The sequence below is a fragment of the Parasteatoda tepidariorum genome, chromosome 6 (genome assembly GCF_982258835.1).
Source record: "Parasteatoda tepidariorum strain Cologne lab strain chromosome 6, Ptep-v5.0, whole genome shotgun sequence".
Classification (NCBI taxonomy): domain Eukaryota; kingdom Metazoa; phylum Arthropoda; class Arachnida; order Araneae; family Theridiidae; genus Parasteatoda; species Parasteatoda tepidariorum.
The window spans coordinates 42,593,415-42,665,503 of NC_141760.1; the positions used below are offsets into that span (position 1 = coordinate 42,593,415).

The 72,089-nt window shown below is 30.9% G+C and overlaps 4 protein-coding genes across 4 annotated transcripts; all 4 read left to right on the forward strand.

Annotated features, from left to right (window-relative positions):
• Positions 1 to 4,425: 4,425 nt before the first annotated feature.
• LOC147807799 (uncharacterized) lies at positions 4,426 to 5,590 on the forward strand. Its single transcript, XM_087165739.1, has one exon. The coding sequence runs from the start codon at positions 4,434 to 4,436 to the stop codon at positions 5,202 to 5,204; it is 771 nt and encodes a 256-aa protein (XP_087021865.1). The 5' UTR covers positions 4,426 to 4,433; the 3' UTR covers positions 5,205 to 5,590.
• A 16,620-nt stretch (positions 5,591 to 22,210) lies between these two features.
• Positions 22,211 to 29,493, forward strand: LOC107441455 (uncharacterized). Its single transcript, XM_087165743.1, has 3 exons — positions 22,211 to 22,368; positions 24,432 to 25,147; positions 29,265 to 29,493. Exons 1-3 carry the CDS (start codon positions 22,301 to 22,303, stop codon positions 29,453 to 29,455), a joined length of 975 nt encoding a protein of 324 aa, XP_087021869.1. The 5' UTR covers positions 22,211 to 22,300; the 3' UTR covers positions 29,456 to 29,493.
• Positions 29,494 to 35,024: 5,531 nt separating this feature from the next.
• LOC139424782 (uncharacterized) lies at positions 35,025 to 45,334 on the forward strand. The gene is made up of 3 exons (XM_016073463.4): positions 35,025 to 35,177; positions 37,533 to 38,161; positions 45,106 to 45,334. Exons 1-3 carry the CDS (start codon positions 35,110 to 35,112, stop codon positions 45,294 to 45,296), a joined length of 888 nt encoding a protein of 295 aa, XP_015928949.3. The 5' UTR covers positions 35,025 to 35,109; the 3' UTR covers positions 45,297 to 45,334.
• A 4,803-nt stretch (positions 45,335 to 50,137) lies between these two features.
• On the forward strand, positions 50,138 to 57,360 carry LOC107455771 (uncharacterized). The gene is made up of 2 exons (XM_021147625.4): positions 50,138 to 50,259; positions 56,518 to 57,360. The coding sequence occupies exons 1-2, from the start codon at positions 50,192 to 50,194 to the stop codon at positions 57,218 to 57,220; spliced, it is 771 nt and encodes a 256-aa protein (XP_021003284.3). The 5' UTR covers positions 50,138 to 50,191; the 3' UTR covers positions 57,221 to 57,360.
• The last annotated feature ends 14,729 nt before the right edge of the window (positions 57,361 to 72,089 follow it).

The window sequence follows — 72,089 nt, forward strand, 5'->3', positions numbered from 1 at the left end:
TTACTTTGTATATGAGAAACTTCCAAAGCAATGGCCTTCACATAAATATCATAGCTGCCAACCTTAGGAATAAAAAATTAGGAACACTATATGCGACAAAATTATACGCACCAATTACGAGAGTAAGACAAAAATTTAACTATTAAATAACAACATTAATAGAGATATATTTAAATACCTTATGTAAATTAGTAAAACAAAATTATAAACACTATCTTTTGTGGAAAATTTATAATATTTTATAATTAGGAGTACCGGTATAATAGTTTAAAAAAACAACCATTACCAAAACCTAGTTTAAAAAAACAACCATAACCATATATAATTATTATTCTCCAAATTATAAAACACAGGTAAATATTAAACTACATCAAAAACTAATATTTCTGATGCAAATGTTTAAATACTACAATACATTTTTAAAAAAATAAGTTGTTTAAGATTCAATTTAGTAAAATGATCAGCAACAGCTATTGAAATAGTATTTTCCAATGAAAAGCTACTAAAAATTACTTTTGCACAATAATCACAGGAAGCGCAATTGCGGCGATCAGAACAAGAGATTGGTTTAAAAGCAAAAATACTGCAATTTTACAAAAATTCGGATTTTTTATAAAAATATCAGATTTTCACATTTGATTTAAAAATTAGAAACAAATCCGAAAAATTCTGGACAGTTGGCAGCTATGAAATATATTAAACATTGCAGTATCAGATTGTATGTTTATGAATCCAATTATTACGAATTCTATGCATAAATTGTGTGCGGAGAAATACCTATACCATCAAAACACTTATCACAGTCATATTTGACTTAAGAATCACATAAGTTAAAATATGTTGCAAAATTGGGACATATTCAGCTATGGATTACATTTCATTTTGATATGTACAGGGTATCTGCGACATTTTAGATTTTCAAATCCCTGACTTTCCATCAATAATTCCAAAAAGTCGAAGTTACTATCTTCTCCGACAAAAACATAACAATAAATTTAAAGAAGCATTATAATTACATTAATTGAAATGATAGGTATAACCAAAGCTGTTATACTCTGAATCCTTGAGGCAGAATTTTTTCGAGCTATCTGCGACAAAACTCTTTAGCACTAATATCTTTCTGCATTTTCATAATAATAAACATGTATGTTACTAATTTAAAATATCAAAAGCGTTTGGTTTAAAAAAAAACCTATAACTTTTTTTAGTGTAATTTTTATGATAACATTACATGTAACATTTTCGCATTTTGTTGGAAGGCGGGAGGACACAGAAATTATTTCCTTCACCTTTTGTAACTAATCATCACAATAAGAAAAATTGCAAATCATTAAATCCGCAGTAGTACTTGACGGAGAAAAAAAAAGACGACTAATTCACACTAATCGACGCCTCAAATGAGTGTTTCATTTCTGGATCAGGCTGTTTTATATAAATATCGTATAAAAAATATCAGATTTAATAACTATGGAGAAATCAGTAGCAATAACAGATAAAATTCAACAGAATTATTGACTTAAAAAGCAAACACCGAAATACAAGATTCCAATTTTTCACGTTGTTTATCGGGATATTTAAAATCCACATGAAAATCAACATCAATAACTGACGAAAATACAACAGAAAAAATACATCAATTTGCGCTACTATCGACGTATATTGAGCAAGTCAAAAAGTTATTATTTAAATGCATGATTCAAATAGAACTGGAAAATTTGTGTCAAAAAATAAATAAAGGTAATTTTTGTCATATTTCAAGTCTTTCAGACATTTTTTTAGTCCGAGAGGAGCAGACAAATTGTTATAGTGCACAGAACCAATAAAAGTAAACAAGATCTTTGGGAATATCAGAATTGAATAATGTGATATAATTTAATAGTTAACAAACTTGGATTAAACAAATAGAGGAAATTGGCATAATTCTGGCAAATATATATATACATATCAAAACCCCTTCCGAAATTATTCATTACTTGATTAATGAGCTATTTGGTTCGGTAAGTAAGATGTAGACATTTAAAATTTTCATGATTCAAGTCTTTTTTGTAATTTAAACATTATATATTAATTAAATACATTAAACATAATATTAAATAATAATTAAACATATATATAAATATATAGCTTCAAACTTGTACGGTTGAGAAAAAACTTCTTACTAGCAGCAACATTAGAGATCTTATTAAATTTTCAGTAGACATAGTAAATCAATCTAGTAGACATACTAAATCTTCAATTTAAAATTTCGAAAAAAAAACATTTCAATCTACCATGACAAATTAAAAAATATGCAAATATGATCTATTTGTTAGCTCGCTCAACTCTTAAATTTTTAATTAGTTTAAGTATTAAAAAGTATTTTTCATCGAACGTACAAGTTGCAGGTGTGAAAAAATATAAACATAAGCATGTCAGAAGGCTTAACACCTCCAAACATACTATAAAATTACGCCACTGTTTTGTGAATATGAGAATTGAATAATGTGATATAATTAAATAGTTAAGCAGCTTGGACATGAAAAAAAGAGAAAATCGATGTAATTCCTACAATATATAATTATATATATTAAAAACAGCACATACCTGCCAAGATCAGAGAATTCGTTCACTTCAACAAGGTGCATTAATTCACCTCCATCTACAGCTGGTTTGAGTTTTCGGGCTCACTTAATTGAAACTACTATCATTCCAATTACATTATGAGCTAAGATATAAATCTTATGAGACGAAATTAGATTTAAATATAAGAAGACAAAAGATAAATAGACCGCTGGCGTAGCGGACAATGATAAGCAGCATCTTAACGGGTTGCGGTTCCGAGTTACAGATCGCAGATTTCAGTATTTAGAGAAAACGATCGATGTCGTGACAAAAACACGATTACAATATTGATATCAAATATTGTCCGAGTGTTGTTCGGATATCTCTAAATTTATGTTTTAAATTTATTTTTTGGAATTATAACAATTTGACGTCATTTTTTGTCTTTTAAATGATTAATTTTGATTCAAGAACCCAATAAAGTTTAAAATGAAAAGTTTTACAAACAGACTTTAAATGTGAAATCGACGGGAATTGTACAATATCGTGCAGACAATGTCGATTTTCGCCAATATTGACAATGTCGGTCGATGTAGACTAAAGCTGTTACAATATCCCTGTGCTACTTGGGAAATCCTTTTATTCTATAAGTGTTGTATCGCCAAATGCCCAGATAAACAATTGGATATACTATAGCCTACGTCACAGGTTGTGCTATTCCTACTAAATTTAACCCATGAACGGCATTTTCTGCGAGCCTAACTTCAAGCCACAAATAAACAAACGAAGTGTTTGATCGTTTAAATAGCTGCTCGCCAGATTTTATTGCAGTATAAAGAAAAGTAATTGATATTCGATTTTTGATTAATAATTGATTTATGTGGATAGTGGCATAGAATTTAGCATTGCGTCATGGTAAATGTTATTCCTACTAAGTGGAAGTAGTTGTGTTTTTTTTTTTTTTTATATTATTCCCAATTGTGTTTTTAAAGAAATTCTATAAAAAGTTTTAAATTAAAAAAACTTCTATCCAGCTACTTCTACAACTGCTTCTTGAAGAACTTGGCTCATTGATTAAAAATCTATATATTAATAGGCTAGCAGTATTTTGTCCCGCTAAAAACTCCCAAACTACGCAACAGAATTGTGGTGAACCACCTTCTCACCAGATGGCGATGAACTTTGCTCGCCAGGTGGCAGTACAAAACTTTCCCCTCAAGAAAATGACTTTTCTATAAGATGGCAACATCTCTGAGTTAAAACCTTAGTTTCAAGAAATGGCAACAGGTCAATTGTCTAACATTCATTCCATCTTGCCGACTGATGAACTTACACCATTTTTGAAATGCTGCTGTCGCTAATCCTATTCGTCTTTCTACTTGCAACTTAATATAATTTCTTTTATGTTTTATTATTATTAAACTGTGTTGATAGTTAATTTTTATTGAATTAATTTATTTAATATATTTAACCTAATCACCACAGATTGGTGACCTTAAAATAATGCAACCTTCTAAATCTTACAACATCGGCAATCATCTTATGCCGTAAGCTTAAATATTTTAAAACTTAAAATGCTTAACTAAAATAAGACATAAACTTTTTTTTCTTGACGAAGTTCAACCTGAGTTGTCACGGGGTAACATGGTATGTTATTTTTTTAGCTTTATTTATTGATCTTGCGATGTGTCATATTTCAAAATTTCTTTTCCGTATTAATGTATTCTGAATTTAATTTTGAATTTTTCTTTATGCATTATCTGCGCACTTATGCATTTTCCAAACGTAATTCCTTAATTGAGTGATTATAAATCATTGTATTCATTTAACTTCAATTTCATTTTAAATTGTCATTCTATTTTTTTAATAAGTACTTAGATTCTTAATACGCTATGACTGAACTTGAAAATCAGTCAGTCGCTCATGTTGCCGTCAAGGCGCCACCCTTTTGGAAAAATAATCCAGCGCTATGGTTCGTCCGTTTGGAGGCGCAATTCGATTTGGCTAAAATAACAGCTGATATAACCAAATTTAACCATGTGCTTTCTGCTGTTGAATCGGACATTTTAAATTCCGTTAGTGATTTAGTGTTAAAGCCCCCGGAGAATGATAAATATGAAGCACTTAAAAAACGTTTAGTAGAGTTACACTCTGAAAGCGAAGCATCTAAAATAAGAACTTTACTCCAAGGTTTAGAGTTAGGGGACCAACGACCATCTCAGCTTTTAACGAGAATGCGTTCACTCGCAGGTGACAACGTAGGCGATACTCTTTTAAAATCATTGTGGCTTGGTCGGCTACCTAATGGGACACAAACAATTTTGGCCGCTCTCAGCGAAGATTTAGATCAGTTAGCCACTGTGGCAGACAAGATTAATGATCTCTCTATTCTTCAGGGAGTTAATTCTGTCGCCGCTACTTCTAATTCCCACACCTCTCGATTAGAACAACAAGTTGCTCAATTGACACAGCAAGTTAATGAGTTAACTGCTTTTGTCAAAAGATCGCGTAGCCCAGCTCCAAATCATTTTCGCCAACGTAGCAGCTCTAGAACCCGTTTTAAAAAATTTAAGGATCCTGCTAATGGCAAATGCTTTTATCACACTAACTTTGGCAAAAATGCCAAAAAGTGTACCCAACCGTGTAATTTTTCAACAAACTAGCTAGGCGATCGTGTGATGGCCACACAGGCGACCGCCTCATAAATCGAATTCTCTTGGCCGATCCTTCTTCTAAATTTAAATTTCTTATTGATACTGGTGCAGACGTCAGCGTTTTGCCAAAAAGCAAAACAACCCTTCCTACTACTCGCGAAACATTGACATTGTATGCTGCCAACGGCACAGTCATAAAAACTTTTGGCACTAAATTGCTAAAATTAGACTTAAATTTGCGCCGCAATTTTACATGGCAGTTCATCATTGCTGACGTCAATCAGCCTATTATAGGTGCTGATTTTCTAAAAAAATTTAATCTATTGGTTGATGTTAAAAATAATTGTTTGATTGATGCCGAAACAAAATTGTCTTCTCGTGGACATTTGCCTTCGGATTCTCTACTTTTCACCAATATTTCAATTCTTTTGGGAGATTCAAAATTCGACGATATCTTGCGCCAGTATCCAGAGTTAATTAACCCATCGCAAAACAATAATGTTGACCTCCCAAACAAAACATATCATCACATTGAGACCAAAGGCCCGCCAGTTTTCTCGAAACCTCGTCGTCTGGCACCTAACATTTTAAACGCTGTCCGAAAAGAGTTCGAATACCTGATTTCTCAAGGTATTCTTCGGCCGTCGAAAAGTCCTTGGGCTAGTCCTCTTCATGTTGTAAGGAAATCAAACGGAGATTATCGACCATGCGGCGATTACCGTCGTCTAAATTCGATCACTGTTCCTGATCGCTACCCTGTCCCTCACATCCAGGACTGCACCCAAAATCTTTTTGGAAAAAAGGTATTCTCAACACTAGACCTTGCCCGAGCTTACCACCAAATTGCGATCTATCCCCCAGATATACCCAAAACAGCTGTAACGACACCTTTTGGCCTCTTTGAATATACAGCAATGCCGTTCGGACTCCGGAACGCAGGTCAGACGTTTCAAAGATTCATACATCAAGTATTAGCTCCGTTTGACTTTTGCATCCCTTATTTTGATGACATATTAATTGCTTCTACTTCAGAAGAAGAACACGTAGAACATTTACACAAAATATTTTCACGCTTACGGGACTTTGGCCTTAAGCTAAACCCTGATAAATGTATATTGGGTAAATCCTCCGTAAAGTTCTTAGGCTGTTTGATAACTACTGAAGGCGTTAAGCCACTTCCTGACAAAGTCGAGGTAATTTCCAAATTTCCCAAACCCGAAACAATCTCTCAACTAAGACGCTTTTTAGCAATGATTAACTTCTATAGGCGGTTTATACCAAAAACTGCTGAAACACAGGCCCCCTTAAATGAGTTTCTTAGGGATTCGAAAAAAAACGACAAACGTCCCGTTCCCTGGGATGAGAATTCTTTACTAGCCTTCGAAAAATGCAAAAAAGAGTTGATTAACGCAACAACTTTAACGCATCATACACCCGATAATAAAATTTCTCTAATGGTTGATGCTTCCACTTTTTCTATCGGTGCTGTTGTCCATTCGCATTTTCCTAAAGGTCCTAAACCTCTTGCTTTCTTTTCTCGTAAGTTAACAAAAACCGAAACTAATTATAGTACTTATGATAGAGAGCTCCTTGCAATATACGCGGGCGTAAAACATTTCAGACATCTTCTTGAAGGGCAATGCTTCATTATTTACACTGATCATCGTCCTTTAACATATGCTTTTACCAAAAATTCTGACACATGTTCCCCGCGCCAACTCAGGCATCTGGACTTCATATCTCAATTCAGTACCGACATCAAACATGTCTCTGGTGAGAACAATGTAGTTGCCGACACGTTATCCAGAATTCAGCAAATTGGTAGTGAGCCACCTGTAAACTTTGATGAACTGGCTATAGCTCAAAAAAGTGACACTGAACTTCAAGCTCTTCTGAGTGATAAAAAGTGCTCGCTAAACTTCCAGTCATTACATCTGACGAATGGACTGCACATAATTTGTGACTCTAGCAAGCAAAAAGTTAGACCATATGTCCCTGTTCAGTTTAGGAAACCTATTTTCTTTGCTTTCCATAACCTATCCCATCCTGGTGTAAGGGCCACCAAAAAACTTGTCATGGACAGATACGTTTGGCCTGCTATCGCCAAAGATATAGTCGAATGGACCAGAAGCTGCCTAGACTGCCAGAGATCCAAAGTCACCCGACACACTCGTAGTCCTATCCAGCCATTCATACCGCCTTCAGCAAGGTTTGACCATATACACCTAGATCTGGTCGGACCCCTGCCACCCTCCAATGGTAACAGTTACTTGTTTACGTGCATCGACAGATACACCAGATGGGCAGAAGCAGTACCACTGGCGGATATTACAGCTGAAACTGTAGCTCGAGCTTTTGTTGAGCATTGGATTGCTCGATTTGGTGTGCCTTCAAGAATCACCACAGACCAAGGAAGACAATTTCAGTCATCGCTTTTCACGTCATTAGCTCAAATATTGGGCACTCATCAAATTCGCACATCTCCGTACCACCCAGCCAGCAATGGAATGGTCGAGCGCTTCCACCGCTCACTAAAACAAGCTTTGATGTGCCACAGCAACAAGAGATGGACTGAAACCCTACCGATAGTACTCTTGGGTCTCCGCTCTGCTTTTAAAGAGGACTTGAAGTGTACATCTTCAGAATTAGTCTATGGTACAACCATAAGGCTTCCAGCAGACTTTATCGCTCCATCAACAACTACCAAAAAAGACTTGCCAGAAGATTTTGTACAGCAGCTAAAAAAAGCTATGCAAACTCTGACTCCGACTCCAGGTTCTGCCCACTGTGAACCAGGAACATTTGTGCATCGTTCATTATGTGATTGCCGTCAGGTTCTAGTGCGTCACGGTGGAATTAAAAGGTCTCTCCAACCTCCCTATGATGGACCCTACCAAGTACTTGAGCGCACCCCAAAACACTTCACTGTGCTCATACATGGCAAAAGAATCACAATTGGCATTGATCGCCTTAAGCCATGTTTCTCGACAGCATCAGACGAGGTGTTGACAGGACAAAAAGCAACCCCTAGTGTAAACATCAGTGATTCTCTGAACCCTACTCCAGAAGACAAGGACCCTGTTATCCAACCCCAGACCATCACACGCTCTGGAAGGCATGTTCGCTTTAACCCTCGCTACCTCTGACATCAGTGCCTTCACCACTTGGGGGGGAGTACTGTGGTGAACCACCTTCTCACCAGATGGCGATGAACTTTGCTCGCCAGGTGGCAGTACAAAACTTTCCCCTCAAGAAAATGACTTTTCTATAAGATGGCAACATCTCTGAGTTAAAACCTTAGTTTCAAGAAATGGCAACAGGTCAATTGTCTAACATTCATTCCATCTTGCCGACTGATGAACTTACACCATTTTTGAAATGCTGCTGTCGCTAATCCTATTCGTCTTTCTACTTGCAACTTAATATAATTTCTTTTATGTTTTATTATTATTAAACTGTGTTGATAGTTAATTTTTATTGAATTAATTTATTTAATATATTTAACCTAATCACCACAGGTGAAACAAATAAGGTGTCGTTTTAAAGGTATTGTTATGTAGATGTGCAATAAGGTCTTAAATTATGAAAATTTCCTTTAATTAATTAATAAAATTAATAATTTAGTTTCAACCAATGAGAATTCAGCAAATCATTTTTCGGGTGGTTCGCATAAGCATTGTTTCCGTAAGCGTCGTTTGATTTAAAGCATTTCTGAATTAATAGATTGATAAACAAAAATAAGCGTGGATAAAAAAAACGGAACTGAATTTCTTAAAAAAAGAATTCAATATCTTTAGTTCCTTTGATAAATTTTTAGTTTCATGATAAATTTTTTGTTTCGTTACAATAGAATGGCAATGGCATCGCGCGAATATTCAAACCAAAACAAACGTGCGAATATTCAAACCAAAACAAACTTTCTACAAACAATTATTATGATTTGAGATTTAAAACGATATCTTAGTTATTTAGTTCCATTTTTATTTATTTAGTGCCTGCTGCCTAAATAAAATGCCTGCTATCAGGCGTCGAAATATCTCTGGCAGACGTCAGAGAAATGAATGGCGGAATTCTAAACGGGAAAGCATTTCTTATTGAGATATAATCTCTGCTACAGCTCCAAATTTCTCAGCTACATGAAGAAAAGATAATCAAATTGTGAAGGGGGCAGAGAAGTGTATAAATTTCATTAAGTAATTGATTTCAATATCTGGCATTTTTATTTTAAAATTTAAATTTGTTAAAATGTTTTTATAAGATTGCGAAGCAATATGCAATGAAACTGCGAAGCAGTTCTGGGGGTTGGCGAGCGTAGCGAGCAGGGGGCGGAGCCCCCTAGTATTGTTTTAGTTTTACAGTACTAACTTTACTTCGACTTACATTATTGCTTTGACCCTCTTTCATTACATTTTACAACTTCATGCTAAATTTGAGGACTTTAAGTTGTTTCGTGGTTGAATACTGACATTTAGAAATGTGTACATAAAGAAAATAATATTTAGAGGTTAAGAGTTGCCTCATAAAATTTGAATTGTTGACACTGAATTTAATAATGGAAGCAATCATTTTTGTGAAAAATTTAATTGTTTTGCTGACATCAAAACTAAAAATATTGTGTTTCAACTTAACAATACTACCTTAATTTTTACTTATATAATTACTATGATCCCTTTTTTATATATATATGTATATATATATGCATTTTAGAACTTCATATTAAACTTCTGTTGTGTGTCTGAATACTGACATTTAAAACAAAATTAAAGTTTAGAATTGCCTCGGAGAAATTTGAATTGTTAACAATGAATTGAACAAAAAGTTATATTTTAACTGACAAATACTATATTATAATTTTAACTTTTTCTATGACTATACTCATTTTCTTACTCTTCTCTTTGTTTTTTATATATTTTATATTTTTGTGATAAAATAAAAAACTTATAGTTGTTCTGCTTCTGAACACTGATCAAAACACAAAATGATGGCCTTCATCAACAATCAAAAATATATACATTTATTTAACAAATTCCATATTATTAGGGTGGCGCCCTTCAGAGAATTAAAAATACAAAATTATCTTCATCGAAGCCGATGCTTTACATCCGGCGTTCAGTGGCAGACAACTATTTCATATTGTTTTACAACACATGGCGTTTAGCCCTCTGGTGGGAAAGACTTTAAAACAAAACTTACAACAGTTACTTTTCTCAACAACTGAAATTTAGAATAGTGTGATTAAGCAAAATATGTGAACTGTTTGCAATTTCAAATTAATATTGAAATGTACAGGTTTAGAATTTTCTACAGTGAAAAGTTTTCGGAACATCAGTATTCAAAAAAGTTTCCAAAAGCTAGACGTTAAGAACGTATCCAATGAGCGAACAAAGCAATCCGAAATGAACTGCGAAAGCAGTTCCGGGGGTTGGCGAGCGCCAGCGAGTAGGGGGCAAAGCCTCCTAGTTCTTAATAATATGTAAACGATTGATTTCTGATTTTACAAATAGTACTTTATTTTGACTTTTAGCCGTGACGTCATAGCATCGCATTTTTCCAAAGCTTTCTTTTTGCCTTAGCCACTAAAGAGTTCCTAGTAACTGAAAAAATGCTAAATAACTCATAACATAATTTCAAAAAATAGAAAGTTTTTCGAGATTAATCGTACATCGCTCAATACTCAAGATTTACGTCCCAAAAAGATTTTTATGTAAAATTCATCTCGCTCTTATGCATACTGTGTAAAGAGTTGTTTGGCTGCTGGGGGGGGGGCGTTGTTTGGGTACGAATGACAGCGCTATTATCTAATTAGTGATATACAGCCGTGGTGTTTCAGGGTGATAGAGCGTTTACCATCCAATAAGCTGATTTAGGTTCGAATTTCTGCATTGGCTGGTCGATTCCAGCTATTTCAGTGGCGTGCCAGCCGGGGGGGCAGAGGGGGCGATCGCCCCCTCTGAAATTTTAGTGAGGGGGCAAACAATATGTTTCGCCCCTCCAGAAATTTAAACATTCGAAAAAATAAAATAAAGTAAAATTCCAATTAAAAAAATAGTAAAAAACTAAAATTAAAAATAAAAAAAAACTTTTTAATTGAACTTTGAAGCTATTTTCCAAGTAGAAAGCTTAATTTTCTTCTGAAATTAAAGTAAGAGGCTATAATAAATATAAAAGCAAGAACTAAAATTGGCAATTTTAGGAAAAAACACTCTTTTTTTTCAAAGCTATTTTTCAAACTTTATTTTCTTCTGAAATTCAATAAAAGGGCGAATAATGTATTTCGACCCTTCAGAAATTTAGACATTCACAAAAATAAGGCCCCTTCTGAAATTCAGCCATTCGTGTAAATAATATCAAGTTAAATTTATAACTTTAGAAAAAAAGAGCCATTCCTTTTTCTTCTTAAAAATCACTTTCGAAGTCAAAAACTTTATTTTACTGTGAATTTTAGTTGAGGGGGCGAATAATGTGCTTCGCTCCTTCTGAAATTTAGCCAGAATACAAAATTGGAAAATAAAGTGAAATTGGTAATTTCAGGAAAACAAAGAACTTTTTTTCAACTTTAAATTTTTTTTTTTTTTTTTTAAGATTATTTTTTCAGAAATTTAATAGAGGGGGCGAATAATGTTCTTCTCCACTTCGGAAATTTAGCCATTCATGAAAATAAAGTTAAGTTATGTTGGTAATTTTAGAAAAAAGAACTTTTTTCAACTGTAAAGTTTTTTTTTCTGAAAAAAAGCATTATATTTTCTGTTGTAAATTAGACATTCGTGAGATTGAAGTTAAGTTTAATTAGTAACTTTAGAAAAAAAAACTCCATTTTTTTTCCTACTTTAAAGCTAATTTCTTACTCAAAATTTTATTTTCCTCTTAAATTTAATAAAAGGGAGAATAATGCGTTTCGCCCCTTCTGAAATTTAGCCATTCGTGAAAATAATGTCAAGTTAAACTGATAACTATAGAAAAAAAGAACCTTCCCTTTTTCTATTTGAAAATTATTTTCGAGATCAAAAACTTTATTTTACTGTCAATTTCAGTTGAGGGGGCGAATAATGTGCTTCGCCCCTTCTGAAATTTAGCCAGAATATAAAATTAGAAAATAAAATTAAATTAGTAATTTTAGGGAAAAAAAAGAACTTTTCTTCAACTTTAAAGTTTTTTTTTTAAAAAAGATTATTTTTTCTGAAATTTAATTGAGGAGGCGAATAGTGTGCTTAGCCTTTTCTGAAATTTTGACTTCCGTGAGAATGAACTCAAGTTAAATTGGTAACTTTAGGAAAAAAGCACTATTTTTTTAAACTTTAAGGCTATTTTCGAAATAATTTTTTTTTATTTTACTCTGAAATTTAATTGAAAGGCAAATGAATAATGCGCTTTGCCCCTTCTGAAATTTAGACATTCGTGAAAATAAAATTAAGTTAAATTGGCAATTTTAGGGAAAAAAATTGTCTTTCAAAATAGAAAACTTTGTTTTCTTTAGAGAAAGACTTTTTTTTTTTACATATGATAACTTTCTATATAATTGAACGAAAAATTTGAAAACAAAATACATCTCAAAAAACGCATTGCATAAAAAATATATCACAGGTTTAGCAAATTAAAATAGTTTCATCTCTTTTACCCTTCCCTGGAAAGAATGCATCCTTCACTGATAAAAATTGGCTTCAAATCATCCTTTTACTTTCAACAATTTCCTTTCCCACATTGACATATAATTCTGGTGGCCAAGTCAGTATTCGACTCCTCAAAAACAGCCACCCCATGTTACACTATGGGAAAAAGTACTTTTGTTTCCTTTTTATGGCCCTTTACTCCTTTGACCCCTTTTTAAAAGGTCAGATATCCACTGAATCATATCTTTTTTGGATATCTCTTCATAAATCGTCTCAAACAAGCAATTATCTAGATTCTCTGAGAAAACAGATGTTTTAAGGGATCTAAACTAGGGAAGACTCTTGTTGACATTCTCTCTGGTCATTTTGCCATAAACGGTCATAAACGCTCTCTGTCAAATTTTCTTTTTATAGTTAATTTAATTATATTATTTAAGTTATCGATTTTAAATTAAAGCATATTTTTTTATTTTGTTTAATTGCTTTAAATAATTTTTTTTTTACATCAGTTTGATAAATTATTTGCAACAGTTATTTTTTTTTAAAACATAAATCGTGCCATTCATCAATAATACCAATTCCTAATAAATCTTCTCGTCGCATAAACAAAACATAAAATAAATTTCGAAGGAGGTAAGCAAATGTTTTCATTTCATTAAATTATTTAATGCTTTAATAATTATGTATTTAAGTACTATTACAATTTTTACCGTTTATTGTTTGTGTATGTATTTTGTTATTAACTTCTATTACGAATTTACTTCTTTTTTAAGTTGTAAAATAATATCTTGAATTCTTTTTGCTTTTAAACAACTTTGTTTTTATTCAAAACTGAAATTCAACCTTTACTTTTTAAAAAATATCCCTGTCAATGAAATAATAATAAATAAAGTACGTTGAAATAAAAAAAATTGTTTTTGTATTTCCGATCATTCTTTCGACTTTTAGGAGGCTCATTTTAATATCGGTTCTTTAAGATCATCATTGTCTTTATTTTATTGAAATTAATTTCAAGTTTTTTGCTTTTATTGCACAAAAGTGATAAATATTGTAGTTTAATATACTTTAAATAAATAATAATGAACGAGAAACTGTTAATTCTAAAAACAGGAAAATAACACAATTGAGAATGCATTACATCAGCTCCGCAAGGTGTTTTTTTTCTTCTTTTTTTTTCTTTTTCTAATTTTTTAAATTCACCATTTTATTTCTGTCTTATATTATAACCATTATATATGATTATGTATATTATATGATTACGTAGAGCAGAACTCGATCACCAAATCCGTTAAACATTTACTCTCTCTCTCTCTCATGTGAAATAAACCATTTTAAAAAACCTTTATTCCCCAACAAATTTGTATGAATAATGATAATTTTTATCTTAATACAAAAAAATGGACTACCATTTGCATTTTTAACGATAAAAATGTCAAAAAATTATTTTAAAAAATGCTTTATTAAAATTTTTTATAATATTTTATTATTTTCAGTAATAAAAACTTTAATTAAACAAAAAGCATATTTTTAAGAATGGGGCAATTTGTTTCCGTAACAATGAAGGGAAATTTTATCGTAATTTTTTTTGCACTTATAATTTTATAGGAGGGTCAAATTGTGTTAATTAACATTGTGAAAGCTTTTATCATTAATAATTTTTCTGAATTTAAAGTGTTAATTTATAAAAATTTTAATGCTGAAACTATAAATACTGTTGACAGGCCGGGATAGCCTGGTTGGTAGAGCATTGGGCCTATGTCCAAAAGTTTCTTGGTTCAAACCCCGCCGGCCGAAGACTCCCCGTGTAGTAAATGGTGACTGATGCATGCAAATCTGTCGAGTCACAAAGCCCTCCATGTTCCTACAACAAATCATACCTCTGGGCTACCGATCCAGGAGTTTCCTTGTCTTCTGGATTGGTTCAAAATTACAAGGCTACGGAGTTGAACCTTAGCAGTCGTAAACCCAAAATTGGGTCGGCTGTTCAACGACGGATATAAAAATAAAATAAAATGCTGTTGATAAAGGATAAAAAATTAATCCGATCAACACTATTGTAATTTGTCATTTCTTAAAAATGTGAATATTTCTCTTTATCAATTGAGTATTTTTATATTCCGTTTTAAACATGGCAATTTAGATTTAAATCCAGATAAATTAAACTGGAACAAGATAAGAAAAACACTACACGTAAAACTGCCTAAATTTTATTTATTTTTCCACATTTTTCATTTTATTTTATTTTTCTCTATAAAAATCTGAAGCAAATAAAATTCATTGTCAAGCCATTAAAAAGAGTTTTTTATTTAGGAAAAAAGTTGTATGACGTTTTTCTTTGGTAAGATATTTGCTTTGGAATTTCCAAAAAAAGAAAAATAATAATAATAATAATTACAAATCAATAGTTCCGTGTCATGATTGTTTAGTCATATATAATTGCACGAAGTCGTGAATACATAATATTTATATGTTATTCTAATCAGAAGGTTTAATAGGCAGTATATTTAAAAATGAATATTTTTTATTATATATGTCCATATTCTTAGAACCCTGAACACACTGGAGTAACGCAACTTTATTTTTACCTCGATGTTAAAGATATAACTGCTGAATATTTTTTTAATAGTGACCATTTAAAACGGGGGCATGTGTGATACATAGAACCCTAGAATTTCATCCAATTTCTGTAACACGAGTTGAAAATTTTCCATTTGAAACCAATAAGTGATTTCATTTTTTATAACAATATATTAACCAGATTCATGATAAATATAGGATAAGACCAGATTCAAAATCAATATAACAATACAGATATTTGCTAAAATTGTCTGAAAAATTAAGTTAAAAAATGATAAGTAATAACTTTATGAATTAAATCAGGTCCAAATGTTTTTATTCTTTTCTAATTTTACTATATCATTTTATCTCATATGTCATATGGTAACCATATTATATATAGACAGAGCTATACTTTCGTCAAAGTCTTAATTTTATATTAAATCCATTTTTTGATGTTATAAAACCGTCGAAATGCAGTTTTGAGTGTCTGACCTGTTAATTCCATTTTACCTGACTTTTTGTATACCGGATAATAATAATAATTAAAATATTTTTGTTATATTTGATGGTCTATATCTTTAATAGTCCTTTTAAATTTTTTTCTTTGGTGAACATATCAATTGAACTTTTTTGGAGTTAAGATTGTTTTTTTTTTTTATCATCAGTTTTCAAATGCATCATATCCAATTTTAAAAGTTCTATAATTAATTTTTCGTTTAGTTTACGTGAATTAATAAAACTATAATATTTAGTCCAATTAAAAATTAATTTCAGTAAATTTTTAGAATTTTAAAATTTATGTAAAGAAAAAAAACATGTTATTTCTTAAGAAGTAATTTCGGAAAGCTAAAAATAAGCCAAAATGAATATAGAAGTATGCATCAAAGAAAATTTTTTTTAAATTTATTTTGTGATTTCGACAGGAAGAGAAAAAAGAAGTTCCTGTTTAAAGTATAAATCAGGAGCCATCCTCGATTTTATAGTTAATACATTCTGTGTAAATTTCTCTTCTGATAAGTAATTTTCCGGATCTCTTAAAATGGAAAATCCTCTCCTTGAATTCCAATTGTTCATGCGATTTCCTGACAATTTTGAGGAATCTCAACTAAAATTATTAATTGTAACGATAGTTCATTTCGAAGAAGCAAACAAAAATTCTTAGTTGACATTAACACCCAATTCTTGAAGAAAAAAAAAAGAAGTTTAAAACATTGTTCAATTTTATAAAAAATTATTATAATAATTGAATATCAATTTAGTAGTAATTTACATTTAGTTTTTCTTTTGCATCACATTTTTTACTATAAAAGTGATAAAGGTAGCTATTGCCTTTTCACATTCTAATTGGTCAGTTAAATGCGAAAATTTACGGAACATGTACAGAAACGGGTAAATCGTGCCAAGCACAAATTATTATTTGGTTCAAACATAAACGTTATTTCGTTATTAAAGAGGTTTAGCACTTTCGCGTAAAATCACGCATACTCACACACTTTTAATTTGTGATTCTGTGCAGTGCAGGTACTTTAATTAATCTCCATTTGTATTATGTATGCGTAAACGTGTAAGAGGCTAAAGCTTTCTATTTTGTAGCAATATAAAACAATGTATAGAGCGCAAATAAATAAACGAAGCGAACACTTTTATATCAAACAATTGGATTTTTGCAGGACTCAATTCGAATGGATCAAGAGCCTAACTTTAAGTAAGCGAAATAATTAGTGTAGTGTAAGCACGGAGTATATAAGTGATACACTTATATATTCTTTGGTGTAAGAGTAAACGATATTAAGAGTCAAAAAATTTCCCCCGCAAAAACGTACTTGCTTCGAATAAACATTTTTCTTTCAACGTATGCAGATTCTGACCCTTAAAATAATGGTATAGCCGTAATCTGGAGAAAAAAAATGGTCCCAACAATTTTGTCTGAGCAGTTAGAGCCTTCTCATGTTTGCGATTTGCATTTTTTAGTTTACACAGGACTGACGATTCTAAGGTTATTCAGTAATGATCAGTAATCTTTAAATTTTTTTTTTGTGCGTCAGATAGTTTAATGCATTTTTTGTCGGTATACCTGGCTTAATAATTAAGATTTTTGTCTGACTTGATTTACTTTCTATATTTAGTCAAGCAATATTGAAATGCATTTTCCTCACATTTTAATTTTCAAACTTCGTAGTTTATTATTATTATTATTTTTTTTTTTTGCTAGTTATTTTTTCCTTCTGATTTTAATTTTCTCTATAATAATTTTTATTCTTCAGTCCTTGTTATTTTTCAAACATTTTTAAGCTAAATGGGACTTTTTGTTTATTTTTGTGATTAATTTTGTAAGCCGTAACTCTTAATTCTTATTAATAAAATAATAAGTCTTACTAAAAACCATGTAATAATTTTTAAAAGTGCAACACATTTTTCAGATTTAGATTTTGTTTAATTGTAAATATTTTTTTTTTTTCGATTTCATTTTTATCGGATTTTAGCTTTTACGTTGTTTGTGTTAATGATATTTTTGTTAATTGCTTTCTCCATATTTTGTTAGAATAATTTAAAATCCTTAAATATATTTCATTCAATTCATACTTGAAATTTTTTAAATATTTTAAAAGTATGTAACAGAATTTCCCAATATCATTTGGTTTTTCAAAAGATTTTTTTAAAATTTTCATTAATCTTTTTCCCTATCCAGCTATCCAATTTTGTTTCGAATAGCAACAATTCGAAAAATAATATTACATTGTTAAATTAAAAAAAAAATTTTAATTTTTTTTTTTTAACCTCTAATATACAATAAAAGTTTGGTTATAATTTTAAAATTAACGACGTGTTTAGATTATATTTCTGTAAATAAGAAACTTATTTAGATATGGCATCCTAGAAGTTATATTTATATTTTACTCTGACCAGAGAAATCAGATGATTTGCTAAAATTAAAAGTCATTTTTAAATGAAAATTAATTCCTTCATTTGTTTTGATTTTTTCATCCCTTGTCCTTTATTATGAAAACTTAATTAGCATGATAAAGTTTTACCCTTTTTTTAACTTTGTATAATTCTATGTTGTATAATTGTAGGTTTGCATGTGCACTTTAGGCATAATTTTTACCTTGGAATAAACCAAAAAAATCAGAAGACTTGTTAAAATTCATTTTAAAATAAGATTCAGTTTGAGAAATCAATATCTTTTACGACCTTCATTTATTTTAATTTTTTATACCTTGTGCTTTATCATTAAAATTAAATTAATATGATAAAGTTAATTCTCCTTTTTTGTATTCTGCAAATTTATATTTATGATTAAATTCAAATCTATGTCAGAATCGAAATGTAAATCACAAATTATTCTTGATTCAATATGTTTTTGAGGAGCGAAAAAACATTTTATGTCATTATGATTAAAGTGTATCTATAAAATTTATTGCTCAGCATTAACAAATTTAAAGGATTAATAATTACAAAATTTATTAACTGACTCCTCGTGTAGTAAATGGTGACTGATGCACGTTAAATTTGTCGAGTCACAAAGTCCTCAATGTTCCCCATGACAAATCAATACCTCTGGGTGTACTAATCCAGGAGTTTCTTTGTCTTCTGGATTAGTTAAAAATTACAAGGCTACGGAGGTGAACATTAGTAGTCTTGAACCCAAAAATTGGTTCGGCTGCTCAACGACAGACATAAAAAAATAATTAATTAATATTTTTTAATCTTAATGCACTTTTTTTCTTTTTAATTTGTTTTCGATTGATTAATAATTTTTTGTTAACTAATTTGTTGGTGTGAATGTTATAGTTAAGTCATAGTCGTTATAAACAACGGGAATAATTTATGCAACTAGTATTACAAGTATGTGATTAAATTTTTCGGATTTAAAATAATAACCATTTTTAATTACAATATTAAAATAATACAACTAATTTTAAAATATTAAATCGGGCAAAGTTTGTGACTTAGCATTGGCTCGCCCCCCCAATCAAAAAAAAGTTGGCACGCCACTGAGCTATTTCCGAATCGCACCGACCACAGTGCAAAAGTAAAAATATCCTCAGAGGTAGACGGATCAGACTTAGAATCCCGTTGCCGTCAGACTAAACTTTGATAGATTTTCGTGCTTTTTCTCGTGCTTCATGGTACACAAATGCTGGTTAATTTTAAAAAAAAAGTCCTCCACGAAAGCTAATTTGTCTTAATGCTTAATCCAAGAGAGTTATCTTGCCTTCTTAAATTGGGTTCAAAATTACGAGGCTAAGGACTCCTGAACTCTGAATTGGATCTGATGTTAAACAATGGTTATAATATAGAATTGAAAAAAATTAGCACTATAGTAAAAATCTGTTTTATTGCAGGCAGTATAATGATTAAAAAAAGGCGTAACCGTTTAATTCTGAGCAGAATGGGAATTGTCCATTTTGAATTTGCACTCTTTTTACCTTCTTTTAATACTTGCATGTACCTTCTCTGAAATGTAAGTATAAATCTTATGCTAGATCACTTATTTTAGCCAAACTTTAATCGAGTAGTTAGAAAAACATGAATAAATAAAAATAAATTAAAATAAAGAAAAAAGAAAAGGTACCTCCTTTCTAACTTTTGAACTATGGTCTTTATTTCATTTTATAAAGCGTTAGGACAATATCTCGAAGGAATGTCCAATATATAGCAGTTAACTGCAACCGTGGTGGAGCGGACCCATTTTTACACAAAAATGTTATAATTTGAGGAAGATAAAAATAAAGAGCTTTTATTAATTAATTTGATAATGATAATTTTTCTAACGTAAAGTATGAGAACATTTTTATTTATTCAGAGTTTTCAGATTTTTTAAAAACAAAGTCAAATATTTATGCTGTTTTGTTTTGGTGGATAAGTAGATGTTTAAAAACCAATTTAAAAAGTTTAACTTCTAAAATGTTTTTATTTTAAATTTTTTTTAAAGAAATGCTATCTATTTCATAATTATATTGCAAAATAACATTGCTTAAAACTCTTCGTCGCTCGAGAGTAAAAGAGCTATTCCTTTTTTTAAACAATCACTTGTAAAATTTAAAAACATACCTATTTTGATGAATTTCAGAAAAAAAGAAAGAAAGAAAATTTGCAGATATTTATTTTATTATTTATTATATTTTAGCTAAAATTTCTTTTCTTCCTTTTTTTTTAGAGTTTTAGTTTCAAAATATTAGTCAAACTAACTTTTTGCAACTTTTTTATAGATTTATGAAATAACTTTCAATGAGTCTGGTTCAGCGGATAGAGCGGTCTCCTTCGGTAAGCCGGGTTCAAATCCTAGCGATAGTTGGTGGATACAAATTTCGCACCCAGCTTGCACCAACCACAGTGCTGTGGTAAAATATTCTCAGTGGCAGACGGATCATGGATTAGTCCCCTCGCCGTTAGGGTAACAGTGGAAAGTTTTCGTGGTTACCCTCTCCAAATGCGAGTTAGTTCCATCAAGTCCTCCTCGATGGTAAACTTTCTCCCCATACTCGATCCCCTGTCTTCTGGATTGGAATCAAAATTACAAGGCTACGGAATTACACGTCTACGGAAAATTTATTTTAGATGAGGACACGTAATTTTTTAAAATAAAACTCACTTAATTTTTGCATACTATTTTAATGATTTTTATGCTTTCATCTTTTTTTTAAAGATAATTTAGTTGATATATTTTTCTCCAAAAAGGCTTAAACTTGTACTTCTGTTTTCAAAATTCCTGTTATTTTTTTCATATTCTAGACAAAGATGCTTTCCATTTAGCCTCAATATTATTTGATAATATATATATTTAAGTTTTTTAATGAAAACTTTGTAAATAATGTCTTATCATGTTACCTTGGCTGCCTGTTGTGCTTGGCGAGTTAACGGTACAGCAATTAGAATTGGTTTCATGAAGAATCAATTTTCGGATTAGATTTAATTGTATACCTGTAAGCGACGTCACGCCTGTGGCGAACCTGGTTGATTTCCGAATCGTAGTATTAGCGTATGCCATGATTTACCCAGTCGTAACTAGCAGGCATCCAATAGGATGCCTGCAAGTGACATAATGTGGGTATCTCGATTCTGATTGGTTTTTGAAACATGGTATTTGTTTACGTAAGCAACGGTTCTTTCCATTCTATTTCAAATTAATCAAGCCCGTCAAGTATCAATTCGCTTAAATGACACATTCTATATTCTTTCACAATGATTCTTTCACAAATATTTCAATTCTTTCACTCTATATTTCTTATTTAACATAAAAAAAAACCATGTAGAACATAAACAAGTTAATTATGCGTCGAAGTCGTCAGAAAATAAAACAAAAATATATCACGGTTACAACAAAATATGTAAACAAATAATAAAACTAAGTAAAGTAAAAGACGTAGAAGATATATTTCAGCAATTTTGATGTGCGATACGGCCCTTACTAGTCTTTAGCATATATGTTCTCAATTGCTAATTTATAAAAAAATATTAGTTTAACAAAACTTTTATTGAAGAAAAATATATTTGAAAAAAAAACGAAAAAATGCAAGAAAAGACAAATTTAAATATATAGACAGATACGATGCTCAAAACAAGTAAGAGTGTCGTTGAAAATAACTCTTAATATGCACTGCATTACTTTAAAATAACTAAATTAAATCGAAAAATATTCTATTTAATAAAACTGGAGCAATTCAAATGTGGAATTGCAACACCCAAAGCATAATTTTTTAATCAGCTATACATTGATGAAATAAGGTTATAAAAAAATTAAAATCTATTTCCGTTCTTAATCGCGGACTGAAAAGTCATGTACAATTTTATCCAATTAATTTAATACTGACTGCAATATCTTAACTTATGTAGTTACATGAGTGTTAAAATACTTCCTGTTTTTATTTGAAAACCCTAATCGGCTGATTAGAGTACTTCCTTTGCTGCAGTTTTCGGTGGTTGCATTTGAAAGAAATGGCACCAACGTTCAGCTTGCGCGCATTTTACTTCTATTTAATATTAATATGCTGCTTTCTAGAAATGTAAGTAACCTTTCTTATTTATATTGCGTGATAAGGTTGCCAAAAATATTACTTGATATCATAGCTCGAAATTTCAAAATCACGATTTAACGCGAAAACGAGTTTTTAAGAATATTCTGAGAAATCATTGTTCCCGACGTAAATGCATAACCTGCATTAATTTGTTTATTTTATTTAGTTTACTTCTTTATCTTTTTTGTTTTGGCATCCCCATTAGATATTGTTTGTTATTTGTTGACAGTTTATATGCTTAAAGTATTGCTCTATGTTAGGTTTAAAGAGTGTTGTATATATAATTAAGAACATGCATTCTTATGTACAAAATAATCAATATTTCCAAAAGATACTTTAAAAATGTTTAGCTTCAGTTCTTTCCGCCCTTTACTCAAATTGCGAGTTGTTTTCTGACATCGTGTGTATGAAATACTCTTGAAGTATTAAAAGATTGCGTACAAAAAATCCTGCCATAGCTACACGAGACATTTTATAGAATATAGTATAGAACGATCGATTCATTTTCAGCATGTAAAGAATTGATTTAAAGGATTCTTTCAGCAACTTTCAACATAGAAAATACTTATTCATCAATCATTTTTATGATGTTTTCACTTTTACTGAACCTACTCAAAGGACGATATGGTAAAAAAAGATTATGCAAAAAACAATTTTAGTTCCAAACTCTTTAACAAGGAAAATTTGGAACAGTGATGGATAAAAATGCATGCAAAAATGCAGCATGAAAATGCTTAAAAATGGAAAATGGTTACATACAAGAAATACATAAATTAAATAAAATGAAAAAAAATAAGTAACAGTTTGAATAAAACTAGTTTAAAAAAATAAATGAATAAATTCAGTTTATTGAATGAGCGTTGATAGTAAAACTAGTATCGATTTTCCCACTATCCCGAAATTTTTCAGTTTGCATTGTGTGTTTTATTATTGAAGTAATCATTCTAACATTTTAAGTTTATTCGATGTAAAATTCGTATGTGATTCTTCGTATTGGTAGAACTAAATTTGGATATAGTAAAAGTACTAAATTTTTTCGCGAAATATTCTTTCCAAATTCTTCTTCATTTTTTTTTATTATACATTTATTCATTTACAATTTTAAGGCAGCACAAAAGACAAAATAAAATAATGCAGAAAAGTAAAGCAAAACAACAATGGACTACACTAAAAAGAGCCATTAGCTGAAGATTTTATTCTGTCTCGCCAATATCGACTAGTATCTAAAAAGTAGCCAATAAGTGTTTCACAGCAAAGCAGATTCTTTCCATTAATGGACTCCAAAAGATAGCATAAGGGACAAAAAAAAGGTGAAAAAAAGAAGCCGATTAAGTGAAGATACTGAGGTAATCATTAGCTTTGGCTACTGGCAGCAATCCTCACCGATTCGTTACGGATACGATTCCACTTTATTTCCAATTTTCCACTTTATTTCGAATACTGCCAACTACTGGTTTTAGCCAACAATTTCAGGTGGTGTCATTGCTTCATGGACTGTCCCGAATTTATAGTATTGTTGAATTTAATGAGATTTTTGGGTTTGTGCTTGTTGGAATACCTTAATTTCTTTGACGAATTTAGTGCCATTTTGACTGTTAAGTCATTTTATAGTTGCCACTGAAAAGGCTCAATTTTATAGCCAGTCGTGGCAAAAATATATTTAGAGGTACTCTTTGACGAAAATTGGCATTTTTTTGGCGCTAATTGAGTGCGACACCCCACCAAATAAATTAGCTCCGAAATCAAAACATAATAAGCAAAATTAAAAACCAAATAAAACGAATTTAAATTAATATACGAATTTAAATTAATATTTAAATTGATAAAACTTTTCGAGGGAATAACGTATAGAAGGTAATGCGTGTTGCCTAATATATGTGTGCAGTAAAAAAAGAAAACATTCACTTACCTTATTCAGAGGTTTCTGTACAGGTTACCCATACATGAAACAATATTGCTCAACTTGAGGGCCAACTTGCCAATAATCCAAGGGGCATCTCAAAATATAGTCTAACCACAATCGGTCTATACGTTCTCATTAATTTTTATAGATTCGGAAGAGGAGGTGGGAGAGGAGGAGGTGGAAGAGGAAGCAGTGGGGGATTTGGAAGAGGAGGTTACGGAAGCTATGGATCAAGAAGTAGTAGCAGCTCTGGAGCAAGCAAGGGTACTGGTAATTATGGATCAGGAAGTAGTAGCAGCTTTGGAACAAGCAGGGGTACTGGTAATTATGGATCAGGAAGTAGTAGCAGCTCCGGAACAAGCAGGGGCACTGGTAATTATGGAACAAGTAGTACCATGCATGGAACTGATAGCAACAGCAATACAGTCCGTATAGGGCACAATTTCAATGGTAATAGCTATAGTGAAAAATTTAACAACCGACAGCCCAGTAGCAGTGGCTTTGACATCAATAGTAATTACAAGCAGAACAATCGTCCACAAATAGACTGGAATTATCAGGAGAAACAGCGAGAGATAGATGAGTCGCTTGAGAGGATTAAAAACTGGAGGCTTGGGAGCTTTGATTCACACAAATATAGAAGTACTTATGAGAACCCATATGAAAGTACTTTTAAGAACCCTTACGAAACTATCCTCAAGGATCTTCCTAAACAGCAACAACGTATTTTTAGTGAATCTGGCATTTATACCCACAAAGCAGGCACTCATAACTCTGCTTCAATTCCTGCAGGGTCCCTTTCTACAATTAGAAATCAAGAACTCAAAGGGAGACGATTTAGAAATTCCAGAAGAAACTCAGTAGGTAATGTATTTAATTTTATTCTTATGTTGGCAAATGCGACTTTTACAAAGATGTTTATGCAAAGTCATTCAACTACAACTTGGAGGGGTGATTGGGGGAACTAAATCATATGTTTTTTGTATGGAAATGAAGTGTCTAGTTAAGGCATGAGCGTAAGAACTGTTACGGGAGAAAAGTCCTTCTTTTCAGGAATACAGTATTTATAATAAATACTCATAATTGCGACCGCCAACAGTAATACATACTTAGTAACGCCGTGAAAGAGATTGGTGAACACTTTAAGAAAATGCATATTCGTGCGGCGAGATCTTTGAATGAGTCAACGGAAGTCTCGTAAATGACACCCTATAAATACCCCTAGACCTCACCCGACAGACTTTTTCTGTTAATTTCAAAATTTTTAATGGACATGACTAACCCGATAATTAATTTCACCGTTCTTTTCTGACTCTCCTGACTGCTCTCTGTGTTCCTCAGGAGAGATTATGAGATTTAATTAATTGACAGTTTGCCCATCCCTGAGCGACATTACTAATTCTTTGATTATTTATTACTTCTACCCAAAGGCTACATTTTACTGGATTGCTAAAAAAGAAAATAGCCGATGAGGCCTGCTTCTCGACGTACGAAAAAAGAAACATTCCTATACAAAAAATTCATGTTTTATCACGCTAAAATTACTTTTTTAAAACCAACGGTAATTGAATCGAAACAAAATATTTATGTAATCAAAAGCGAAAATTAATGGGAAAGTGGTATTTATTCGTTTAGGAGAATAATAAAAACTCGATGCCAATGAGGCTTAATTACGCCAATGATGTTTAATTAAGATAGCATATGCATATTGAAATAAAAGAAATAAGCTATGTACTAGAAAGAAAAAGAATTGGAGTAAAGGTGTTTATTTGTCTAGAAAAACCGCAAGAAGTCGTCTAACTATTATTGATGACAATGATGCTTAATTAATGTTGATATAATTGAAATAAAAAAGGTAACTTCTGAACTAAAAAGCAAAAATAAATAGAAAAGAATAATACGGAATGGAACACGAGAAAACTCTGAATAAATAAAAATGTTCTATTTATTTCGCGTTTTGGGTAACAATAAAAAAAGTCTGCGTATTACTATCGACACTAATGCTCAATGCTCAATTATTATTGATAATGTGTATTAATTGAAATAAAATAAGCTATGTTCTAAAAAGCCCAGCTCATGGAATAAAGATTAATTGGAAATTCGTTTAAGAAAACCGTAGAAAATCGCCATTCACAGATGACACTTAATTCACATGTATCACTGACCGTAATATGAACTACTGGTATTATGGTGATTGGGGAATTGGTTTTGATATAAGAATTCAACAACGGGTTTTCCGTAGTTTCAGAAAATATTTCTTCCAGTGGTAGCTAAGATAGTGTATTAATATTTTAAAGAATTAGAATTAAAAGAAATTTTTTCTACCACTACTTATAAATATTTTAACAGTAAAATAAAGGTCAAATAGAGAAATGGTCATGCTCCAAAATCTTTATGAAGTTCTAATATATTTTTTTTTTTTAAATTCGGCTTTAGTTGGTTGCTACTGACAATAAGCTTAAGTGTTGAAGGATTATGTAATAAGTACCAAACATACTTAGGTATGAAATATTACATTGATATATTTGGTGATGATATATTTGGTTCACTTAATTCAGGTAATATATGCATATCGAAATAAAAAATAAATTAACTATGTATCAGAACGCAAAAGTAGTGGAGTAAAGATATTTATCTAGAAGAACCATCAGAAATCATCATATTATTATTAACGACAATGATGCTTAATTTTTTAATGTTAGTAGTATGTTAATTTATGCAAAATAAATTTATGTACTAAAGACAAAAATAATGGTTACTATATACTTATTCATTTTGGGGAGCCGTAAAAAATCAGGATAGTATTATTGACACTTATGCTTAATTACTAGTGATAATATGAATTAATTGAATGAAACTTATTAAGTTATGTGCTAAAAGCGAATTTAAAGTAAAATAAAGTTAATAGGAAATTTGTTTAGGAAAACCGTAGAAAATCGCCATTTATGGATGACGCTTACTTATTGTGCACTACTGACGTTAATATGTTCTACTGGTATAATGGTAATTAGTGCAGTTTTGATAAGAATTCTACAACGGGTTTTTTGTAATTTCAGAAATTATTTTTTTCCCTGGTAGCCAAGATAGTGTATTCATATTTTAATGGATTAGAATATGAAGAATTTTGTTTCTTTACTACTTATAAATATTTAATTAGCAAATTAAAGATTAGATAGAGAAATATCCACGCTCCAAAAATCTTATCAAGTTCTAATAAGAATTCCACTTAAAAAAAAAAAAATCGGCTTTTGTTGGCTGTCACTGATAAATGTATTTTTCACAAAAGTTAAATGTTGAAGGTTTATGTAATATGTTCCAAATATACTAATAAAGGTATAAAATGTCATATTGATATATTTGGTGATTATTAAGACAGCACCAATACTTAGTAGTACATACTGATACTTTGGAAATAAGCGTTTTACGGACCTCGAAAGGGATATGTACCTTAGAAAATTACTTGGAAGTGCAATAGCTTCATGCGAAGTGATACTAAATACATTTTATCTTTGTTCTAATGGGATAAACTACAAAAAATGGCTTTTTCTTATTTCAATAACGCAGAGCCACCAAAAGGGGGAACAGATAATATTAAATAAAAAATTGCAATTATTTTAACTATATTAATTGGAAAACTTAGTGGAAGAACCAGGTAAGTTACATTTTCAGAACTAAAAAAAAGTTGCATCCGAACTATTTTATTACCAATTTATTAGAAAGAGAGGACAAATATTTCTTTGTTTTTTATTATTTACCCCTGCCTAATTTGAAATAAAAATCACGCAAACATGCTGAAAACTGATGTAATTAGTTATGTTAAGATTTGAATGAAGGCAAAAACAGTTCTGTAACATTAAACATACCCGTATTGATACAACCACTTTTTTTTATTATCCCTGATTCATTAATTCCTCTTAATATTTCACTTATCTGTTTCTACCACCAAGTTTTTTAATTGGATCGATATATGTTTTTCCGTTTTAAGCATGATTTCGTAGTGTTTCTCAATACTGATTTCTTATTGATTTTTTTTTACTCTCCCCGTGCGAAGAACGGGTATTCAGCTAGTATATATTTAAATATAAAGAAAATTAGAAAAAATATTTTTAAAAAGGAGAAGAAAAAATTTAAATTCGAATAAATTTTTTAAACAAAACATTAAAAAATTTAAAAAGAAACTTGTAAAACGAAATAAGGAAAATATACAATATCGTCATCAGTTCACGCGATTATATCCGCAAAATACAGTGCTTTCTAATCATGTATTAATATAGCCATAGCAAAATATGTTAATACAATATCACCAAAAAAATAGAAATGACGATACTATTTATTTCCCTTATTTTGTTTTCCAACATCTTATTTTTTTAAAAAATTTTTAAAATGTTTTAATATTTTTAAAAATTTTTATTTATTAATAATTTTTCTTCTCTTTAAAAATACATCCATCTTTTCTTGTTTTCTTTGTAAATCTCTATCTTTTCTCTAATTCCTTTTTGTCTTTTAGCAGACAATTTAGCTTGGTTTTTTTTTTAGTGGACAAACATTAAATTACTCTTTACCAGTCAAAAAGAAGGACCTACCATATTGGCTTGTTGATTAATTCATGGCGATTGAGCAGACAAGTTTGCTCTCTTGGTTTCAAAGCCATACCTATTTATTAGTCAAACTTAAAGTCATACTTAACTACTATAACAGTTATAAAAATAATTTTCAGTCCAGCTTATTATACGTTTTCAAAATATTCATACTCTGACAAACAATAACGATTTAGCCAGTTTCTAGGTTGAGCAATTTAGCTCCAATAGAATAGTTGGCACACCTGTAGTACTAGTCGCAAGGATAAATTAACCTATAGCTATAAAGATTTATATACCGTGTAGAGAATGACATGTTTTTTTTTTATCGAATTAATAATAAAGTTTTGTCCGATATATCTTGTTTTTAAAAATACTATTTCTAATAATTGTGTGCTTTACAGGTAGCTCCAAGTGTGACGTAAGAAAGCTGACAAATGATCCAAACATCAGCTGGGTGTGCTCTAGAATAAACAAGCAAAAGGAATGCACCATAAAGTGTATTGAACCAAAGAAATTCTCTGGCATTGCTGCCGACAAATACACATGCAGACATGGAATATGGACTCCGAATCATGTTCCACGCTGTATTTAGCACAGAAGAGTGCAAATAAATTAATTACTTTTCGTTAATGTATGCATATTTTAAACGTAATTATCGAATCTTAAAATTAAGTAGAATTTTAATTATTCGGTTAACTTTGGCTATGATTCTAGCATATTGAAAATCGAATATTGTTGATCTAAGAAATCATTCAGGGTAAATTAAATTTCTATAGAATTCGGCAACAAATGAGCGTTGCAGCCTGAAAAAAAAACTATAAAGCAAACTATAAAACAACACCAACAATAAGGCGCAGTCTCAGGACAAAATTAACAAACACTGATGAAATTTTCAAAAAAAAAATTCTGTAGAAATTACAAGAGGGAGAATCAAAAATGAAAAATTTTTTGTTCAAAGGGAGAGATATAAATGCAAATAAAAAATAATTCATCTTAATTGTAAAACAAAAACTAATAAGAATATTTTCTTATGATTGAGTATTTATTTTATTTAGAAGATTATTTTATTTATTTTTAAAACGTTTACTTTCGGATAATGTGAAGAAACATTTAAATTTACAAGTATAACTTAAAATTTAGATAAGCAAATTTAAAAATTTGGTGTAATCAACAACTCCTACTTTATAAGGAGTTCTGTTCCTTTTATCATTATTAAAGCCAAACAGAAATTGATTGTATGATATGCTTGAAAATTAGCTAATTATAATAAGTTTGAAAATTAGCCTCAATTAATTAAATATTTATGCATAATAGAAATGTCAGCATAATGATAGCAAGAGAAAAAATAGTTTAAAATATGTATTGAACAAAATATATATCTGATGATTTCATAAATATTAAGTATTCAAATGAAATTAAATAAATCGAACTTATTCAAATCGCATTGAACCATAGTGACTAATAAATTCTATTATCCATTATAGTACAAATAAATATTTTTTCAACTTAATTACTCGGTACTAGGATGAAGCTGGAACGGAAATATGGTTCGCTTTAACACTATTAAACTTATAGAAAATTTTCTCCTTATCATAGTACTAAGTATTAGTTCAATGTTATCTGCATATTCTTTACATCGTACTATTGATACGATCAATATTGGAGATCAGTTTCAGTTATTACAGCAATAAACTTAGTTAAACTTTACCCTTTAACAAATTGAGCAATTTTCTTCTTTTTACTTTTCCAGTCAAACCATTTTAAAACTTATACTCTTATTCATTGATAAATAATACTGTTAAAAGCTAAGTTAGAACTTTCAGCTTAGCTGCTTTAATTAAACAGTTAACAGATATCTATTATAAAAAAGAAACATTTATTATGTTTCTAAAGAAAAGTTCACTTCGCAAGTGATAGAAAACAAACAGAAGCTCGCCTTATGAAGCAGTAGAGCAAAACAAAAACTGAACTAAATATTTTTAACTAGAATTGGGTATACTATAGCCTACGTCACAGGTTGTGTTATTCCTACTAAATTTAACCCATAAACGGCATTTTCTGCGAGCCTGACTTCAAGCCACAAATAAACAAACGAAGTGTTTGATCGTTTAAATAGCTGCTCGCCAGATTTTATTGCATTATAAAGAAAAGTAATTGATATTCGATTTTTGATTAATAATTGATTTTTGTGGATAGTGGCATTTATGTGGATAGTGGCATAGAATTTAACATTGCGTCATGGTAAATGTTATTCCTACTAAGTGGAAGTAGTTGTGTTTTTTTTTATATTATACCCAATTCTATTAAGGATTAAAAATAATGCAAACGATATGATAATAGATATAAAAAATGCTACATATTGATTTTTCTTAATAATATGCAAACAATAGATTTCTGATTTTACAAACACTTTATTTTGACTTTAAACCGTGACATCATAGCATCGCCTTTTCCAAAATTTCTTTTTGCCTTAGCCACTAAACAGTACCTGTAACTGAAAAAATGCTCATAACATAATTTCAAAAAATAGAAAGTTTTTCGAGATTAATTATTCATCGCTCAAGACTCAAGATTTACGTCCCAAAAAGATTTTGATGTAAAATTCATCTCGCTCTTGTACATACATTGGGAGGGGGAGGGTTGTTTGAGTTGTTTGGACAGCGCTGTTTTCTAATTAGTGATACACAGTCGTGGTGTTTCAGGGTGATAGCGCGTTTACCATCCAATAAGCTGATTTAGGTTCGAATTTTTGCATTGGCTGGTCGATTCCAGCCAATTCCGAATCGCACCGACCACAGTGCAGACATAGAAATATCCTCAGAGGTAGACGGATCAGACATAGAATCCCGTTGCCGTTACACTAAACTTTGATAGATTTTCGTGCTTTTTCTCGTGTTCCATGGTACATTTATATAATTTTCTAATTATATAATTTTGTGGATAATTTTTCTAATTTAAAGTATGAGAACATTTGTATTTATTCAGAGTTTTCAGATTTTTTAAAAATAAAGTCAAGTATTTATGCTGTTTTGGTGGATAAAAAGGTGTTTAAAAACCAATTTAAAAAGTTTATAACTTCTAAAATATTTTTATTTTAAATGTTTTTTAAATAAATGCTATCTATTTCATGATTATGTTGCAAAATAGCAGTTCTTAAAACTCGTCGTCGTTCGAGAGTAAAAGAGCTATTCCTTTTTTTAAACATTCACTTGTAAAAATTAAAAACATGCCTATTTTGATGAATTTCAAAAAAAAAAGAAAAAAAAGAAAAGATAGAAAGAAAATTTGCAGGTATTTATTTTATTATTTATTATATTTCAGCTAAAATTTCCTTTTTTTTTTTAGAGTTTTAGTTTCAAAATATTAGTCAAACCAACTTTTTGCAAATTTTTTATAGATTTATGAAATAACTTTCAATGAGTCTGGTTCAGCGGATAGAGCGGTTACCTTCGGTGAGTCGGATTCAAATCCTTTATCGATAGTTGGTCGATACAAATTCCGCACCCAGCTTGCACCAACCACAGTGCTGTGGTAAAATATCATCAGTGGCAGACGGATTATGGATTAGAGTCCCCTTGTCGTTAGGGTAACCGTGGGAAGTTTTCGTGGCTTCCCTCTCCAAATGCGTGTTAGTTCCATTAAGTCCTCCACGAAGGCAAACTTTCTCCCCATACTCGATCCCTTGTCTTCTGGATTGTATTAAAAATTACAAGGCTACGGAATTGAACTTAAGAAGTGGTAAACCCAAAATTGGGTCAGTTGTTCAACGACTGTTACAAAATAAAATATGTAACTGTTATTCCAGCTGCTGAAGCAGCTAAGTTTGAGGAACTAAAATTGAGAGAGCAAAAAGCAACAAAAACAAAATATTTGTCGAAACTGCATGTAGAGGAATTTGGATCCAATTTAACATCGTCTACAATGACTACATCTACAATGACATCGTCTATAACTCCAACAATATCAACTAAAGCCTATCATTATTCATATTTGGTCGAAATATAAAACCTCACTTTCCTATAAATGTTCTCGTTTAAAAAATAAAAAAAAAGAAGAAAAAAAAAGAAACTTTCATTTTTAGAATGTGGTGCGATCGTGAAAAAGAAAATTTTTTTTAGATGAGAACATGTAATTTTTAAAAGTAAAACACACTTAATTTTTCCATACTATTTTAATGATTTTTATGCTTTCATCTTTTTTTCAAAAATAATTTAGCTGATATATTTTTCTCCAAAATGGTTTAAACTTGTACTTCTGTTTTCAAAATTCCTGTTATTATTTCATATTCTAGACAAAGATGCTTTCCATTTAGCCTCAATATTATTTTATAATATATATATTTAAGTTTTTTAATAAAAAAACCTTTTAAATAATGTCCTACCATGTTGCCTTGACTGCCTGTTGTGCTTGGCGAGTTAACGTTACAGCAATTAGAATTGGTTTCCTAAGGACTCAATTTTCGGATTAGATTTAATTGCATACCTGTAAGCGACATCACGCCTGTGGCGCACCTGGTTGATTTCCGAATCGTAGTAGTAGCGAATGCCATGATATAGCCCGTCGTAACTAGCAGGCATCCAATAGGATGCCTGCAAGTGACATAATGTGGGTATCTTGATCCTGATTGGTTTTTGATACATGGTATTTGTTTACGTTCGCAACTGTTCCTTCCATTCTATTTCAAGTTAATCAAGCCCGTGAAGTATCAATTCGCTTAAATGGCATATTCTATATTCTTTCACAATGATTCTTTCACAAATATTTCAATTCTTTCACTCTATATTTCTTATTTAACATAAAAAAAAACAAGAAAACATGTAGAACATAAACAAGTTAATTATGCGTCGAAGTCGTCAGAAAATAAAACAAAAATATATCACGGTTACAACAAAATATGTAAACAAATAATAAAACTAAGTAAAGTAATATTTCAAGACGTTATATTTCAGCAATTTTGATGTGCTATACAGCACTGCATTAAATTCAATTTCACGTTAAGTAACATTCTAACTTATGTTTATAGAAACTTATCTTAATTTTAACACGCCTATTTAATTATAAATAACCAGCTGGTGCTGACGTCATAGGTCAGATGTATGGGTATTCGTAATCTTATTTTTCTTGAAGTGCATGAAAAACATATGCAATACAAAGTTGCACTGCAGTTTCCCATCGAAATTTTCAACTAAAATTTTATTGATTACCATTCTCAATATTTATGAATTTCCTTTACATTCTCATTTTAACGAAAACCGTAATTCAGATTTATTTCCAACTTTTTCATACACCAAGAACTAATTCAGAACTAGACCACTCAAGCCCTAAAAATTTAACTGTCTCACATAAAACCAAATTTTAAAAATATCATTAATAACACTAAGAAAAAACATCATTTTTCAGATTAAATGTTTTCAAAATAATAGTCTTACTAGTCTTTAGTAAATATGTTCTCAATTGCTAATTTATGAAGTCGGGATTTCGCTAAAAGAAGAGTGAAATTGGGAACCTCTGTTCTAAAAAATGCTTGATATGCTTTATTTTTATCTGCTTAATATGCATTATTGTTATTTTAATATACTATATAATAAGTTATTTTTCATTTTCGCTTTTCTCTCAAATACACAGATGAACCATAGAACTTCCGTTCCCTTTCCAGCTTGTCGTATGATCTAGGAAGATAGCATACGTATGAAACTTAAAAATATCGGTGCGCATATATTGCAAATTAGGATATTGTCAAGCAAAAAAAATCTTAGCTTAACAAAACTTTTATTGAAGAAAAATATATTTTAAAAAAATCGAAAAAATGCAAGAACAGACAGAATTTAAATATATATAGACAGATACGATGCTCAAAACAAGTAAGAGTGTCATTGAAAATAACGCTTAATGTGGGCTTCAGTACTTTAAAATAACTAACTTAAACCGAAAAATATTTATTAAAACTGTAATAATTAAAATGTGGAAATGCAACACCCAAAGCATATTTTTTTAATTAGCCTTACATTGGTGAAATGAGGATATAAAAAAAATATTTCACTCAATTAAAAACTATTTCCGTTCTTAATCGCGTTCTGGAAAGCGTTCTGTACATTTTCATCCAATTAACATTTAATAATGGTAGCAATATCTTAACTGATGTAGTTACATGATTGTTAAAATACTTCCTGTTTTTATTTAAAAAGCCTAATCGGTGGATTTTAGTACTTCCTTTTCTGCAGTTTTCGGTGGTTGCATTTGAAAAAAATGGCACCAATGTTCAGTTTGCGCGCATTTTACTTCTATTTAATATTAATATGCTGCTTTCTAGAAATGTAAGTAACCTTTCTTATCTCTATTGTGTGATTAAAAAAACATAAAAATAAAATTTATGCCAACTTACTAGTTATTTCAAAAAATATCAACACAATTAAATTTAACAACATAAATTGTTTTACATCATTCGACCTAAGTTAACAACATGTTTATTTTTCCTAAATAGTATATGTAAAAATAGCTAAGTTCTTAATCATAGTGTATAGTTAGAGATTCACGATTTACAGTATTTTAAAGTTCGCAGTATTTAATTTGGACCGAAATCGGTTGAATAGTTCTCGAGAGATAAAAATTTAGGAGAGTGACGACAATATAGAGTTGGAATCCACTATCGTGCAAATTTGCCACAACCTTTATGCTGTATGTAGTTGAATTCGCAACGAACTGTCATTATCATACAAATTAAACTATCTTTAACTTGATTACACGATATTATGGATCAATTTCAAAAAATAGATGATTTAATTTAACATAAAATTGACGAAAATATTACATGATATCATGGCTCGAAATTCCAAAATCACGATTTAACGCTAAAACGAGTTTTTAAAAATATTCTGAGAAATCATTGTTCCCGACCTAAATGCATAACCTGCATTAATTTGTTTATTTTATTTAGTTTACTTCTTAATCTTTTTTGTTTTGGCAACACCATTCGATATTGTTTTGTATTTGTTGACGGTTTGTATGATTAAAGTATTGTTCAATGCTAGGCTTAAAGAGTGTTGTACGTATAATTGAGAACATACATGCTTATGCACAATGCAATCATTATTTCCCAAAGATACTTTAAAAATGTTTAGTTTCAGTTTTTTGCACCCTTTACTCAAATTGCGAGTTGTGTTCTGACATCATGTGTATGAAATACAGTTGATTTATTTAAATATTGCGTATAAAAAATCCTACCATAACTACACGAGACATTTTATAGAAAATAGCGTAAAACGATCGATTCATTTTTAGCATGTAAGGAATTGATTTAAGTGATTCTTTCAGCAAACTTTCAACACAAAAAATACTTACTCATCTATCATTTTTATACGATTTTTTCACTTTTACTGAACCTACTCAGTTGAATTTGGAACTCGGTTACAATGGCACCAATTTCGATAAAGAGCCAAAGGACGATATGGTAAAAAAGATTACGCAAAAAACAATTTTATTCCCAAACTCTTTAAAAGGAATATTTGGAGCTGTGGTGGATAAAAATGCATGCGAAAAAGCAGCATGAAAATTCTTAAAAATGGAAAATGGTTAGTTATATGAAATACACAAATTAAATAAAATGAAAAAAAATAAGTAAAAGTTCGAATAAAATTTATTTGAAAAAAAAATAATAATAAATGCAGTTTATTGAAATGGCGTTGATATATTGGTAAACACCAGTATCGATTTTCCCACTGTCCCAAAATTTTTCAATTTGCATTGAGCGTTTTATTATTCCAGTAATCATTCTAACATTTAAAGTTTATTTGGTGCAAAATTCGTTTGTGTCTCTTCGTATTGGTAGAACTAAATGGAGCTAAATTTTTTCACTAAATATTCTTTTCAAATTCTTCTTCAATTTTTTTATTGTTATTATATATTTATTCATTTCCAATTTTAAGGCAGCACAAAAGGGAAAATAAAATAATGCAGAAAAGTAAAGCAAAACAGCAATGGACTACAGTAAAAAGAGATCGAAGTCATTAGCTAAAGATTTTATTCTGCCTCGCCAATATCGGCTAGTGTCTGAATCGTAGCCAACCAGTGCTTCACAGCAAAGCATCTTCTTTCTATTAATGGGTTCCAAAAGATAGCTTAAGGGACAAAAAAAAGACGAAAAACAGATGCCGATTCAGTGAAAATACTCAATGGGGTAAACATTAGCTTTGGCTACTGGCAGCAATCCTCACCGATTCGCTTCTGATACGATTTCACTTTATTTCCAATTTTCCACTTATATTCCACTTTATTTCAATTACTGCCAACTACTGGTTTCAGCCAACAATTTCAGGTGGTGTCATTGCTTCATGGACTGTCCCGAATTTATAGTATTGTTGAATTTAATGAGATTTTTGGGTTTGCTTGTTTGAATAGCTCCGCTCCTTTACTCGAAAGGAAATCCGTCTGTTCATTTCGAAAATCGTCCTTAATTTCTTTAACTAATTTAGTGCCATGTTGACTGCTAAGTCATATTATAGTTGCCTCTGAGAAGTCTCAATTCTATAACCAGTAGTGGTAAAAATATATTTAGGGGTGCATAGGTTACCATACATGAAACAATATTGCTCAACTTGAGGGAATAATTGAAGGGGCATCTCAAAATATAGTCTAACCACAATCTGTCCTTACGTTCTCATGAATTTTTATAGATTCGGAGGAAGATATGGAAGAATAGGCCGTGGAAGAGGTTACAGAGCCTATGGATCAAAGGAACTCCATAACTATAGTAGCAGCTCCGGAACAAGCAGCGGTACTGGTAATTATGGATCGAGCAGTACCAGTCATGGAACTGAAAATAAAGCTTCCAGCCACTCTTCTACCACTGATAACAACGGCTATACAAACCGTATAGGGCACAATTTTGCTGGTAATGGCAATAGAGAAAAATTTAATGATCGACTGCCCAGTAGCAGTGACCTTGACAACAATAATAAGGATAAACACAACAATCGTCCACAAATAGACTGGGATAAACTTCAGAAGAAACAGCGAGAGATACATGAATCGTTTGAGAGGATAAATAACTGGAAGCTTGGGAGCTTTGATTCACACAAATATGGAAGTTCTGACGAGAACCCATATGGAAATACTTATAAGAACCCATACGAAACTATCCTCAAGGATGCTAAAGAGCAACAGCGTATGTTCAGTGAAGGTATTTATACCCACAAAGCAGACACTCATACCTCTGCTGTAATTCCTTCAGGGTCCCTATCTACAATCAGAAATCAAGAACTCAAAGGGGGAAAAGTTAGAAATTCTAGAAGAAGCTCAGTAGGTAATGTATTAAATTTTATTCTTATATTGGAAAATGCGACTTTTACAAAGATGTTTATGCAGGTTATGCAACTTGGAGGTGTGATTGAGTGAAGTAAATCTTATGTTTTTTGTATAGAAATAAAGTGTCTTGTTAAGACACGAGCGAAAAAACTGTTACGAGAGAAAAAATGCGTTTATTTACAAGATCAACGCAAGATCCTTCTTTTCAGGAATACAGTTTTTATAATAAATGTTCACAATTGTGACCACCAACAGTAACGCATACTTAGTAACGCCGTGAAAGAAATTGGTGAACACTTTAAAAAAAGGCATATTCGTGCGACGAGATCTATGAGTGAGTCAACGGAAGTCTCGTAAATGACACTCTATAAATGCCCTAAATAAAAAGAAACCCAAGCTGGATAAATCTGGCAACGGGGGGAACATTGGAATGGTCCATCACGTCAATCCATCACGGTCCAAAATTAACATCCGATTAATTCTTGATCAACAGGTCGTAATGGGCTGATAAATGATTGTGCTGGAACATAAAATCACGAACGAATTTTTAATACTTATTTTGAATATGGCATTACTGCAAAGATGCAATTTGCGCTTATTTTATAAATAAATTCTACCCCCCTTCTGTGTCATTTTTGAAATTGCGCGATAACACGTTACTCTAGACTCTACAGTCTATACAAATGCTCACCAGCAGCAGGCTTCTATTGTGAAAACTTGCTCGAAGGCTCGTGCCCAGTTGGCGTAAATACCACAAACTTTGAAGTTTTGATAGAGACAATTAAGCAGTCCGCTGTTGAACTCCAAGTCGAAACGAGTAGAGGAATCGAAACTAAATACCGATGAACTTATCAATCATGATTTTCTTTTTATAACCGTCGTTGAACAGCCGACCCAATTTTATAGGTTTACTACTCCTAATGTTCAATTCCGTAGCCTTGTAATTTTGAACGCAATCCAGAAGGCAAGGGAACTCCAGGATCGAGTATTAGGAGAAATTTGCCTTCGTATAGGACTTTTTGATGGAGTTAACCCGTCATTGTGTTACATGGAGAGGAAGACCACGAGAACCTCCCACGGTTAGCCTGATGGCAAGGGAACTCTAACCCATGATCCGTCTACCACTAAGGATATTTTACGTCAGCACTGTGGTCGGTGCAAACCGGCTGCGGAATCCATATTGACTGGGATTCGAACCCGGTTCTCCTCATTGGAAGGCGAACACTCTATCCCCTCAGCTCTATCAACCATGATTGGGGGATTTTCCTCCAGTGGATTGCCAGCCAGCGCAATGTGTTTAGAAACTAGAGGGGGAACCAGCTGGCCAAACAATACTTCCGGTCATGTTCAGAGCCTCCATTTGTCCTTCCTTATAATCAAATTTCTTCAATCATTGTTAGGGTTAAAAAAAACTGCTGGTTCTGTTGTTCAGCCTTATTCTTGATCTCATCCCCATAGACCTCACCCGACAGATTTTTTTCTGTTAATTTCAGAATTTATAATGGACATATGACTAACCCGATAATAAATTTCACCGTATGGGCATTTCTGACACTCCTGATTGCCCTCTATGTTCCTTAGGAGAGACTATGAGATTTAATTTCGTAACAGTTTGGCCATGCCAATGATGGTTAATTAATTAAGGTAATATATACATATTGAAATAAAAGAAATAGGCTATGTACTAGAAAGAAAAAGAAATGGAGTAAAGGTATTTATTTGTCTAGAAGAACCGTAAGAAGTCGTCTAACTATTATTGATGACAATTATGCTTAATTAATGTTGATAATATGCATTAATTGAAATTAAAAGAAAGTAACTTCTGTACTAAAAAGCAAAAATAAGGAGAAAAGCACTTTGGGTAACCGTAAAAAATCTGCATATTATTATTGACACTAATGCTCGATTAATGGTGATAATGTGTATTAATTGAAATAATTTAAAATAAGCCCTGTGCTAAAAATCCAAGCCCATGGAAGAAAGATTAATGGGAAATTCGCTTAAGAAAACATTAAAATATCGCCATTCACAGATGACGCTTAACTCGTATGTATCCCTGACGGTAATATGTATTACTGGTATAATGGTAATTGGCGATTTAGTTTTGATAAGAATTCTACAACGAGTTTTCGGTAGTTTCTGAATATATTTTTTTCCAGTGGTAGCTAAGATAAGATAGTGTGTTAATATTTTAATGAATTAGAATTTTAAAAAAAAATTTCCATCACTACTTTTAATTGTTTTAAAAGTAATTTAAAGATCAGATAGAGAAATGGCCATGCTCCAAAATCCTTATAAAGTTCTGTTTTTTTTTTCTTCTTTCTTTCTAAATAATGCGGTTTTAGTTGGCGGCCACTGAAAAATACGTATAAACTCAAATGTTGAAGGGTTATGTAATAAGTACCAAATATACTTATATCGGTATAAAATATATTGATATATTTGGTGATTATTTATTTGGTGGTTAAACGTTATTTGGTGGTTATTGATATATTTGGTGGTTAAACGTTAGTCATTGTCTTAAATTTAACTATAGACAATTCAGTTTTTCACATATTTTAAGAATAACATCAGTGAATCTATTTATGTGTCTGAAAGAAGCGTAAGACATCGTCATATTATCAATGACGACAATAATGTTTAATTAAGTTGGTAATTTGTTAATTAATATATGAAACTGATCAAAATTATAGCAAAAATATTGAAGAAAAGAAACTTATTCATTTTGAATCGACATCTTATTACTGACACTAATGCTTTATTAATATTGGTTATATGAATTAATTGAAATAAAATAATATAAGCTATGCGCTAGAAAGCAAAGTTAAAGGAGAAAGGGTTAATAAAAAATTTGTTTAGGAAAATCAAAAAAAATCACCATGCACAGATGACGCTTAACTTATACGTATCCCTGACGGTAATATGTACTACTGGTATTATACTAATTGGTGCGTGCAGTTTTGATAAGAATTCTACAGCGGGTTTTCCGTGATTTCAGAAAATATTTTTTTTTGTGGTAGCAAAGATAATTTATTAGCATTTTAATGAATGAGAACAAAGGAACTTTGCTCTTCCAAAACGAAATATTTTAATAGTAAATTAAAGGTTAGATAGAGAAATAGCCTTTCTCCAAAATCCTTATCAATCTCCAATAAGAATTCAATTTTTTTTTCTCCAAATTTCGTCTTAAGTTGACTGTCACTGACAAATATATTTTTCACAAAATTTAAATGTTGAAGGGTTATGTAATAAGTACCAAATATGCTAATATAGATATAAAACATTATAATGATATATTTTCTTATGATTAAAACAGAACCAATACTAAGCCGTTTAAATACGGATGCCTTAGAACGGCCCCTCTAAAAGGATATGTACAGTCGGCAAAAAAAAAAAGATATCACCCTGAATAATTTTCGTTCTAATGATCGGATTTTCACGAATTAAGTGTTAATCTTAATGGTTCCTGGGGGTGACCTCAAATATGCTAATTAATTAGTGCTAACTATTAATTAAGTTACGAAATCAGACACAAAAACGTACTTTCTCTGAATAAACATATATTTTTTCTTACATATTTGGATTCTTAACCTTCAAAATATAGGGGGTAGCCGCAATCTGGGAAATATGGTCCCCATAGTTTGGTCAGGAGAGCGATTCAAAGTTCGTACCCCTTAATGTTAATTTCACTTTTTACGTTTTTAGTCATATTTTAAAAACTAATAAAGCAATTCGAAGAAAATTTCACCCAGTCATAAAACTCATTCACCCAAAGATAATTTCACGAAAAAAATAATTTTTAATAATTGTTAATTATTTTTTATTATTTAATTAAATTAAGGATGAAAAATGTTTGAATTATAAGGTATGAATTTTTTTATACCATATTAATCTACATATTTTTCAATTGAAAAATCTAAAGTTTCAACTGTTTTTATTTATTAGAAGCTGAGAAAAATTAAAATTAATTATTTTTAAAAAAATAATTTGGCGACAATGAAGAAATGATTAAATGGAGCGATTAATATTAAAATGTGATAAACTTGCGAGGAACTTGACTTCGCGCGCTTAGCATAAAATTTCATTCATATTTTTTTCGCTAATAATCGTTTGCTTATCTTTTCATTTTTATTTTTTTAAGCTATAAAATACGATGTTTCTTCTTTAGTCGTCTAAAATTCTATTTGCAATTTAGTAAAGAAATTTGAATAAAACATTTTATTGAATAAAATACATTTTATTCAGAGAATGTGGAGTTTTATAAAAGCATGCTTCTGATAGAATATGATTATACAACAGATTGTGCTTCTTTAATGTGATTTTTTTTTTATTTTTTTTTTCTCAATAACTGATAAAATTTCAATAATATACATACGAATGAATAAATTTGGAATAAAATATTCATCAATTTCTTGAATATATATTTTATAAATATTAATAAAAATACGCAGTCAACATTTTTAAGCATCTCTCACAACATCGCAAATTTCTCAAAATCTTATAGGGTAAACTAACCAGTGAAGGAATACTTAAGCTTAGCTTGTCTTTAAAAAAAATCATAAAAATTTCAAAATTTGTAATTTTAGCTATTTGTTATTAAATGCATGTCGACATATTTGTTATTAAATGCAAATTATGTAAAAAAAAATTTAGATAACTTACATAATATTGTTTTAAGCTTTTGGTGGTTTAAATAATAAGTAGTAAGATAACCAAGTGAAGGAACAGTTCTTAAATTGAATAAACACTAAATTTTCCAGTGAATGAACACTTAATTTTGAGAATGTTTGATGCTCGTTAGGAATCCTTAGGCCACACAGATATCTGTCGCCCTGTAGATGCCTGAATTGACTGATGTTAACACAGGCGGGCATTAGGAAAAAAAAAATCTTTTAAGTTTTCGTGCCCCCATTTCAGTATCTTAAGGGCCTTACGAGCTCTGTTTAAAAAGAGAGTATCATATCAGATATATATATATATATATATATATATATATATATATATATATATATATATATATATATATATATATATATATATATATATATATATATATATATATATATATATATATAACAAAAATAATCATAGTAGCAGTATTTGGTGGTAAATGTAGCTTATCGTAATTGAAGAATATGCTGTGCGACATTTTATGGTGAATTTGCGAACGTAAGTTTCAGAATGTATCGAAACATGTGGATGCTATTTGCTAATCATCTTTATCCAAAGAAAACCATGTAACGTAAATATCTAGCAAAATGAAGCAATTTTTTAAACAATGAATCATACAATATGCAACATATTATTTCTATATCTTATTCTTAAACATAACATATTTCAATGTTTTTAAAATGCCACTAAACATTCAGCAATTCATTGAGTTATAGAAAAAAGAAATCGTAAATTACAGAAAACCTTGTGAATGTGCATTAGAATTACTATACAATCTACATTTTATTTTTCATGCACTTTTTTTTCCTTCAAACTTTCATGCCTAGAAGACTCGATTAAAGCTGTAAAAATCATTATCCCTAAAATTTTGTATATAGCTATTATAAGTTATGTTAATTTGATTTTAGTATGAAATCCTCGAATAAACATAGCAAAAATAGCATAATCTAAATAATATCAGATAAAAAGTTCATGTATTTAAATTCTGAAAACTTATAAATCGATTCAAATTTTCTTTTCAAAAGAGATTAAAATAATTTTTTATTTTATTTATTTATTTATTTATTTTGCTTTTTGGACATAAATGAACTTAAAAATTGTCTATTGCCTAGAAACTTCAAGGTGTTTTCTATTAACTATTAATTAAACCTCTCAGAGCAATCACAAAACATTATTTCAATTTTTTTACAGTCAGAAATTGGTTGCCTAGCAACCTAGTAAAATTAAGCGTTTCTCTTTTGAATCAGTCAAGGGTTATCTTAAAATATTTATTTGCGCAGGCGACTTTTTTTGGCGGTTTTCTGGACTATCGCCAAATATATAAACCTTTATTGCAACCCAATTTACGACCCAATTGTTTTAAAATTTTGTCTACCCCCCCCCCCTAATTCAAGTGTCTAGATTCCAAATATGTAAAAAAAAATATATGTTTATTCAGAGAAAGTACGTTTTTGTGCCTGATTTCGTAACTTAATTAATAGTTAGCACTAATTAATTAGCATATTTGAGGTCACCCCCAGGAACCATTAAGATTGACACTTAGTTTGTGAAAATCGGATCATTAGAACGAAAGTTATTCAGGGTGATATCTTTTTTTTTTTTGCGGACTGTACCGGAGAAAATTATTTGATAATGATAAATCTTGACTATTATGGTTTAGCCGTTTGTAATAGCATCATGCCAAAAGATGCTAAATACATTTTCTCTTCATTCTAATGGGATGAACTACAATAACTGGATTATTAAAAATTATTACCTTTACACACACATGCGTTCTCAATTTTAATTGGCTGTTTTGTGCGTTACTAACCGCAAGTGTTCTGTGATTGGCTATTTATCATTTCACTCTCTTCTTCTTATATATATATATATATATATATATATTATATGGAAAGTGGGGTAGATCTGGGCTTTTAGTAGACAATTTAGTTTACTTTTGTATTGGTCAAACTTGAAGTTATACTTAACTACTATAGCAGTTATAAAAATAATTTTTAGTTCAGCTTATTATGCGTTTTCAAAATATTCATACCCTGATAAAAAATAAGGATTTAGCTAGTTTCTAGGTTCAAAAAATTAGCTCCAATAGAATAGTTGTTACACCTGTAGTACTTGGCGCAGGCTAAAGGATAAATTAACCTATAGCTATAAAGATTTATATACCATGTGGAAAATGATATGACTATTTTCTTAATCGAATTAATGATAAAAATTTGCCTGAAATATCTTGTTTTTAAGAAATACTATTTCTAATAATTGTGTGCTTTACAGGTAGCTCCAAATGTGGCGTGAGAAAGCTGACAAATGATCCAAACATCAGCTGGGTGTGCACCAGAATAAACAAGCAAAAGGAATGCACCTTAAAGTGTATTGAACCAAAGAAATTCTCAGGCATTGCTGCCGACAAATACACATGCAGACGTGGAATATGGACTCCGAATCATGTTCCACTTTGTATTTAGCACACAAGAGTGCAAATAAATTACTTACTTTTCTTTAATTTATACATATTTTATTATCGAATCTTAAAATTAGGTCGAATTTTAATTATTTGGTTAACTTTGATTGTGATTCTAGCTTATTGAATTCGGAATATTGTTGATCTAAAAATATCATTCAGGGTAAATTAAGTTTCCACAGAATTCGGCTACAAATGGGCATTGCATCCTGAAAAAGAAAACTATAAAACAATTTTTTAAACATAACCACCACTAGCACCAACAATAAGGCGGAGTCTCAGAACAAAATTAAAAAACACTGATGAATTTTTTCAAAAAGAAAACTATGTAAAAATTACAAGAGTGAGAAACAAAAATGAAGCATTTTTTGTTCCAAGGTAGGGATATAAATGCAAATAAAAAAAAAATTCATCTCAATTATATAACAAAAACAAATAAGAGTATTTTCTTATAATGGGGTATTTTATTTTATTTATTTTTAAAACGTTTGCTTTCCAATAATATAAAGAAACATTTAAATTTACAAGAATAACTTAAAATTTAAATAAGCAAATTTAAAAATTTAGCGTAAGAGGGCCCTATTGATTACTCGACATAGTTTCAAGAACAAACACTTAGGCTGGAAATAGGTCATCGATCACCTCATACATTTAACGATTTTGAAATTTTTTTTAACTGTTTTATGACAAATTAAGCATTTTCCAAAATATATTGAAACTTTTGCCCCTCTCCCGAAGACATTTTCTGAACAGTAGTATTGACATAATTCTAGTTTAGAAATGCGAGCAAACTTTTGTTTCGGAATTATGCATCGAGCAAAATATCTATGGAGTCATCGATTTTTAAGACAAGTTTCGTATCAACTATCACAAATAAAATGCTCAATTTCATTAAGTATCAGTTATTATAATTATTTTTTTATACAGCTGAATACAGGTGCTGAATACAGCTACGACGGACAGTCGTAGCTGTATTCAGTACCTGAGAAATTGGGAGAGAGTAACGGACCGGGCTGGGGTCTCTATACTTCATTTATAAAATGCACTCTCAGCCTCCCATGACATCCATATTCAGTGGATACCCTCACACGTGGGTCTTTTTGGCAACGAACGTGCTGATCAGTTGCCAAAGAAGTTACTTCCCTCCCAGCCTCTCCAAACACGGCTCTCACTTACTCTGAATTATTTTCCATCCGCAAATCTAAAGTTAATAAAGCTTGGATTGTTCCACCGTATCACAATTGGTATCCCCGTAAGTGTCCTGGAGGAGCCCTTGATCTTCAGGGTACACGCGCCGACCAAACCGCTACCTGTAGAATTGACCGCGCATACTAAGAGCCTCACTTTCAGTGGACAAATTAAACTTTTTCCATTTCGTAAAAAATGCAACTCCAGCGAGGCTAGTCCTCACCATCTACTACTTGATTGCCTGGATTTCACCATGGAAGAGGTTCTTGAGAGACCTCTCCTTTTCCTCGATTTTTTGACAACTCACGGCCTCATGGATTTGATATAGCTCCGCTATCCCAGCTGGGATTGGAAACAACAATAAAAAATTTTTGCACAATCTTCCCACGTAGTAAATTTTAAAATACTATCAAAATAAACTGAAACGCACCAGATGCCAGATATGATGACATGTTTCTGAGAACCAGATTGGGGAAGCTCACAAATCGTGGTATGAAGACCCTGTTTCATCCTCTTCTAAATCAAAATTCTTGTTGATAGTTCCATCAAAGGAATCTGATGATTCATTTTGATCTTAGTATAATTGTTTGATCTTATCTTAATACTTTTTGACCCATCAGCATTATGGATGAACTTCTATCATGCTTCAATGGTTTTTAATAGTTGAACAAAGTTCCATCATTTCGAGATGAAAATTTGCTTGGAGGTAGATTATCAAGCAACAACAACAATCACTTTATCATCAATTATGTTTCTTTTTTTAAATAATTAAGAGTCAACTAGCATTATAAATGCTGAACCAACAACAACCACCAATTCCAAATGGACAGCGTAATTTTTCTATTATGATGGTTGAACAGTGAATTTTGTTTGTTATTGCTGAATCAAAAGCAATCATAATTTCTTACTGGTTAGTATTACTTTCCTGTAATGATGGTTAAATTTATGCTATTTATAGATGGATCAACTATAACTCTCACTTTAGGGTAAATTCTCTTACTTTTAATATTATTGTAACCAAGCAGAAATTGATTGTTTAATTAACTAATTATAATAAGATAAAAATTAGCCTCAATAAGTGGAATATTTATGTATAATGAAAAAGTCAGTATAATGATTGCAAGATAAAAAATAGTTTAAAATATGAAAGAAACAAAATATATTACTAATAAACTCTTAAATACTAAGTATTCTAATGGAACTAATTAAACCAAACTTATTCAAATCGCATTGAACCATAGTGACTTATAAATTGTATTATCATTTTTTCAACTTAATTACTCGGTACTAGGATAAAGCTGGAACGGAAATATGGTTAGTTTTAACCCTATTAAACTTGTAGAAAATTTCCTCATCATAGTACAAAGTGTTAGTTCAATGTTACCTGAATATTCTTTACATCGTACTATTGATATTATCAATATTAGAGATCAGTTTCAGTTGTTACAGCAATAAACTTAGTTAAACATCACCCTTTAACAAATTGAGCAATTTTCTTCTCTTTATTTTTCCAGTCAAACCGTTTTAAAACTTATACTCATATTCATTGATAAATAATACTGTTAAAAGCTAAGTTAGAACTTTTAGTTTAGCTGCTTTAACTAAACAGTTAACAGATATCTATTATAAAAAAGAAACATTTATTATGTTTCTGAAGAAAAGTTCACTTTGCTGGTGATAGAAAACAAACAGAAGCTCACCTTATGAAGCAGTAGAACAAAACAAAAACTGAACTAAATATTTTTAACTGGAATTCTATTAAAGATTAAAATTAATGCAAACGATATGATAATAGATATAAAAAATGCTAAATATTAATTATTCTTAATAATAAGCAAACGATAGATTTCTGATTTTACAAATACTTTATTTTGACTTCAAACCGTGACGTCATAGCATTGCCTTTTCCAAAACTTTTTTTTTGCCTTAGCCACTAAAGAGTTCCTAGGAACTGAAAAAATGCTAAATATATCATAAAATTACTTTAAAAAAAATCAAAATAAAAAATAATATTTTTAAAAACCACGTTTTTGTAGTGGAGAATAATAATTAAAAAAATTTGAAAAACGGAAAACGTGGGGCGCATGAAATACATAACAGTAATGTTATATTAGTGTGTGTTTGTGTGCTCTTGAGAATATGTGTATGTATATCTGCAATTGTATCTGAATGTGGATGTGGAATATGTTTGTGTACATGAATATGTATGTGGATGTATATGTGGCTGTGCATGTGTATGAGTAAGAAAATGAGTATATGTATATGTATATATACTGTTATGTATTTCATGCGGCCCACGCTTTTCGTTTTTCAATTTTTTTTAATTATTATTCTCCAGTACAAAAACGTGGTTTTTAAAAATATTATTTGTTATTTTGATTTTTTTGATTTTGAATTTTCTTATTTTAAATTATAATTTTTTTTTAATATTTTTTAAAAATTATTACTTTTCAATTATTATTCTTCACTACAAAAAACGTGGTTTTTAAAAATATAAATTTTTATTTAGATTATTTTTCTTAGTCAGGAGTAGTCAAGACTACTACAAGACCACTACTAAAATAATAGAACTTTCATTTTAAATTAGGGTTACAAAAATCTTTATAGGAAAACAATACCTTTGCGACTTTCATTAGTTTTATGCTGATGACAACCAAAACAATCTGGAAATGAATGAGGAAGAACTGGATCCTACCACGTGATTTTTCAGCCAATAAAAATACTCCGACAATAAAAATCTTTTCACCTGACATTTAATACTAATTTGAAATAATGGAATTGACAACAAAAGACAATCTCGAAAATATATTTTTTTTTTAATTTTAATTTTATTTTACTTTGTATTCCTTTTTTCTCTTCATTTTCATGCATTGTCATCCAATTCTGAACTATGTGCCAAATTTGAAGTTTGTAGCTAGTCGGGAAGTTAGTTTAAAATCGATTACAAAATTCCACCCAGACAGACATACACGAAGGCAAGTTTATATAAACGTGGTAAAATAGAAAGTTTTTTTAGATTAATCGTACATCGCTCAAGACTCAAGATTTACGTCCCAAAAAGAGTTTTATGTAAAATTCATCTCGCTCTTATACGTTCTGTGCAAGCTCTGTAAAGAGTTGTTTGGTTGTTGGGAGATCAGACTTAGAATCTCCTTGCCGTCAGACTAAACTTGGATAAATTTTCGTGCTTTTTCGCGTGCTCCATGGTACGCAAATGCTGGTTGGTTCCAACAAAAAGTCCTCCACAAAAGCTAGTTTGTCTTACTGTTTAATCCAAGAGTTCTCTTTCCTTCTTAAATTGGGTTCAACATTACGAGGCTAAGGAGTTTATAGTCCTAAACTCTGAATTGGATCTGCTGTTAAACAATGATTATAATATAGAATAAAAAAGAAATAGCACTATAATAAAAATCTGTTTTATTTCAGGCAGTATAATGATTAAAAAAAGTGTAACTGTGCATGAACAGAGCGAAATTATAGAATATACAATTTCATTTCAATATTCATAAACTGTTTTCATCTATAAACTAATCTATTTATGACCCGTTTTGTGAAAGGTTAAAGTAATAATAATTAAATAACTGGTCATGATAGTAACTGATTAATTGCGGAAGCGTTTCCTGCTTTAGTTTACGAATGTTAATTAGCTCGTTAAATTCTTCCTTTACAACAATAGTGATAGGAGAGTTGGGACGCTTAATTCTGTGCAGAATGGGGTCCATTTTGAATTTGCACTCATTTTACCTTTTTTTTATACTTGCATGTAGCTTCTTGGAAATGTAAGTATAAATCTTTTGTTAAATCACTTATTTTAACCAAATTTTAATCGAACAGTTAGCAAAACATGAATAAATAAAAACAAATTAAATAAAAGAAAAAAGAAAAATTACCCCCATTTTAACTTTTGAAGTATGGTCATTATTTCATTTTATGAAGCGCTAGGACAATATCTTGATGGAATGTCTAATCTAAAACAGTTATCTGTAACCGTGGTAGAACAGGCTTATTTTTACACGAAAAATGTTATAATTTGAGGAAGATAAAAATGAAGAATTTTTATTAATTAATTTGATAATGATAATTTTTCCTAATGTATAATATGAGAACATTTTTATTGATTCAGAGTTTTCAGATTTTTTGAAAACAAAGTCAAGTATTTCTGCTGTTTCGGTGGATAAAAAGGTGTTTGAAAACAAATTTAAAAAGTTTATAACTTCTCAAATTTTTTAAAAATTATTTTTTAAAGACGTGCTGTCTCTTTCATAATTATGTTGCAAAATAGCAGTACTTCAAATGTTTTGTCGTTTGAGAGTAAAAGAGCTATTCCTTTTTTTAAACATTCACTTGTAAAATTTAAAAACATACTTATTTTGATGAATTTTAAAAAAAGAAAGAAAGAAAATTTGCAGATATTTATTTCATTATTTATTATATTTTGGCTGAATTTTCTTTTTTTAATGTTTTAGTTTCAAAATATTGGTCAAACCACCTTTTTGCTAAGCCAGCTATAGATTTATTAAATAACTTTCACTGAGTCTGGCTCAGGGGTTAGAGCGGTCGCCTTCGGTGAACCGGGGTCAAATCCCAGAGATAGCTGGTCGATACGAATTTCGAACCCAGCTCGCACCAACCACAGTGCTGTCGTAAAATATCCTAATGGTTTTAAGGGTCAAGGGTTTGAGTCCCTTTACGGTCAAGCGAACCGTGGGAGGTTTCTGTGGTTTTCCTCGCCATGTAACGCAAATGCGGATTAGTACCTTGAAAAATTCCTCAACGAAGGCAAATTTCTCCCAATACTTGATCCAGAAGTTCCCTTGTCTTCTGGATTGGGTTCAAAATTACAAGGATACGGAGTTTAACATTAGTAGTCGTAAACCCAAAATTGGCTCGGCTGTTTAACGCCGCTTATAAAAATAGCTTTCAATACTTACAATAATACTTGCTTATTCCTCTTAACTTTTTCAAGATTCCGTTTCCAAACTTGGTAAAACTTTTATGCCACTGTATTTCTTGCTATCAAATTTCAATTAATTCGTAACTTGATGGTTCTTAATATTTTTAATTTATTTAATGTTAATAAAATATTAAAACTGGTTATGCATAAATTGTTTAAAATTAAGTTATCTTTCCAATGTCTAGTAAAAGAGTAAATGATGTTTATATATCAGGTTTTTTTTTTAATGTAGCAGTCAATTGTCACTCATCTTAGAAAAAAAAACTTCCCAGTGGTAGAGAAAATTCAGTTTTTTGATCCTAAGTTTAATAAATATGATTTTAAAAAGTCTTTAATAGCTAAGGCATATAAATAGACTAAACATGAATAATTTGATAACTATGTAGCTATGTTTATAAATGGTGACGAAACTAAATTTCTACTGTATTAGCGAAAATTAAGTGTGCAACTTACCGTAGCTATGTATTCTTGGTATAAAAAAAATGAAATCGCTTTCAACTTAATATTAAATTGTTTCTAAATATCACTTTTTTTCCTTTTTTTTTGCATTCTGAAAATGAAGATAAAAACATGGAAGATAAAAATAATTTCAAGTACTGAAAAAAAAAAATTTTTCTTTTAGAAATTGTATGCAGGACAGTCTTGGTTGTCATTTTAACTTTAACTAAGTATCATGGTATTTTAGAAGTCTTTGACATTTTAGCTGAGATTACGAATGGAAAATTATTTTATAACTTCAATTCATTAGTTTTATATTAAAAATTGATTAATAAAGGAAAATCTGGCGAACAAACCTATCAAGCATCTATTTCCAATTTATCTCTTTACTTTTTATATGGAGCTCGAATGCTTCATCCTTTGTTCACATATGAAGTAAATAAAAAAATATAAACCTAAAAAAATAGCCAAACCTCAATGTTACGAATTCCAAAGAAGACACAAAAATGTTCATGTTGTTAAATTTTAGGAATATCGAAAATTTTAATGAAATATCACATATTTTTTAACAATTCAGTCAAAAATAATAGCATTTATTCATTTAAAAAAAAACACACACACACAGTTTTTTCGAATAATGTCAATAAATTTACTTTTTCAATTGATTTTACGTTTCGCTGACCTCTTTTAATATTTCTGATTCTTTCCTATCACCACATTAGGAAACTGTTATTACTATTAAACTATTACTATTAAACTATTATTACTATTACTATTAAACTATCATAACCATCAGTTTTTCAGTTTCATTATCAGTTTTTCCCACCTTTTATATCAGTTTCTTTAAATTAATAAGTTTTATTCCAATTTTTCAGCAGGTTTTCCTATCTATGCAGCGTGACTAATTCTTAAATGTCGGGAAAAAAATTATTTTAAATAATTATTTATTATTTTTTATTGCTTTAATTAATGAGAATGAAAAGAAATTGAATTGTAAGACTTATAAATTTTTAAGTTAAACGTACGAAATTTTTAATTGCAAAATTCAAAAAATAAATTAAATCGTTCGAATTAAATCAAATTTTAATCATACGAGTTCTTTAAAACTGGATAACTCAGAATTTGCTCAACCGATTCTGTACAAATTTTGTAATTTTTCAAATTAAAATGACATTCTTAAAAATTGTGTGAAAATTACTTTACTTTACAATTAATTGACCTTACAGTTTAAACTTTTTTTTGGCTACTAATAAATAAATAATAATAAATAGTTATTAAAAATTAGTTTTAAATGGTATTATCTTTAGATGATTGAATTTTAAAGTTTCTGACAATTTTCGACTCACTTTAAAGAGTGCTCGAATATGGCGGAATATGCAAAAAATAAAATTACCATTTAGGGATCCAAACTTACAACTTAAACTATCGGGGCCGTATTTTCAGAGGGCGGCTATCTTCCCTTTCCTATAGTTTGAGGATCTAAAATTTGAACAAAAAGTTATGTTTATTTAGAGAAAGTACGGTTTTTGGTTTGATTTCATAACATAAAATATCGTCTGCTCCATTAAAAGAGCGGGAAAATCCGCTTGCTTATTATATTAAAAGCATTTTCTTTTCTTCCCCTTGCACACTGTAGATGCAATCTTATGAGAATACCATATTCCCTTGATAATTTCACAGCAATTTCTTTTTAATTTAAAACTATTTTGAAAGACGTGATCTAATTCAGAAACAGAATAATTCAGAATAGGCTAGATCTGGTCACCATTCCCTTCTTCCACTCACAAGCCCCCTTCATCATTTCCCTCCCCCCCCCCTTAAATTCATCATTACATTAATCACTTTTTTTCTTCTCAAATGTCAATATTTTCTACAAAAACCAAGAATATTTTGTTAAAATATACAACTATTTTAGTTTTACGTTCGAACATTTTTTTCAATACGTTAATCGTAATGAAATGAATGATTACTTGGATTTAGAAAAAAATTATCTGTATTTCAGAGAAAAAAAATTAACCTAAAAAATAGAAATTGTGTGAACCCATAAGAAGAAATAAATGAGAATTGGATTTATTTGTTAACGAGACTTGTGGCAATTCATACAGGAGACATTTTTCATCTGTCTTGCTTTAAAACTTTTTATTTTTAAAAAATTCAATATAAATGTGAAGATTTATATTTGATAACAAAAAATCTCTCTCTTTTTTCTTCCGAATTAACGGAGGCAGCAGCGCAAATGATTTTTATACTACGAAAAACTTTGTACAGGCTATAATTCGCGGAAATATTTCTATACTTGGTTCCGTCTTGAGTAGTAAAAATTTTAAAATAGTCGTTTTTTTTTCTTAATTAAACAGTCATATCTGCAAACAAATATTTTGCATTGTGGTGAAAATCTCTTTTCTCTTTTACAATTTCTCTTCATAAAAAAAAATATTTTTCTAAATGCTTTGATTCAAAAGGTGCCATTATCAGGTATAAGTTATAGCCTGTTAAAGTTTAGTGCGAAAATAAATAGTACAATTATTAAAATCTTTGATAACAGCTTTTTCCATCATTTTATCAATTTTAAAATATAAAATTTTTCCAGCGAAATTGCTGAGAGCGAAAATTTTGTTCTCATAGAAGTGCAATGTAAGTGTATCTTCCATAGAGTAAGTCTGCTCATAAATGTATATGATGCGCTGTGAGCAAACGGTAGCATTTTGTAGCAATTTTTGAATTTTCACATTTTTCCTTATACCGCATGTTTCAAAAAATTCAAAAGTTTTTACCGAGTATTGAGAAGTTTAAAATTGCTAATAACCTTTTTAAAATGGTCTTCAACTTCTTTTAGAATCCGTACATTAATGAATTTATTTCAAAGTGACTGTCATATGCTTTAATTTATGTTTTATAGCGATTTTTTCTTTTTGTCATGATTTTTTACCTCATCCGATTAACACTTAAAATTAATGATGTCCTTTTTCTCTTAAAATACACTCTATGAAATCAAAAAATAAAAACCCGCAAAGTGGCGAGTTCGTGAAAGTGGAACAAACAGTTAAAGCAGTGTTTCCCAAACTTATGATTTTTGTGTACCCTTTCAAATTTTTCGTACCGCTGTGTACTACTAATAAAAAAAATGAATGTATTTTTTACTATAAAAAATTGCACAAAATTTTAAAATCACAAGTGCTGTAGACACCACTAATTAACTGTTAACTCTACAAAAAATAGCCAATAGAAAAATATGTAATCGTAAATTTTCATGGCTAGCTTTGTTTTTAAATAATTTTTTAAGCATTTTAATTATTGTTTGTTGCAGATATTTTGCATAAGAACGCGTACCCCCTCTTAACTGTTCCCGTACCCCTAGGGGTACGCGTACCACACTTTGGGAAACACTGAGTTAAAGTAATGCTTTTGAAGGCAGCACAGTAAACGTGAAGTTATAATGTCTTATTTTATAAAATTTTTCTTAGAACTAATGAGGAATCACAAAGCGATAAACCGTCAATGTAGAACAAGAAAACCGTGATGGCTCAGGGGATAGAGCGTTCGCCTTCCGTGGTGAACCGGGTTCGAATCCCAGAGATGGCTGGTCGTTACGAATTCGGCATCCGGCTAGCAACGACCACAGAGCTGGAGTGAAATATCCTCAATGGTAGACGGATCGTGGGTTAGAGGCCCCTTGCTGTCAGTCTAACCGTGGGAGGTCTTTGTGGTTTTCCTCGACAACAAATTTCTCCCAATACATAATCCAGGAGTTCCCTTATCTTCTGTATTGGGTCCAAAATTACAAGGCTACGGAGTTGAACGTTAGTAGTCTTAAACCCCAAAAAATTGGGTCAGCTGTTCAACGGCCGTTATAAAATGTACAACATAGCATTCAGAGTAACACAACAGAGTCATCAGGCGCTGTGAAGAGAAGAATCCATCAAGGAGGTTTAACAGTAAATTATATATCTAATTTTTCTTTACTATTTACTAAACTATAAAACAAATTCACATTTGCTAGAAAATTATCCCAAGAAATTGAAGCTGTAAGATATTACCTGATTCGATTCAGAAATAAAAATACCAGAAATAACAGTCCACATGCTTCAAAGATAGGCGCCATTTTCAACACTTGCCAGGCGTGACAGTAAAGAAACAGAAATTATTTTAAATAGAAAACGTGGAACCAGCGAAAAATGTAAAAATAAAGGTGAGAAACAGAACAAGAAAAATCACAGTGGCCGAGAGGCAAATCAGGATAAAATGCATTTCCATGCCTTATGGAGTCGAAGACAAACTAATGTCATTAACAAGGACAGCATTCATTTTTTTTCCTTCTTTTTCTTTTCTCTCTCGGTTCTTGTGACATTTCTAGTTTAATTCCTTACCTTTATTTTTCCAATTTTCGTTGGCAACCTTACGCTTTAAATTTCAAATAATTTTTGTTTCTTTACTTTCACGTCGGGCAAGTTTTGAAAATGGGCGTCTATTTTTGAAGCGCTTGAAACATGTCGACTGTTATTTCTTATTTAATTGTTTCTGAAGTGAATGAAGTTTTCAATCAGGTAAATTCACATTTGCTTAATAGTTTTGGTAAATAAAACACCCAAACAAAATTAATGTTCATTAAAATTATAAAAGAAATCATATATTTTTAATTCTTTAGCTATGGCAGAGGAGGTTTTGGTGGAGGCAGAGGAGGTTCTAGAGGCGGATACAGAAGTCGTAGCAGCTCTGGATCAAGCGCTAGCAGCATATATAAACCAAGCAGTGGTAGTAGTTCTGGATCAAGTAGTAGCAGCAGTTCCATATCAAAAAGCGGTGGTAACTATGGATCAAAAAGTGGTGGCACTTCTAAATCTAGTGCAAACCAAGGAAGCAGTTTCAGAGCTATCCCAATTTATATCAATCATAATCACAGAATGAATGGAGACATTTTGAACTTAAATCGGATCAATGATAATTATGATCGTAAATCCCAAGAACATCATGAAAGTAAAATAGTTGCTATGGAAACCCGTAGACCATGGATATACCGCTACACAACGTCTCAACCCAGGAATATTCTAAAAGCGAAACCTCGAGATAATGCGTTGGAATATCGAAACTGGAGAAAATTAAGTGAGCCATCCGATCCTTTTCAAGGACGAATAGATGAAATAAACGAAAATTCCAGAAAAATGAAAGAATTGTCAGTCTTTGATTCATATGGAGATCGTAGAAATCGCTTTCAGAAACGTCACATTTGTGAGGGATCCCAGTGTTTCCATGAGGGAGGAAGAAAAATGGGGGATGATATATCCGCTGTCAACCCCAGACATGCTCAAAATTCAAAAAGTGAAAGACGAAAAAGAAACGTCTCTTTTTAAAGATTGCCAAACAGGGTAAAAACGTAATTTTTAAAATTCCATATTTATCAACGTAACTATCAGCATTGATAAGAGGAAAAAAAATGTAAGATTGTAAGATGATTTAAGAAGAAAAAAAATATAAACATGCTTTTGTCTTAGTTTCTTTTTCCTTTTTTTTTTGTTACATTCGAAATTCCTAAAATTTAAACTACCCCCAAAATATTTATATCAAATCTTTTCATTGCTTGTAAATAGAATTAACGTTTGAAAAGAAGCTATGCGATTTCTCTACTCTTTTCCTTTCTGTTACCATATTACAGTGTTTCCCAAAGTGTGGCACGCGTACCCCTAGGGGTACAGGAACAGTTTAGCGGGGGTAGTACGAGTTCCTATGCGAAATATCTTGTAACAAACGTAAATTTCAAAAAATTTTATCTCTAAACAAAGCTAGCCATGAAAATTTATGATTACGTATTTTTATATTGGCTATTTTTTGCAGAGTTAACAGTTAATAATTAGTGGTGTCAACAGCCAATTGTGATTTTTAACTTTTGTGCAATTTTTTATAGTAAAATATACGCTCATTTTTTTGGTAAAAGGAGTGGTAAAAGGAAAACTATGAAGAGAAGAGAGGGAAAATCGCATAACCTTAAAACGTCTATTCTGTTCACAAAGAGTTATTAATGCAAGACTGTATTGTAATAATTTGCTTTTGAATGGAGTTTGTGTTACGTTAACAGAGTTTTTCGAAACTCTTTCGATAACAAAATTAAAAAAGCCACATTTTAAGTGTTTATACTTGAAGCAAAGTTATAATTTTAAACTACGTGCACCATCTTTGCCATTAAGAGTTATCTATGCTTTAAAACGAAAAAAAACTCCATTTTTTTAAAACACTAAGTTGGCGAGATTTTTCTATTTTGGTGAATATTATCAAAATCAATAAATAACTCTCAATTTTTGAGAATTGTTAAATTAACGAATAATGGTTGCGTTGGAGTAAACATTTTAAATACTAAAAATCAGATCGCAAACGTTTTTCCTTTTCACGAAACGTGGCTTTTTTTCATATTGACATTTTGCGCCATAGAGGACGCTGATTAAAAATAGGCTAACTTGAGCTAAGAGTGATGAAAATAGCTTATTATTAGCAAAAAAGCGTTTTTGCGTGTGACGCTTAAGCTTTAGAAAAACAGACAAGACAACAGACAAACAGACCCGAAATGGCAAAACATTTATCAAAAGAATATTCGAAATTCAATGCATTTCAATTTCACCTTTATTTTAAAAAATCAGTTCGTCAGTTGTTACTTTTTTATTTAAATGCTAAAAATCAGATCACAAACGTTTTTCCTTTTCACGAAACGTGGCTTTTTTTCATACAGACGTTTTGCGCCATAGAGAACGCTGATTAAAAATATGCTAACTTGAGCTAAGAGTGATGAAAATAGCTTATTATTAGCAAAAAAGCGTTTTTGCGTGTGACGCTTAAGCTTTAGAAAAACAGACAAGACAACAGACAAACAGACCCAAAATGGCAAAACATTTATCAAAAGAATATTCGAAATTCAATGCATTTCAATTTCACCTTTATTTTAAAATATCAGTTCGTCAGTTGTTACTTTTTTATTTAGAAAAAAAAGTCATATCTTTTTAAATTTTCATTCTTCAAGAATTATGCAAACAATTTCGTTTAATTGTTGTAATTTTTCATTCAAAATGAAATTATTTAAACTGATATAAGAATTTGAGTACCTTACAATTTGAAAATTTTTTGAATAATAATATGTAAAATAGTAATTAATAAGTTAATATTTTTTGCATAAAACTATCATCGGATGAGGAGTTTTGCAGTTGTATTTAATTTTTCGATTAGTTTAAATTAGTGGTTCCCAACCTTTTGTGGACCAAAACCTTGAGGTTGGCTGACACACATCTCCCCTTTTTCTTTTTGCTCAAAAACCATTCATTGCTGCTTGTGAGCAACCAAACGCTAAGTTATGTTTGATTTTAATTTAAATTGTAATGCAAATAAGGAGGCAATTTTATCCTGCCATTTTTATTAATTAAAAAAAAATTGCGCATCTTTTTTTTTTCAAAAAGAAAGGATATTTAAAACGGAATAACTAAAACAAAAGCTAATTTTTTAAAATTCATATTTTAATATAATCAAGAAAAAGTTAAAACGTTAGCAACTAAAATTTGAGAAAAAAAAATGAAGGGTGAGAAAATACATTTTTACCACTTCAATGACTGCCCTGTGCTTGGTGTATTTCAGTTAAAGCTTGAATGTCAGGTTTTATGTTCGGCAGATTTAAACGCAGGTCTCCTTTGAAGCAAATGTTCAACCTATTTCTTTGCTTTGTGAGCAGCTGGACGACAGAACTAAAACCTCTCTCCACTAAATATGTTGACGGTAACGAGATGAGGAGCGGCTCAGTTTGTATGCCAGTTTCATAAGCTTTACCCAAGCTAACTCGTAACCGTATTTTTTAAAGACGACTTTAGCATACTTCAAATCTAAAAACTCAGTCTGCAAAGAGAAGTGAGCTTATCCACAACTTCAAAAAAGAAAGGATCGAAACTCCAATCCGGAATTTCTAATTTCTTCATATCTTTAAATCTTGATTCCATATCAGTTTTTTACTGATCAAGGTGAGCAGTAAAAATTAAGATTTTATTTTCGAGAATCTCGATATCTGCCACTGAACACTTTCTAAGAGTTGGAAATTGCATTAGCTCTTTGCGACCAATGTTTGACTTGTAGATATCAAACTTGACGATGAATGAAGATATGATTCCCTTAGCCTTGATAATGTTCATTTTATTTCCTTGAAGTTCTACGTTGATTTCGTACATTTTTTCAAAAATATCCGTGAGGGACGCAGTTTCTAACTTGCGTTGCTTCAAACTCTCACATAAAACAGGATCAGTGGTGTCGAGAAACTCAGTAACCGAGTCAAACGATTTGAAAAAACGACGCAAACAGTCTCCTTTTGAAAGCCATATCACATCTGTATGTAGGAGCAAGCGTTCGAAATCTTCATCATTTTCACGGCAAAATTCTCGGAACAAACGGTCATTGAGAGAATCAGCTTTGATTTTATTGATGTCAGAAATAACGAATTGTAAAGTGTCATGCAGGGCACCACTCAACTTTTTTGCAGAAAAATGTTGACAATGAATGACACAATGAATGGTGGTACTTCTTTTTTAAGGTGCGCTAGAAGCCCAGTATGACTTTTTCCACAAAATAGTCTTTGACCAATTTAAAAATCTACGATCATTTTGTATCAGTGATCAAAGTTCTTGTAAACAACATTTTCTCGTTCATCCAATCTTCTTACTCTCATTTGTGAATCTCACGTAAGCTAATACAATAGCTTTGTTATCTATCACAGTTGAGTCATCAATCTGCAACGCAAATTTACCTTCTCTCATAAATTTGATGAGTTTTGATTCAACGTCTGCGGCCATCTCATCAATAAGCCTGGAAACAGTATTATTGCTCAGAGAATTTATCTTATAGCTCAATCCCTCACCAAACATGATTTCAAAAAAATTTTTAGTAGCAGGTAAAATAAGAGTTTACCAATTGTGTGAGGTTTAGAGTTATATAAATGTTTCGTCTAACAATCCGTTTCTCCTATTACATGCCTTTTAAAATCGGAGGGATGGGCATGAGACGAGAGAGGAACATTTGAGAAGAAGAAGGTATATCAAAGACCATCACTTTCAACAAAAGAGAATTCTTGAAGGTCAGATTTCCGCCAGCGATACTAAAACGTATAACGAAAACGATCCTGAACTTGAAATTTTTTATTTTTAACTATCGTAATTCTTTATCTTAGGGGTACACAACCTTTTTGAGTGAAGGGCCACATGCACGGCAGATTGACCAATGAAGGGCCGCATGCCTAAGTATTTCGACAGGCATATTGACAGCAATTGTGGGTAGTAATTGTTATATAAGCATCATTGTTCTAGGCACTAAATTCCTTTTGTTAGTTAACCTTGTAATATCTTTCCATAAAATTATATACTTTTAAATGTTTAAAATTAGAAACTGCAAAACTGATTACTTAAGAAAAAAAAAACAGAATCAGAAAATCAGAATCAGATAAAATTTAGATAAATTGAAAAAATTAAAAATTTGGGGGAATTTCATATTTTTTTTATCATATTACTTAATACAAAAATCCATTTAAACATAAATTTTAACATTAAAAAATTTGTTCATAGAATTAAATTTAAAAGAAATAAATAAATATTCTAGTTATTAAAATAAATGCGAGTTAAATACTTTGATTTAAATGAAGTTTATAGGGTTAAAAATGATTAAACTTAAAACAAAACCCCTTCAGCGGAAAATAAGATTTAGCATTTAGTAGGGAATATATTTTAACTATAAAATGGCTACTTTAAATTAATTATAAGAGGCAGGGGCTGAGAGATGAAAGAAAAGGAAAGAAAGAAAACATGAATTTTGAAGGAACTATTTTCCTTAATAATAGAAAACTATTAGGATACTTGCTTACAACTTTTATGACGAATATTTTTTAACATGATACTTACTATTTACAATTAATACACATATATATTAACAATTAATAAAGTTTACACTACTTTTCTAAACAATTTTTTGTTAGAGTTAAAATTTAATGATATACAAATCTTTCCCAGTATATGATCATAAATGATATGAAATGGTCTAAGTAGGTAGAAAATGGTTTAAAAAATTTCTAATTGGTTACCCTGTAATTTGCAAAACTTTTAAATATTGTGATAATTTTATCTACTCGATCATGTGATAGCTTTTTCGAGCCATTAAATGAAAATTTAATGATTTTGTTTAAAGACTGCTCTGTAATTTTAAACAGGCCAATTTCATTTTGGAAAACAGTCTTTCGATAGAAGTTGTTGTTGTGGCTGGTATTAAACTAAAACTTATCAGTTTTGGATTCTGTCCTAGATGGTGTTATTCCTTTCCCAATTTTTAAATCGCGTGAATACAAATAGCAATGTGCTATTTTTAAATTGCTTGAATACGAATTGCTATTATTGACTTTTAAATTTCGTAAATATAAAACGCGATGCGTGGATTTCAAATCGCGTGAACACGAATCGAGATGTGTGGTTTTAAAATTGGGAGAAGACGATTCACAACGCATGACTGACGGTTCTGCACGTAAAAAGTCGCATTTTAACCTGCAGTCTTCTCTGCATAGCAAAACCGGTTTTTCCATGTTAATAGATAGTTGAATAGTGTATAGGGGAGAAACATTCTCCCAAATTTACCCATTTGCTTAACCGCCAGTGGGTAAAATGCGTGAATATGAATTGCGATAGGTGGTTTTTAAATCGCGACAATATAAATCACGGTGTGCTATTTTTTAATTGCGAGAAGAATAACAATGTATGATATTTTAAACGCCAGAACACGAATCGCGATTTTAAATCTCGTTAATATGAATTGCGATTAATGATTTTTAAATGTATTACGAAGTGCAATTTTAAGATCGCATAAATACGAATTATGACGTGTGACTTTTTAATTACGAAAAGGATCAAAGCGTACGATTTTTAAAATGCGTAAATACGAATCGCGATGTGTGATTTTTTAAATCACGTGACTACAAAAAATAGGTTGTGTGGGTTCTTAAACATGCACATGTTCATGGGACAAAATAAATATGCACGCATTTTGAGTTATTTTTTGCTAAAGGGAACATCTAACTTTTTTTTTTAATTCTCTTTGGGAAGGTATCTGTTTTGTTAAGATACGTAATTGCTTTTTTAGTTACAAAAAAAAAAAAAAAAATAGAATCAAATTTCACGAGTTGTAATGTGTTAAAATATCAGGATATTCTAAATCACAATTAAAAATGCAGAACTGGAAAGAGAGAAAAAAAAACACGTTCAAAAAAACCTCTTATATTTATGTTAAAATCGGTACAAATATAGCGCGAAAAAAGCTATTATTTTAATGCGCGATTCAAAACTCTCGTGCAGTCAAATTATTAACAGTATTAAAAACAACAGAATTTTTTTTTTTAATCACGGGGAAAAGCGTAGTTATAACTACCAAAAGAATTATCAAAATCCTTTTATATTTACGATAAAATTGCTTAAATAAAGCGGGTCAAAAATGCATGTATTTAAATGCAGGATTCGAAATTAAAGTCGCAATAGCGTATAAGAAATATCGGGACTTTCAAAATTTTGCAGAAATGTGTAGCAATAGTTGCCAAAATAACGATTGAAAAGTAATTTGACTTGCGCTAAAATCTGTACAAATAAACCACGTCAAAAAATGGTTATATAAGCGATGCTTTACTCGCGATTCATGCTGAAATAAATATCAAAATTATAAAAACGTGCGGAAATGTGTAGCAATAACTGCCGAATAAAGGATTAAAAGTCATTTAGATTTTCCATGAAGTTTGCAGAAATAAAACGTTTCAAAAATCGCAATTTCAGTAACTACGTGAAAATGGGTCGCAATAACTACCGAAAAGTCATTGGATTTACGATGAAATCCGCACAGACGAAAAGCGTCATAAGTGTTAACTAAAATTCGTTTATTGTAATAATGGCGTTTAAGAAATTTTTAAAACTATACACAAATTCGTAGCGTTAACCATCGAAAAAGTACATTGATTGAAATTGGGTGTGTCAAAAACTTAAATGCGTAAATTTCAAATATCCTATTTTTTTTCCAAAAATAATAAGAAAAAAAAACTACTTTTTTTCCATTTTGTTCATATTGAAGCCGCGGGCCACACACTGAAGGTTGGCGGGCCGCATTTGGCCCGCGGGCCGCAGGTTGTGCACCCCTACTTTATCTACATCAGAACCATAAGCTTCATATATGTTTTCAATTTCGATCTCAAATAGCTTTTGTCATTAACATTATTAGCAATTTTTATCTTTTGAATACTCGTCGCCCCCCGATCGCCACCCTAAGGATTATCGCCCCCAGGTTGGGAACCACTGGTTTAAATAGTTCCATTGATATAGTGAAACACGAAAAAAACTAAAGAAGCAATAGAGGTCCAAACTTTTGACCGCTCTCCTGCTCAAAATAATTAAATGATATTGTAAGTCTTGTATAAAATAACAGCATAAGTAACTTTTTTTGCGTATAAAATGGAAGAAGAGAGTCACAAGTGCAAATTTTTCTTATTTTCAAACTTCGCAATAGGCAAATTTTGAGTTTGACGTCGAAGACAAACGCTTTAGCGGCAGCGAATTTGCTTTGGCTTTCAACTTAATGTAAGAGTAAGCGAAAAATATTGATCGACATTCAGTAAGCGCGTTGTTTCGATGTCTCAACGAGGTCATTTAACCGAATCAGAAGCTTAAAGAATTGTTAGCCGATTAGAGAGGGGCCACAAACACAAGCCGAAGTAGCAAAAGCCATTGGAGTTTCACAAAGTGTGATTTCCAGTATCTGGGATTGCTTCCTGGAGACTGGAAATGCAGGCCGAAGATCAGGGCAGGGGCGTAAACGTCCAACACTCAATGAAGACCATTATTTAACGCTAACGGCTAGGAGATACCAATTTAAGAACGTCTCTCTGCTTCAACAACACCTTCGCTCAGCTATTAGCACCACAATTTCGTCACAAGCTGACCGAAACCACCTTCAAGCTGTAGGTCTGAGTGCTCGCCAACCAATAATGTTTGTCACACTAACGGCATGGCACCGTCGCGCCCTCTGAGAGTGCGTAACAGAGCACGTGAACTGGAGGAGAAAAAATAAATGACGCGATATTCTTTTCTCTGGCGAGTCCCGTTTTCCGTCCATCCTGATAATATGCGTATTTTCATCTGGAGGGAAAGTGGCACAAGAAAAAAATCCTGCGTTCGTGCCCGAGATTGTAAGATTTTGCAGTGGGGGAGTGATAATCTATGCTGGCATCTCCATTGATGGGGTCACCGATCTCCATGACATTCGAAATGGAGCTCTGACCAATCGCCGATATAGGGGTGAGATCCTGGGACCTATAGTAATCCCTTACGCTGCAGAAATTAGAGATGACTTCTTTTTAATGGACAACAAGTGTACGCCACATCATGCTTACTTGGGGATTGACTTCCTTTTGGAGGAAGGTTGTTGTAGTTCATTTACGTCGCACTAGAGCTGCACAATGGGCTATTGACGACGGTCTGGGAAACATCCTTAAGGATGATCCGAAGACATGCCATCACAATTTTGATCCTCTGCAGAGGGGATGGCACCCCCGCTTCGGTAGTCCAACGACCTGCCCTTTTGGAGGAAGGAATCATACGAATGGATTAGCAGGCGTGTTCTCCGGACATAAACCCAATCGAACGTGCTTGGGACATTCTAGGCAGACGAATTGCTGGACGCCTACCACCCCCACAAATTATCCAAGAACTGGAAAGAGTTTTTCTGGAGGAATTGGACAGAATATTCCAGTCCTTTATTAATAACCTCATTGACTCGATACTTCAAAGGTGTTCAAAGCTGCTGGCCATCCGGGTAAACCATACCCCTTACTAAAAACGTCATATTTAAAGCTGCTTGGGACTTCTACGGTAAGAAATTTACTCTTCCCCTCTCCTTGTTTCCGACTTCTTACTAGTCAACGAATTTATGGATCTGGTCTGACGCCGTTAGACCTTTGGAGATACGTAACAACAAACACAACTAAAAACGTTTCTCTTTTAAGGAAACACTTTTTTTCTATTTTTATTCTTTCTCATATGCACAAATAGTGTTTTTTTCTTTTGTACTCTAACGCTTAATAAAAGCATTTTTTTCTGCCAAAAAAATGTCAGTTTTATCTCATACAGCCTACTTTCTCTGTCGACAATGTATCAATCATACAAACGATTCTCCAGGTGCAAGATCAATCTACAACCTCAATATCCTTTCATTGTTTTGACAAATGTATTTGAAACATCTTTTCCAACTAGGCTACCCACATATTTTGTTGGTCAAAACTTTAATTCCGTTGAATAAAAGGTACACTTACTCAAAGAAATGATATTTTAATGTCTGAAATTTTAATAACCAATTAACAATTCTATAAAGGGTATTTCCGCATCTTAATTAATAATTAAAGCTAATTAATCAACATGCTTGTAATTATTAATTTTAATTATTAAGATTGTCAGATAGTTTATGAAATTCTGATCAAAGGAATACGATTGGGTGCTTGAAAAAAATCTTGAAAAAGAAAAGTATTTCGAAAGAATTCCTTTTACATTTTCAACCGTGAGCATGCGCAAAGTATCCGATGGACACACTACGTTACTTGCAGGCATATTTAAAAAAAAAAAAAAATAGATAAATAAAATAATAATAATCACTGCAATTTTCTTCAAGCGTGGTGGTACGTGCAAATATTTTTCTACTTATCTAAATATTAATATTATTATGTTGTTTAATCAATTTTTAAGAATGATAAAAACATTAATTTCTGGAATATGTATAGGGATAAGGTAAAAGATCTACAATTCTATGATCAACGCAACGTCACAACGAGGCCAGATTGTCGCCCAAGCCACCTCTACTCCCCCATGTGACGAGCTGGTAGCCATCAATCCGAATGAGCTTCAAACCGCCACTGCGAATCAAAATCCAGTCGTTCATAACGACAACTCATTGCTTCAAGAGGACACTATACCATGGGAGAAATTTTTCATCGCAAATTCTCTTTCACCTCCATAAGTAATTTAAAGTATAAAAAAAGTGATTTCTGGCAAGCCTAGAGTAAGCCATGAAGTTTCATTTGCTGTAAAAAAAATCATAATGCAAACAAATTACTGGAAAAGAACTTCTCCGACGCGTAATTGGGTATAATATGAAAAAAACACAACTACTTCGATTTAGTAGGAACAACATATGACGCAATGCTAAACGAATGAAATTTAGTTGTTGTTTATTTAGTTATTGTTATTAGTAGTTGTTGTTATTTGTTTTAGTTGTTGTTGTTTATTTAGTTGTATTTAGTTTCAATAACTTTTCTTTATAATGCAATAAAATCTGGCGAGCAGCTATTTAAACGATCGAACACTTCGTTTGTTTATTTGTGGCTTGAAGTTAGGCTCGCAGAAAATGCCGTTCATGGGTTAAATTTAGTAGGAACAACACAACCTGTGACGTAGGCTATATTATACCCAATTCTAATTTATCCTCTCATGTTCTTGTAATCATTTTGATGTTTCGAATTTTTTGTTTCAGTATTTAAAACTTCATGGCTTAATTTAGGTCTGCCTGATCTCACTTTTTATTACCACGTTTATATAAACTTGCCTTCGTGTATGTCTGTCCGGGTGGAATTTTGTAATCGATTTTAAACTAACTTCCCGACTAGCTACAAACTTCCAATTTGGCACATAGTTCAGAATTGGATGACAATGCATGAAAATGAAGAGAAAAAAGGCATACAAAGTAAAATAAAATTAAAATTTAAAAAAAGAAAATATTTTCGAGATTGTCTTTTGTTGTCGATTCCATTATTTCAAATTAGTATTCGCGATCGCAACGCTCGAGTACGCCGTCTAGCGGGAGCCTGTAAATATCGGACATTAATTTATCACGTTTTCATTTAGTTCCATCGAAGTCATTGACTGAATCAGACGCCATTTTTTAGCAGCAAATAAGAAACAAAATTTCCCTAAGGAAAAGGCCGAAGAACTTGAAAAAAATCTCCAGAATATTAGTAAATCTTTCAGGAACAGAACACGCCAAACATTTGAAGAAAAATTCCTCAATAATATTTAATTTCTATTATCAACAAACTTGCAACTGATGACTTCCGATTTCGGATACTGTTACAGATGTGTGTATTAAGGTAAAATGCATTTCTTCTGTCTTCAATTCATTACGAATTAAAGTGAAGTCAACATTGCTTTCGTCATTCCAGTGAATAAATATGAATTCAGAACATACAGAATTGTAATAGTTATAGCATATTCTTCTTCGTTACAGAATAGTATATATTTCTGTATCCATATAATTCGGAAAACAACAATAAAAAAATATCCAAGTTACTTGAAATAGTGCCATTTGTGCTGATTCTTAATTAATTTAAATCGTTTTCTTGGTAAGTTTTTTTAAATTTTGTAAGAATAAGTTCAACTAGAATTCAGCTATTCTGTTTTTAGCTACATATTCAAATTCATATCAATTATAAAATTTTGCTGTGTAGTATGTTATCTAAAAGTAATGAAGGTATAAACTATGTATCTATTATTTGAGAATAAAGTTTTCAAACAAGGAACTTATCATTTTGGAATTCTCCGGGAATCATAAATCAGGTAAGTGCAATGATTTTTACAATAAAAAATGTGCTTGTAAATATTTTTTTTTCATTTGATGATGTTTCTCTACAGAATGGTTTTTTACGTCTGATTAAGAACTATAAGAATAATAAAAAAAGAAACAATATGAAAGTTTTTATTTCAATGTTAATAATTCTTAAAATCGTTTTTTTTATCCTAAGAATTCTTTATTTTCCGTTTTTTAGTTTATAATTTTTTGATAAAAATTGTTCTCAAAATACTTTTGAAAAATTAAATGGTATAACATTATGTGTTTATGTATACTTCTTGCATATTCCAATGTTTGAAATAATATGATTCAGAAAATTATGGAATAAAAATTCGGTACTTACGACGTATTAACGCCACCGCCGCTACAGATTTGGCGGTTTTTAAGTGCCGCCAATCTACACTTAAAATTTTTGCGACAGTTCATAAAATAAAACACTTTATTTAAAATCAAAATAGTTAGTTGGATTTCGGTGGAAAATGAGCCGATATAGAGTTTAGCATAGATTCAAAACAATCATATCGCCATATGAACTCTGATGAATAAGATTCCAAATGAAATAACATTTCCAAAACGTACGTTTGCCAAGATAAAGTTTTATGTTGTGGGAATTGGTACATTTTCGTTTTTTCGGTAAAATATTTCCCTCCTGAAAAAATAAAATTGCATCTTGTTTTGTTTTTGGCAAATCCCAAAGACGAATATTCGTAGCACTAAAAATGGCGACAAAAAAGAATTGTTTTTTTTTTTTTTTTTGTTTCGTCAGCATTCTTTATTTTACGTTTCTTAGTTTCTAAATAATGATTTTTATTGAAACTTGAAATTTTTTGATAAAAATTGTTGTCAAAAAACGTTGTTTACAAAATTAAATTTCATAAAATTATGAGGCTTATGTATACTTTTTGTTCATTTTAATTTTTGAACTAATATGATTCTTAAAACTATAGAATGTAAAGTTTAAATGGGCCTTTCATGTTATATCATTAAATTTAGTAATACTATTTCTCGGGCATTAGGTTTTAACTCTTATAAGAATATACATATTTTTTTCTGTTAATGTACAAATATTTTTCCGATGTGTTTTGGATGTTCCTTCTCTAATAAAAAGAGATACCATTTTGTTTTCGGTTGTACAAGAAAGAAGATCAAGCATTTTTCTTTTTTAAATTTAATAAGCCACATTAAAGAAGGAAAGTTGCAATGCTACACGCTACATTAACGACGTCTCCAGAGTAACTGAATGACGGTTCATATGGAAATCGCAGGTAAGCGTCTCATACAACAACGCCCCCTATAGTTCGTTGCGATCGCGAATTAAATGTCAGGTCAAAAGATTTTTATTGTCGGAGTATTTTTATTGGCTGAAAAATCACGTGGTAGGATCCAGTTTTTCCTCATTCATTTCCAGATCGTTTTGGTTGTCATCAGCATAAAACTAATGAAAGTCGTAAAGGTATTGTTTTCCTATTCGCGATCGCAACGCTCGAGTACGACGTCTAGCGGGAGCCTGTAAATATCGGACAATAATTTATCACGTTTTTATTTAGTTCCATCAAAGTCATTGACTGAATCAGACGCCATTTTTTAGCAGCAAATAAGAAACAAAATTTCCCTAAGGAAAAGGCCGAAGAACTTGAAAAAAATCTCCAGAATATTAGTAAATCTTTCAAGAACAGAACACGCCAAACATTTGAAGAAAAATTCGTCAATAATTTTTAATTTCTATTCTCAACAAACTTGCAACTGATGACTTCCGATTTCGGATACTGTTACAGATGTGTGTATTAAGGTATAATGCATTTCTTCTGTCTTCAATTCATTACGAATTAAAGTGAAGTCAACATTGCTTTCGTCATTCCAGTGAATAAATATGAATTCAGAACATACAGAATTGTAATAGTTATAGCATATTCTTCTTCGTTATAGAATAGTATATATTTCTGTATCCATATAATTCGGAAAACAACAATAAAAAATTATCAAAGTTACTTGAAATAGTGCCATTTGTGCTGATTCTTAATTAATTTAAATCGTTTTCTTGGTAAGTTTTTTTTAATTTTGAAAGAATAAGTTCAACTAGAATTCAGCTATTCTGTTTTTAGCTACATATTCAAATTCATATCAATTATAAAATTTTGCTGTGTAGTATGTTATCTAAAAGTAATGAAGGTATAAACTATGTATCTATTATTTGAGAATAAAGTTTTCAAACAAGGAACTTATCATTTTGGAATTCTCCGGGAATCATAAATCAGGTAAGTGCAATGATTTTTACAATAAAAAATTTGCTTGTAAATATTTTTTTTTTCATTTGATGATGGTTCTCTACAGAATGGTTTTTTACGTCTGATTAAGAACTATAAGAATAATAAAAAAAGAAACAATATGAAAGTTTTTATTTCAATGTTAAGAATTCTTAAAATCGTTTTTTTTTATCCTAAGAATTCTTTATTTTCCGTTTTTTAGTTTATAATTTTTTGATAAAAATTGTTCACAAAATACTTTTGAAAAATTAAATGGTATAACATTATGTGTTTATGTATACTTCTTGTATATTCCAATGTTTGAAATAATATGATTCAGAAAAGTATGGAATAAAAATTCGGTTCTTACGTATTAACGCCACCGCCGCTACAGATTTGGCGGTTTTTAAGTGCCGCCAATCTACACTTAAAAGTTTTGCGACAATTCATAAAATAAAACACTTTATTTAAAATCAAAATAGTTAATCGGATTTCGGTGGAAAATGAGCCGATATAGAGTTTAGCATAGATTCAAAACAATCATATCGCCATATGAACTCTGATGAATAAGATTCCAAATGAAATAACATTTCCAAAACGTACGTTTACCAAGATAAAGTTTCATGTTGTGGGAATTGGTACATTTACGTTTTTTCGGTAAAATATTTCCCTCCTGAAAAAATAAAATTGCATCTTGTTTTGTTTTTGGCAAATCCCAAAGACGAATATTCGTAGCACTAAAAATGGCGACAAAAAAGAATTGTTTTTTGTTTTTATTTCGTCAGCATTCTTTATTTTACGTTTCTTAGTTTCTAAATAATGATTTTTATTGAAACTTGAAATTTTTTGATAAAAATTGTTGTCAAAAAACGTTGTTTACAAAATTAAATTTCATAAAATTATGAGACTTATGTATACTTTTTGTTCATTTTAATTTTTGAACTAATATGATTCTTAAAACCATAGAATGTAAAGTTTAAATGGGCCTTTCATGTTATATCATTAAATTTAGTAATACTATTTCTCGGGCATTAGGTTTTAACTCTTATAAGAATATACATATTTTTTTCTGTTAATGTACAAATATTTTTCCGATGTGTTTTGGATGTTCCTTCTCTAATAAAAAGAGATACCATTTTGTTTTCGGTTGTACAAGAAAGAAGATCAAGCATTTTTCTTTTTTAAATTTAATAAGCCACATTAAAGAAGGAACGTTGCAATGCTACACGCTGCATTAACGACGTCTCCAGAGTAACTGAATGACGGTTCATATAGAAATCGCAGGTAAGCGTCTCATACAACAACGCCCCCTATAGTTCGTTGCGATCGCGAATAA

Excerpts from the sequence above, each read along its gene's own strand:
- LOC107455771 (XM_021147625.4), top strand. The coding sequence starts at position 50,192 with ATGGGGTCCATTTTGAATTTGCACTCATTTTACCTTTTTTTTATACTT. Across the intron at positions 50,260-56,517 it reads GCATGTAGCTTCTTGGAAAT|CTATGGCAGAGGAGGTTTTG; the intron begins GTAAGTATAAAT and ends TTAATTCTTTAG.
- LOC107441455 (XM_087165743.1), top strand. The coding sequence starts at position 22,301 with ATGGCACCAACGTTCAGCTTGCGCGCATTTTACTTCTATTTAATATTA. Across the intron at positions 22,369-24,431 it reads ATATGCTGCTTTCTAGAAAT|ATTCGGAAGAGGAGGTGGGA; the intron begins GTAAGTAACCTT and ends TAATTTTTATAG. Across the intron at positions 25,148-29,264 it reads TTCCAGAAGAAACTCAGTAG|GTAGCTCCAAGTGTGACGTA; the intron begins GTAATGTATTTA and ends TGTGCTTTACAG.
- LOC139424782 (XM_016073463.4), top strand. The coding sequence starts at position 35,110 with ATGGCACCAATGTTCAGTTTGCGCGCATTTTACTTCTATTTAATATTA. Across the intron at positions 35,178-37,532 it reads ATATGCTGCTTTCTAGAAAT|ATTCGGAGGAAGATATGGAA; the intron begins GTAAGTAACCTT and ends GAATTTTTATAG. Across the intron at positions 38,162-45,105 it reads TTCTAGAAGAAGCTCAGTAG|GTAGCTCCAAATGTGGCGTG; the intron begins GTAATGTATTAA and ends TGTGCTTTACAG.
- LOC147807799 (XM_087165739.1), top strand. The coding sequence starts at position 4,434 with ATGACTGAACTTGAAAATCAGTCAGTCGCTCATGTTGCCGTCAAGGCG.